The sequence below is a fragment of the Helianthus annuus genome, chromosome 2, assembly GCF_002127325.2.
Source record: "Helianthus annuus cultivar XRQ/B chromosome 2, HanXRQr2.0-SUNRISE, whole genome shotgun sequence".
NCBI classification, from domain to species: Eukaryota; Viridiplantae; Streptophyta; class Magnoliopsida; order Asterales; family Asteraceae; genus Helianthus; species Helianthus annuus.
The window spans coordinates 17505737-17577825 of NC_035434.2; the positions used below are offsets into that span (position 1 = coordinate 17505737).

General features: G+C 38.9%; 1 protein-coding gene across 1 annotated transcript; it reads left to right on the forward strand.

The window, feature by feature from the left end:
- The first annotated feature begins 11552 nt into the window (after window positions 1-11552).
- LOC118484321 (eukaryotic initiation factor 4A-6-like) lies at window positions 11553-15773 on the forward strand. The gene is made up of 5 exons (XM_035980363.1): window positions 11553-11606; window positions 14282-14359; window positions 14428-14612; window positions 15184-15250; window positions 15729-15773. The coding sequence occupies exons 1-5, from the start codon at window positions 11553-11555 to the stop codon at window positions 15771-15773; spliced, it is 429 nt and encodes a 142-aa protein (XP_035836256.1).
- Window positions 15774-72089: the final 56316 nt, after the last annotated feature.

The following is a 72089-nucleotide window of genomic DNA, read 5'->3' on the forward strand; positions in this document are numbered from 1 at the left end:
TACCCTGATTGCGGCAGCGATTCGTGAATTGTGTGTGTTGTGAACGATTTCTGCTATAACTCAGCGTATACTGTGAGATTTTTCGTCGTTCAAGTGCCCAATTTCAAGTCCCAGACTCCTCTATTTATACCCGAAATTTGACCCTGTCGCGTAGCGCGAGGGGTACCCCCATGGGCGTCGCGCTACGCGAGGGGTAACCTATGTTTATAGGGTAGCTACGTGTGTAACTAGGCTTGCTGTGTTGACAGTTTCTTAAATTTCGAATTTGACAGATAGTTATGAGGATAATCGTAACTAGGGTTTTGCCCCCCCCTGAGTTTTAGGGGCCCTGATCCTGATTCTGATGATTCTGAAAATTTTAGGGTTAGTGCAGAATTACTTGGGTGTCTTAATTAGGGTTTTCTTAGTGGTTAATGATTTTAAATTTAGGGGCATTACAGTTGTAGACTTTAAGAGCCACTGCATCTGAAACTTAAAAACATGAGAATTCTGTAAATTTATAGACCTTATGATTCTTTTAAGAATCCTTCTACGGATTCCTTGACTTTGTAAAGAAGAGATTACCTACAAAGTAACTGATACAAGTTTACAAGAACAAAAATATAAATAAGAGAATCCAATATATCAACCATATTGACTTTCTATTGGAATGAATCTAATAAGAGAGATCGGAATGTTTGATATCGTTCTTGATTGAATTGGTAAACGTAAATGATACATGCCCGGTTTCTTATATACATCAGAGGATGTTTAATAACTGCCCTAACTTAGGATATAATAATAATAATAATAATAATAATAATAATAATAATAACATAACCTATATTATATCGAATATGAACTTATAATACTAAGATCTAGCTTAATATGAATATCCGTCTAATACCCTCCCGTAAGCTAGATCAACGTTGTTGCTGAGGTGTGTTCGCCGCTGAATTGTAACAGATTCTTTAGACGTGAAAACACTTTGAACTGCAGCGCCTTAGTGAGTATATCTACAATTTGACTTCCTGTGGAACAGAAACACGAACCTCAATATTGTTATTCTTGATCAAGTCTCGAATGAAATGATACTTGATCCTTATATGTTTGCTTTTGCCATGAAACATAGGATCTTTGGCCAAGCATATTGTGGATTTGTTGTCACAATAAATAATCACAGGACCATTAACTCCTTCATGCAGCTCGTCTAAAATCCCTTTGAGCCAGAGTGCTTGACAACCAGCCAAGGAGAGAGCAATATACTTTGCTTCTGTTGATGACAACGCCACTACCTTTTGTTTCTTCGATTGCCATGCTATCGTTCCTGTTCCCAGTTGAAATACATACCCTGATGTGCTCTTGCTGTCATCAACATTCCCCGCATAATCACTGTCGCTGTAACCAATTAGCGTTCCTTTGCCTCCTTTCGAATATACTAATCCTTGATTTAGTGTTCCCTTTATATATCTAAGTATCCTTTTCCCAGCTTCCCAGTGACTCCGCTTGGGTTGTTCCATGAATTGACTTATTTTGTTTACTGCAAACATTATGTCTGGTCTGGTATTGGTTAAGTACATAAGACTCCCAACCAATCTCCTGTATAAATTAGGATCCACTACTTCATCATCTGGATCTTGTTTAGACAGACGTAAACCATATTCCATGGGAGTTGAAATCCCAGAGCAGTTTATCATATTGAACTTACTTAGTAAACCCTTTGCATATTGCTGCTGGGACAGAATGATATTCCCATTGTCGAATGAAACTTCCATGCCCAGAAAGTAGTGTAGAATTCCCATATCGGTCATTTCAAACTCGGTTTTCATTAATTCCTTGAAGGATTCAATACTAGATAACGAATGACTTGCAATAATAAGATCGTCTACATATAGGCAAATGATTATTTTCTCCCCTTTTGATATTTTGGTGAAAAGAGTATGTTCATAAGTACACCTTTTGAATCCATGAGTGGCAAAATATCCTTCTATCCTACTATACCATGCTCTCGGAGCTTGTTTTAAGCCATATAAAGCCTTTTTCAGCTTACACACCTTTCTTTCCTTTCCCTTTACAACATATCCTTCCGGCTGTTCGATAAAAACCTGTTCTTTTAAATATCCATTTAAAAAGGCTGTTTTTACGTCCATTTGATGCAAGTGCCAACCGTGATGTGCTGCTAATGCTAATACAAGTCGAACTGTGTCAAACCTGATGACTGGTGCAAAGACGTCTTGATAGTCTATTCCATACTTCTGATTGTAACCTTTCACGGCCAACCTTGCTTTGTGTTTACTGATCCGCCCATGTTCATCATACTTAGTCTTATATATCCATTTAACACCGATTGGTGTTTAGTTCGAAGGTGGATCTACTAATTCCCATGTATCATTCTTTATAATTGATTCCATTTCTTTATCCATGGCTTCTTGCCATATCGCTTCTTTGCTTGCTTCAACATAGGTTGTTGGATCAGCATCTGCATACAAAACAAAATTCACCACCCCGCTCGTGTTTCCTTGACTTTTCTTATAAAGTTCTTTTACTTGTGCTTCAGTTAATTCTGCTGCGTCTTGATATACTTGAGTTATCGACTTAGTTCTAATAACTTCATTCTCGGAGTCTGATGAAGAACCAGTGCCTTCATTGTTTCCTGCTTCTTCGCTATCTCAAGTACCTTCATTGTATGTTCCAGATATTTCGGCTTCTATGTTACTGTGCTGCACATTATCTTCATCATTCGTTGTTGGTAGATTGATCTGATCTTCCACTGCTACGTCTTTGTCATCTTCACTTGTATTACTTATTTCTATCCTAAGCCCACCATCATTTTCTTTATTGGTTGCCCAATGTTGATTTTCGCTGAAAATCACATCTCTACTTATAATCATCTTGTTTGTTATCGGGTTGAATAATTTGTATGCCTTGCTATTTTCACTATAGCCAACAAAGATAGCCCGCTCAGTCTTATCATCTAACTTGGAGCGATTTTGCTTAGGGACATGTACATATGCAATGCAGCCAAATACCCGGAGATGATCTACATTTGGCTTTCTTCCACTCCATGCTTCTTGAGGTGTTAACTTTGGCACACTCTTGGTAGTTGCACGGTTCAACAAGTAGGTGGCACAGGCCACTGTTTCGGCCCAATAAGCATTCGGTAGTTCTTTCATCTTCAACATACTCCTGCTTAATTCCATTAAAGTTCTATTTTTTCTTTCGGCCACTCCGTTTTGTTGAGACGTGTAACTTGCCGTAAGTTGATGACGTATTCCATTATTCTTAAGAAAGTTTTGAAATTCATGTCCACAGTATTCTCCTCCTCTATCTGTCCTTATGCCTTTTATCTTGCGTTCTATCTGGTTTTCTACCAGTCGTTTGAAATTCTTAAAATAACACAATGCTTCAGATTTGAGTTTCAGGAAGTATACCCAGGTCTTTCTTGAGAAGTCATCTATAAACGTAATAAAATACTTGCAGCCTCCAATCGATTGTGTTTTCATAGGTCCACATATATCGGAATGAACCAATTGTAGCGGTTCACTTGCTCGCCATTTAGCCTTCTTGGAGAATGGTTTTCTGGCATGTTTGCCAAAAATACATCCCTCACATATATGCTCCGATTTATTAATCTTTGGCAGCCCATTCACTATTCCATTTGTCCCCATATCATGTAAAGTTTCAAAATTTAAGTGGCCATATCTTCTATGCCATAAGATCGAATTGTCTTGTGTAGTCATATTGTATACTCTTGGAACTACATCATGATTTAGATTCAGCGGATACATTTTGTTTCCTGTCATCTTCACAACACCGATGCAACGTCCAGACGGGTCAATAATAATACATCCTTTGTCATTGAAACGTACATCATAGCCCTTTTGTACTAGTTGTCCAACACTTAAAAGGTTGTGTTTCAGCCCTGCTACATAAAATACATTTGGAATTCGCTTTTCATGACCTTTAATTTTAACATTGACATCGCCACATCCAAGGACTTCTAATCTTTTGTCATCACCCGTCCGAACCTCCCGTTTTTCTGAATCATTCAGATTTATAAATAAACTTTTGTTGCCCGTCATATGGTTGCTACATCCACTATCAAGATACCAACAGTCGTTCTTAACTACTTCTTCCGTATTAAAAATCATAAACATTGTGTCTTCGGTTTCATCTTCTGTGTCATCTTTGTGCAGCAGCACATTATTTGACCGTTCACTCTCTTCACGTTTATTGCAAAACCTTGTCGTGTGCCCTAACCTTTGGCAATTATAACATCGGATCATCCTATTGAATTTACCCTTACCTTTCCCTCGTCCCTTTTCGGAATTATCGAATCTAGATGATCTAGATTTATCATAACTATTTCCTTGGACTTGAAAAGCCAGTTCCACCGATGTATCATCATCATATTGCCTTAGCCTTAATTCATGCGATTGAAGGATGCCTAGCAATTCCTCGGTGGAAATTGCATTTAAATCCTTCGATTCTTCAATCGCCACTACAACCGATTCATATTTCCTAGTCAAGCTTCTGAGAATCTTTTCAACGACGCGTTGTTCTTCTAATCGTTCTTCGTTCATACGTAATTGGTTGACTATTATTGTAATTCGGTTAACATAATCTTCTATAGTTTCAGTTTCCTTCATTCTTAAACTGTCAAATTCACATCTTAGGGTTTGAAGCCTTACCGTTTTAACCCGATTTTCGCCCCTGTAGGCTTTATGTAAAACTTCCCACGCGTCTTTGGATGTTCTACACGTTGCAATGCGTTCAAACACCATCTCATTCACTGCCTGAAATATGATATGCAGTGCCTTCTTGTCCCTTTTTACTTTTTCCTTGTAAACATTCTGTTCATTCTCTGGCGCCCCTGTTGCAATTTCTGTATATCCTTCCTCCACAATCGTCCACAAGTCTTGCGATTCCAGTAATACTTTCATCTGTATATGCCGGTGATAGTAATTTTGTCCCAGTAATTTTGGAGTCTGGGTTTGAATTCCACCATTAGATGCCATGCTTGTCGACATTTGATGTGATTGTGTGGTTTACGAATCGTTGAAATTGGTATTTGATTTCGGATCGGTGGCTCTGATACCACTATATTGGAATGAATCTGATAAGAGAGATCGGAATGTTTGATATCGTTCTTGATTGAATTGGTAAACGTAAATGATACATGCCCGGTTTCTTATATACATCAGAGGATGTTTAATAACTGCCCTAACTTAGGATATAATAATAATAATAATAATAATAATAATAATAATAATAATAATAATAATAATAATAATAATAATAATAATAACATAACCTATATTATATCGAATATGAACTTATAATACTAAGATCTAGCTTATTATGAATATCCGTCTAATACTTTCTACATGTAAATGAATCACTAAGATACAAATTCGATTTAATTTAGTTTACCAAAGATGTAATAAACTATCAAGAACAATTTGAATCAAATTTATGCCAAAATCAATTGCACAGGGGATTAATTTGCTAGGAAAACGAGAAGATGAAATTAGGGTTTTTACCATGAAAGCAAAAAATTGAAGAGCAGTTAATGCACTATCAGACAAAGATCTACCAACCAAATCGGACTACTTATCCACTAATTAGCATCAACGGAATCATTCGCTTATACGAATCGCCACCAACACTCGATTCCGTTAGCTAGGTGACTAGTTTTGATCTGACAAAGGCAGAAACAGCGACTGGGAGGGAATTTGCCAGCAATCTGACCTTAGAAGATGAGGATGGAAGAATTTTAGAATTGAAGTTGCCCTAGTTTGTAGAGGGAAGTTGATTTTGGAATGGGAAATTGATTTTGGGGGGACATTTTAAAATTTTCTAATATATTTGGGAGGGAAGAGATTTAGGGAAAATTTTTATTAAACAGGTTTTAGTGAGGGAAAAGGAAAACTTTTTTAGAAAAGTGCTTCAATTTTATTTTATTTTTTTTAAAATGAAATATTTTATTCAAAAACACAGCCCCTACACGGGAATCACCACAAACAACCCAGAAGAGAACTTACATCACATCAAATGAGCTACGCCATTCGAGCTCGGCTTGAAATAAAACTGAAATGAGTCGAGCTTAAATGAGCTCAAGCTAAGTTCAAGCGTAAAAATATTTTTTTTTAGTAAACAAGCCCGAGCTTTATTTATCGTGCTCAAGCCAGCCCGCGAGCCTAAACGAGCCTATTATCTCTATAGTTTTAATAATTGCTATTTATGAAGTTATGAAAAAATAACTAGATTATAACCCTAATTTCGTAAAAACTACCTACGAGCTGGGTTCAAGCTCAAGCCCGGGCTCTGCTTAGCTCGATTGCACCCCTAATTTCAAAGCACATGTAAAATGTCATTAAAAGTTTATTAAATGTTTTTGTGGCATAGGCAAAGTGTCATTAAAAACCTAATTTAGGGGCATAAAAGCTAAATGCCACTAAAAGTGGGTGCTAAGGAACTATGGCACACGCAATGTGCCATTAAAAACCTAAATTAGTGGCACAAAACGTAAATGTCATTAAAAGTGTGTGCCACTAAATGGCATTTTTTTGTAGTGGACTGTCCTCACGGACACATATTATTTTTTTAAATGTGCACGTAAAGACCATATACAGTTTTGCATTAGAAAGCCTTCACAGTGCTATTTGTTATATATTGGTATGATTCACATTATGGACAAACAAGAAAGAACCTCTCTTAGTGCAGAACTTGATATATATAGTTGCAGATTAGGGCTTATAAACACTAGTTAAAGCTGCTTAATAAAATAATTATCCTTGATTATTTAATTAAATGTATACAAGTACCAGTTTAACTTCATCTCGTTCTTTGATGGTGAACTTGACCATCATAGGTCAAACAATTTATTCAATCAGATATGCATCTCGTTTTTTTATCGAGTGTTAACACTATGACAGACTAAAATAAACAAAAAAAAGTGAGTCGAATGAGATGCAGTGAGTGCTTTAGGCTTTTAATTTTAATTTTATAGATGGGGAAGGGATGATGGATGGGATGTGAATGCTTTAGGCTTTTACTTTTAATAGCCTGTTTATAACCAAGTGTGTGTGTTTTACTTTTAAGTTAGAGGGGTTAAAGAGAATGACTTACAAACCCGTAAGTGCTCTGATTTTGATGATCATTTACACAAAGATATTTGCTTTAGGGAACGATCAGCACACCAGAACTGCAAAAACATAGTGCTTTTACAAGGTCGCTATACTACCCGAAATGGAGATCAAGCACTTTATTTTCAGAACAAAAAATGTTGTAACTGTTCTAATGGTACTCACAGCCTCACCAGCAAGAATGTTAGCTTTAAGATAAGCTTTGCTCAAGTCACCACCATACCCCTTCATGAACATTTTATAATAAAAGAAAACATGGTCATAAAACAGAAAAAAGTTGTATGAGAATGTATAATAACTAAAAAAAAGTGATGAAACCTCGCTTGTGTGACCTCTGATGATTGAAGGGTACTTGGCCAGGACAATGAGTGTAAACCTCTAGTTCAATAGTCTAATATGAAGTCAATAATTCAAGGAAGTGCCACAAGGAAAACCACATAACAAATTAACAATAACTGAAAAAAAACTACAAAGAATACCAACCGGTTCTGATGTATATTTCCAACTAGTGGTCTATGCTTGATATATGAACAAAATTAAATTCTATACTCAATTCTATAGTAACCACAATATCACAAACCAAATTTATGATGTATGTAAGTGTGGACAATATACCTGACAACAAAGAAGATGACTCACCAAAGAGGAGTCAACCTACCAAGATCCTCTAAAACGACCTGCAAAAACCAAGAAGAGACAGAGGTTAGACCTGCAAGTTAGGGTTTCCATCAATTTGAATTCGCTAATGCCTAATAGGATTAATAATCGATTGATCAGTAAATAGAATTGAACCACTAATGAGATTACCTGGAAGCTAGGGTTCCGGAGAAAAAACGAGGAACAATGAAAGACGAGTTAATAGGAAAAGCAATGAAAGTTAATTAGACTTTTATGAGAAGAGGGAAAACGAGTCGGCTTGAAATTTAGGATAGGAGGGAAACCAAAAGTGGGAGGGAAATTAATGTTTTTCTTAAAAATTTTACTTTTATGAGAAGTTGAAAATTTTAAGTTATTAGATTCTAATTTAGTGGCATATAAGTTATATGTCATTAAAAGAGTGGGTCAAGCTAATATAGGGGTGCAAACAAGAGAAGCCGAGTCAGAGCTCGATTAGGTTTGAGCTCCACTCATTTAATTTATGAAAGCTATCGCTTAGCTCGTTTCGAGTTTTATTTTTAAAGCTCGAGCTCAACTATTAAGTAGTTTTCAAGCATGAGAACGGCTTGGGCTTATCTCGTTTATTATTTATTAATTAATTTATATTAATAATTATATATATAATATACAATATATTAATTAAAAAACATATATATAATAAGCTCGTTCAGGCTCGTGAGCCGGCTCGAGCTCGGGCTCATTTACAAACAAGCTTATTTTTAGGCCCGGGCTCATTACGAGTTTTTTTTAACCGGTCTCAAATAGTTTGCGAGTAGCTTGGCTCATTTACACCCTTAAGCTAATATGACACATGTAAAACGCCACTGAAAAACAAAATTGGTAGCATAAAAACTAAATGCCACTAAAAATGTGTGTTAAGCAACTATGGCATACACAAAGTGCCATTAAAAACCTAAATTAGTGGCACAAAAACTAAATGCCACTAAAATGTGTGCTAAGCAACTATGACATATTGCAAAGTGCCATTAAAAACCTAAATTAGTGGCACAAAAACTAAATGCCATTAAAAATGTGTGCCACTAAATGGCTTTTTTTTTTTTGTAGTGTTAGTTGGAGATGGGGACCCAAGCCATTGTGGTCTTGGGTCTTCCATTTTCATCAACAACAATAACTTCTATTCTTTGATGATTTGTAAATTGTGATGATCCCCTTGATTCAGTAACCGTTTTTGGTTTCCAGGTCTGTTTTGTTTTACCAGTGTCATTCTTTAAAATCTTAACTTCATGGTTGTCCGGTTTTACAGAAACAGATGTTTTGTTAACCACATCGGCTTTAATTGCCTTTTCAATTTTCTTGACCTGTTGGCGTTTCTGTTTCTTTTCCCTTTCTTTTACAAGACGGGGATCTTGTTTTACAGAAACAGATCGCTTGCGGTCAGTTTGGTCACGGGAATCATCAACTTTGCCTTTTTGTTTATGAAGATATGGACAATTTCGAATTATATGTCCAATTGTACCACATTCAAAACATGATCTTCGTTCAACAAACCCCGAAGTATCATGTGATCGTCTTGATGATGAACTTTGTGATCCCGAGGTACTAGGTTTCGAACTGTTTGGTTCATTTCTTTTCAAAACTGTTGCTTGTTTAACAAAATCTAAGTTAGATTTGTTTTCAAATGTTTCGATTTTATCCGTTCCCTTTGATTTCACAAAGTCCACCTGCTTGTTCTTCTTTTGGGTCTGTTTCTTCTGACCCTGAGTCGGTGATTTTCTTTTTGGTTTGGTATGATTTTGCTGCCTTTTCTCTGTTGGTAATTTCTTATTGCCATATTGTTTTCGAACTTCGGCCTTTGGAATAGGAGGACACTGTGTTACCGTAACACGTGATCCTGTCTTTCCCAAAAACTTACTTGTCGAGTTTTCAAAGACTTTACTGATTACAGATTGATTAACATTCTTAATAGGAAAATCTTTGTCTGAGTAAATTTTATCATCACCAACAAGAGTATATAGCAAATTCACACTCTCCGACTCGTTTGTAGACGAGGACTCGATTGCAACAGTCTTAGCGGGTTTTGCAGGAGGATCACATAGAATATGATTCTCAAGAGGTATGTCCTCTTCTTTGATTTCCGCATCGGACTTTGCTGGTATAGTATCATCAGATTCATCATCAGAAGAATCAGCATCCTCAATGATAACTGGAGGATCCTGATTCAGTTCAGCAGAAGACACACATGTATCTGCTGAAACATCTGCATCTGATGATACTTCTTTCTTGTATCCGAGTCCTGTTGCAAATTCCTTGACATCTAGAGGAACAGATGGTTCAAAGAAAGTTCTATCCTCCTCGTCAGGCATTGCATCATAATTGTGTCTCACAGGTGGTGGACATTTCTTGTAACCTATGCATGTGATATCCCGTTTCTCTTTCTGAACGTCAATGATGTGATCCAACACATAGCTAGAACTCAAATAACTGTCTAGCTTGAGCTGGATCGCCTCACTTTCCGTTTTCACACAAGCCATCTCTTTTTGCATTATCTCAAGGCGAGTGATATACAAATTAATGTCAGTTTGTTTTCTGGAAACCATTTTTGTTAATTCGGTTTTATCTTTCTTTAATTTCTCAATTACCGATTTAAACTCCTTTTCATGGTTTTCATAAAACATGTTGGCTTCAGTGCACTTTAAAAGATCCACGGTCAACTTCTGGTTGTGGATAAACGTCACATCATATTTCTCTTGCAAAGCCTCGTGTTTGCTTTGCAACTCACACCACTTATCATTGAATGTAACATGTTTGTCTTCCAAGTCAAACAAACTAGCTTGTAAAGCATCATGTTTGCCTCTAAATCAGCACATTTAACATCTAATCTAGCACAATTATCACAAATAACAGCAGTGGGTTCATCGACACATACCTGAATTGATAAACTGTCGACATTAGCCATAAAGGCTGAATGGAGAGAAGACGAAGAATAAGCAGCTTAATCCACCAAAATAGATCTTCTGTTAGTTCCTGCTGCAGCTTCTTCCAAAAGCTCATCAACATCTGCATCAACGGACGCACTTGATGCCTCACCCACATTATCATCACCTGAACTCGAGGATTCTTCATCTGAACTTCTGCTGTAACCAGAAGAGTCTTCATCCTCAGAAGATTCACCACCATTGGCGGAAGATTCTCCACCACTGGTGTGATTTAAAGCATTGACAACCTCAGCAAAACACGCTGTTCCATCCGGAGCATCACCACTCAACTGGATTGACCAATCACAACCTTCATCTACTTGAACCAGAAGTGCCTGGTTGGCATTTGATGGTCCTGCTTGACTTGAGTTGTTAACAGGTACCAATGTGCGCTCGTTGTTCCTTACTTGATTCTGATTTGCCCTGTTGCCTTGACCTCTGAAAGGATTCTGGTTCCCATGTTGAGATGGCCTCGTACATTCACGTTTGAAATGACCACGTTCACCACAATTAAAGCACTTAACAGCCTGCTTATCGAACCCATACTTGGTGTCTTTCTTGCTTTCCAAGCTGGTTCTGCCCGTTCTCTCCATGAAATCCTTTGCTCGCCTAACAGCACTGGCGAAGGCCCACTTGATGTTCATCATCTCCATCTCCTCCTTATCGATCTGCTGATAGTCTTCTTGTGTCAGATTAATGTTGCCAATCTGACCTTCCACTAACCCACAGTACGCACTCACTAAAGTGTTTAGCAGCTCCATGTGTTCCTTTGCTACTTCCACACTTACTTTTGAAAAGCTTGAAGTGTCAAGCTGTACTGTATTTGGCTTTGATGGCTGACCAGCAGATGATTTACTTCCATAACAAGCTTGTTGTTGAACATGAGGTGGGTGAAGTGGATTTCCATACAAGTCTGTGGTGGGAGCTGGCTTAGCAAGAACTTGTATTTGATTACCATATAAGTCTGTGCTTGTGACAAATGCCGTTTGAAGTGGAGCATGTGAACCGGGTCTTGCAGACGAAGTACTATAAGTTCCATAGTACATATCAGGATTGTGTGGCACAATAGGTCTTGCAAAAGAAGTACTGGAAGTTCCATAATACATTTCAGGATTTTGTTGCACTGGAACTCTTTTTGCCTTTAAGGTTTCCTCCTGATCTTTGTTTTCCAAGAGCTAAACAAAGTCATTGATGTGTGTCGTAGCCAAAACTCCATTATACTTAAGAATTTCCAAGAAACTATTCCACAGAGGTGGCAACGCATCTGCAAACTTTTTCACTACCTCTGCTGGAGTTGTTACTACCCCAAAATTACCCAACTCTGTAAGCAAGTGATAAAACCGGCTTGTCATATCTCCCAACGATTCCTTATCCATACATGTGAAGCCATCGAATTCTTTCTTGAGTAGATCGTGTCGCAATTGACGTGTAGCTTCATTACCTACCCCTCTGGTCTTCAACGCATCCCATAATTTCTTCGTTGTCTTGAAACTGACAAACTGATGGTAAATATCTTTGCTTAACGCCTGAGTAAGAATGGTATATGCCTTCTTTTCCAAATCGTACGTCTTTTTCTGATCTTCTGGAAGATCGGCAAATGTAGCAGCAGATGAAGCGGCAACCTCTATAGCTTGATCGAAATCTGTGGTGAAACGTATCCACAATTCTCTATTTTGACCAAGAACGTATGTATGAAATCTATTAACCCAACCCGGATATTCGTTCAAGTGCATCAACTTTGGAGGTCGATTCAAACTTCCGGTTTCGCTTTCGCTTAATAGAATACTTTGAATACTCGGAGTTTGATTTGATACGAATGCCCATTGACCGGTTGATATAGCATTTGCTTGCGAAGATGTCGATACGGGAGATTCGGCCCATGAGGGAGATAAACTTGTATTTCTATACTTTCCCTCATCCGGAGCCGGAGTACCCCACCAACTTGGATTCATCTTTTATGCGTGAGAATGAATTCCTGAAAAACACACTCAAATATAGACAAGTGTTTCGACGAAACAAGTTTCCACGAAACAGACTTGGTTATTTTTACGAAACAGATTTTAAACAGATTTTAAGTAGTGTTTTTGACGAAAGGCTTTTGGGCTTTCAATGATGAAACATATTTGTTTTTGGGCTTTGAAATTTTATGAAACTGGCCCAAAGCTTATCTTCGAGGAAACATATAAGGTCTTCTGGGCTTTCAAATCTTGACGAAATGGCCCAACAACAAGAGCCCTATATTGACGGATTAAATGCTTGACGAAATGGAAATGTTACGGTAGACAATAATGACGAAACTGATTTGGTTTTAATGGGCTTGACGAAACTGATTTAAGCCCAAATGACTTGACGAAACAGAATTTTATGTCTTTGGGCTTTGGGCTTGACGAAACAAAACAATATTTTGGCCCACTTAAAGTTGACGAAACAGGATTCAAATCCCACTTGTGTTTGGTCGATAGTGTTTGACGAAAGGGAAATCCTGTTTTGTTGAAAGTCTGTTTCGCCGAGAAAGTTGTCAGGGGTTGGTAAACTGTTTGAGCTTTATCCTTATCTGACACACAACAGACCTGCTTTCGGCTCACAACATGCTTGTTTCACCAAACAAGCATGGTTTGTATTATTTTAAGGATCAAAAAGTCAAGAACTTGAAGAACACTTTGAAGATTATATGAACACTATAAACTTTCCGGTAAAACTATGAGTTTTCCGGTGACCCGAAACTTTCCGAAACACGCGATTTTGCTAAGATGTTTAATAAAAACCAAAGACTAACATATAAGCATGAGAATAACACGATTTTTAACAAAACATAAAGCAAAATACAAGATTAAACCCGATTTAATATGTTTTTCAGAAAAATATAACTTTTCAAAACCCGAAAAACACCAAGAACACCTCGGTTTTAACAAGGAGAAGAGCCAAGGCTCTGATACCACTTGTAGGTCCGGCTAGGAGGATCTAGTCGCCTAATCCTTGTGTACAAACCAACCCGGTTGTGCAGAATCCAACCGGAAAGGCAAACCGAGATAGAACACGCAAATACACGACACACAATATTCACCGATTAACACCTCTGTATTAATACGTATGAAAGGTTCAGTTACAAGCTCAATGTTTACAGATGTATTCTATAAACTCTCACAGTGTGTGTGTGTGTGTTCTGTTCTCTCACTTCTTGTGTCTATCTTTTTCAGTCTAACTACAGACTATATATAGCAACAGACACTACGAAACGGAACTAACTTGGCGAATCTGAACCTTGCTCGACGAAACAGAGAAACATGCGACGAAACAGGGAACAGGTCGACGAAACACATGTGTTTCGTCGACATTCTATGTGTTTCGCCAATTATGGGCTTGGGCCCAATTGTGTTTCGTTGACTTTGAATTCAGCCCAAGTGTTTCTCCGGTTAGATTTCAGCCCAAGTAACAAGTCCAAACGCCTTTGATATCTTGGCCTGCTCTTGATCTTGATGCACACGACGGAGGAATGCCGTGTCTATAGTCGAGTCGAGTCGCGTCGAGTTGCGTCCACAAACCATGTATCAACATAGATAGTCCCTTCGTTCTGATTACATCAAGGCGTTTGCTCTTGATAAGGCTGATGAAATGCTTTCAATGGGATTCAAGGATCAGGTATATATGGTCAAATTACATTTTAATAGGAATAATCAGTGCCTAACAAGTGGTTTTTCTTGTTCCAGATCTATGATATCTTCCGGTTGTTGCCATCAAAGGTTCATGTTGATGTGTTCTCCGCAGCAAACCAAGTTAGGATTCTTGTGAAGCGTGATAAACTCACTTTGGAAGGTATTAAAAAGTTCTATTTGAATGTGGAGAAAGAAGACTGGAAGTATGAAACACTCTGTAGCCTTTTCGAGACGTTTATGTTTGTCTTTTTAGACATATACGCATGTTAGTTTGTGGTTTAAAAACACTAGAACTTGCGTTATGTATTAATTTTCGAAGTACGGTGAATTTAAGGCAGGTTTTTTACTCTTTTCTATATATTTTTTTGGTGATTTTTCATGCAATTTTCAGCAAAAAGAAGAAAAAAAAACAATTTTATACAGTAAATTAAATTTTCCAGTTTTTGGTTAATATTTTTATAAATATTTTGTTACAAATGCGTTGCAAATTCTTTAAGAAATGGCGTAGGAAATGTGTTACCAATAAATTTCCAACACATATTTTCGTTGCAAACACGTCACAAATCTTATGCAAAAGTAATTAAAGAATCGTAGGAAATGCGTTACAAATTTCCAACACAATATTTCCGTTGCAAATAAGTTAAAATTTGCGTAGTAAATGCGTTGCAAAAAGTTTTCAATGGGGCTTTTTCCAACATTAGGTTTTTGTTACAAATGCGTTGCAAATTCAGATCTGCGACGCATTTGTGACCGAAAAACATGTTGAAAAGTTCCATTTTCTAGTAGTGACTGTGTTCTGATTTGTGTTAGGATTTACAGAGGGAAAATGGTGAAAACGGAGGCTGGGTACAAAAGTGGTTTTGGGAAAAAGAGTCCGGTTTTTAGGATAAATATGTGTTTTTTGATGTCACTGTTAGAAAAATAACCACTGTTCTAAACCACTGATTAGAAAGCACTGATCAGTTTGATAAACTACTGATCAGTTTGTCTAACCACTGATGAACTTAACTACTGATCAGTTTAAGCACTGATCAGTCTATCCGCTGATCAACCACTGTCGGTTTAAAACAGTGGCAAGTTGAAAACAGAACCACTGATCAGAACAGCGGTTAGAAAAGGTTGCAAATAGAAGTATAAAAGAAACAGTAAACGATTTAACCGGGCTTGTGTTTGACACAATTCCCTTTAACAGATTCGCCGTCTGTTCCCAGGGTACGCCGGTTCGAAACAGCACCGAGCGCTGCCGGACTTGAACACTTGCCTGAAAAATAAACCGGAGAATGCTGCAGAGAGATCGAGAGAAGAGATTGTATTTCGGTGTGTAAAACTGTGTTGGTCTGCATTGGGTTTTATAGGCACAGATCATAACTGATTCTGGCCTCATCATTGCAGAGAATTAAAGCTAGTCGGTTTCAAAACTTATGCCTCATCATTGCAGAGAATTAACTCACATAATGGCTCAGCGGTTTCGAAACTGAATAGTATAATGGTTCTCATTAAAACTGAAAATCATTTCAGTTAAAGACCCATTAAGACCAACCGTTTTAAAGACTAAAAAATAATTAGTCAGTCTCGAGTGCAAAAACTGTCTCCCGCGAGCCCGGGTTTTCGGAGCTGCATTCGTGTCCGCAGGACGTGCGGGCGTACACGAGTTCAACTAAATCCGGTTCCATTTTTGCACCCCCCCCTGCGCGCGCGCGGGTAGGACTTGTGGTAAAACATGTCATAAGACTTCAAAGGCTTCATTAAGGTTTCTCCTTATATATAGCCTATCTTTTCACTCCCACACCGATGTGGGACAAAGTGAATTACCAACTTGAGACTTTCATTCACACTAAACTTCCAACAATCCCCCACATGAATGGAGGTCGATCTCAGAAACAACATAATTCCTTGTTACATTTCAGCAGTTGAGTTTTGCATACGATAGGTAGGTGTTACCCTTTGAACCTTCGCTCATGAAATGCACTTAGCCCACTAGCTCTGAGTAGAACTCGATGTCTTTAAACTCGTCTGCCGTTTGTGTAGACGACAATGCACTTCACACAAGACTCTCCCTGACAAAGTCAAGTCCTCATAGTTATGTTCGTTATGGTCATGAACATGATGCCTGGTTCTGCGAGAGCCATTAGGTATTGTGCCCCAACAATACCCTTCGAAGCGACCCCACTTCTCTCTCACATAGGTGATTCACTATGTATGTTTACTTTAGTCGAATCATTAAAAGCCATAGACTTAGCCTCACACTTGTCACTTTTAGGAATGGACTAGGAAGTTTATAAATCTTTATAATAAACTACCTTATTAAAACGTAGGGTTATCCCCCCACAGTGACCTTACTTATTCATACAATTAGGTTTTCCTATTGAACTCAATTCTTGGGATCTCCAGTCTATTGAGTTAGGTTTCCATCATATGAACTTCATTTTCCAAGGGCTTGAGTCCCATTCCCATGGACGACTTCTGTACTAACTCTCTACTTAGGCCTTTTGTCAGCGGATCCGCAATATTATCCTTTGACCTCACGTAGTCAACAGTGATAATTCCTGTAGAGATTAGTTGTCGTATCGTATTATGTCTACGTCTGATATGTCTGTTCCTACCATTATACATTGTGCTACGAGCTCTGCCAAGTGCCGATTGGCTGTCACAATGTATACAAATGGCCGTTGCCGGCTTAGGCCATCTTGGTATATCCTCAACAAATTGACGTAGCCATTCTGCCTCTTCACCTGCTTTATCTAAAGCGATGAACTCAGATTCCATCGTGGATCTAGCAATAACCGTTTGTTTTGATGATTTCCATGATATCGCTGCACCTCCAAGTGTGAATACATACCCACTTGTTGCTCTGGAATCATTCGTGTCAGATATCCAATTTGCATCACAGTGTCCTTCTATAACTGCTGGATATCTGTTATAATGCAACCCGTATTCTCGAGTGTATCTTAAGTAACGAAGCAACCGAGTGATACAGTTCCAATGCATTGAACTTGGGTTGCTTGTGTATCTACTTAGCTTGCTCACAGCAAATGCTATGTCTGGTCGAGTACAACTCATAAGATACATCAAGCTACCAATAATTCTTGAGTATTCCAACTGCTTTACGGGTTCACCTCTATTCTTGGCTAGATGTTGACTTGCGTCAAGTGGAGTTCTAGCTTCATTAGAGTCATTTGCATTGAACTTCTCAAGAATTTTGTCCACATAGTGGGATTGACTTAAAACAAGTCCATTTTGGGTTCGTGTGATTTTGACCCCCAAAATCACATCCGCCAAACCCATGTCTTTCATGTCAAATCTTGCTTTTAGCATGTTCTTTGTAGATTTTATGATTTTGTCATCGCTTCCAGCAATGAGCATATCATCTACATATAGACACAAAATGACATATCCATCAGATGTGTCCTTCACATACACACACTTGTCACATTCATTGATTTTGAACCCAGCATCAAGCATGACATGATCAAACTTTTGATGCCATTGTTTTGGAGCTTGTTTCAATCCATACAAGGATTTCACAAGTTTACACACTTTCTTTTCTTGCCCAATAGCTGTGAAGCCTTCGGGTTGCTCCATGTAGATTTCTTCCTCTAGAATTCCATTCAAGAAAGCTGTTTTCACATCCATTTGGTGAACTTCCAAATTTCTAATGGCGGCAATGGCAAGCACCAATCTGATGGATGTTATTCGTGTAACTGGCGAATATGTGTCAAAGTAATCTAAACCTTCTCGTTGTTTATATCCTTTGATCACCAACCTTGCTTTGTACTTATCGATGGTTCCATCTGGTTTCATCTTCTTCTTGAAGATCCATCGATATCCTAGTGGTTTACATCCTTGAGGAAGATCCACTAGTTCCCAGGTATGGTTCTGTAAGATAGAATCTATCTCACTTTTGATTGCCTCCCTCCACTGAGGTCCTTCTGAGGAATGTACCGCTTGTTGGTACGTTTGAGGTTCATCTTCTACCATATAGGTAAGAAACTCAGGTCCAAAGGATTTTTCAGTCCTTTGTCATTTACTTTTCCTGATTTCAACTTCCTCGGTCTTAGATTGTTCTCGAGGTTCATCGTTTTCAACTTCACCCTCGGGAACAATTTCCTCAACCGGTCTAGAAGAAATCGGTTCACTTTTATCTAAGCATGGGAACACATGTTCAAACCATGATGCATCCTTAGATTCAATTATGGTGCCTTTGCATATTCCAGGGTTCTTGGAATCATGCACAATAAAACGATAAGGACCATAAGGACGGGTGTATCCTATAAATACACAATCCACCGTTTTGGGACCTATTAGTAGCCGCTTAGGTGGTGTGACCACCACCTTAGCTAGACACCCCCACACTTTCAATGATTTATATGGTGCTTTCTTTCCCGTCCATAGTTCGTAAGGCGTTACATCCTTTTTCTTATTGGGTATCATGTTCAACACATAATTTGCCGATAAGATTGCTTCCCCCAACATGTTTTGGTTTACACCGGAGCTTATCATCATGGCATTCATCATTTCTTTCAAGGTACGATTTTTCCGTTCCGCTATGCCATTTGATTGAGGGGAGTAAGGAGCTGTGAGTTCGTGGATGATTCCACTTTTTGCACATACGTCAATAAAAGGTGAAACATATTCACCTCCTCGGTCGCTCCTTACAATTTTGATTTTCCGATTTAGTTGATTCTCAACTTCGGCTTTAAACAAGATAAACTTGTCAATAGCCTCGTCCTTACTCTTAAGTAAGTACACATAGCAATACCTTGTACTGTCATCAATGAACGTGAAGAAGTACTTGTTCCCACCACGAGTAGGAATTGCTTTTAGATCACACACATCAGTGTGAATCATCTCGAGGGGTTCGGTGAATCGTTCCACCTTTTTGAATGACGATTTCGTTTGTTTTGCTTCTACGCAAGTTTCACATTTATTAATTGAGTCGATATCGAATGTTGGTATGCAATCAAGTTTGATTAAACGACGAATGGAATTATAATTTACGTGACCTAGTCTACCATGCCACAAATTCGAAGACTCAATCAAATAAGTAGAACTAGTAGCGTTTTCTTTCATTGCATTCACGACAATTACATTCAGTTTAAACATTCCATTGAGGGCATAGCCCTTACCAACATAAACACCATTTTTGGTCAACACGACCTTATCCGACTCAATTACCATTTTGAACCCAAACTTGTTCAACTGCCATCCCGACACAAGGTTCTTACGAATTTCGGGAACATACAACACATTGGACAAAGTGAGTTCCTTTCCCGAAGTCATCTTCAAAACCACGTTACCCTCGCCTTTTATTTCTGCCGTGGCAGAATTTCCCATGAAAACCTTTTCTCCATTAGTCACCTCCTTGAAGGTGTTGAAAAGGCTTTTGTCAAAGCACACATGTCGAGTAGCCCCCGTATCGACCCACCAATCCTTGTTATTTTGCCCAACCATGTTCACTTCCGTGACCAAAATCGAGAGGTCCGTGACCATGGCAACAAGCTTATCGACTTCATCTACCATGTTCACTTGTTGAGCATTTTCCTTCTTCTTGGGAAGCTTGCATTCGCTAGCCTTGTGGCCTTGCTTTTGACAATTGTAACAAGTTCCAAGGAACTTCTTTTTCCCAACTCCCCCCTTAGGACCAAGGTTGGAGCGTTTCCCATGACTTTTCTTTCCGCCCTTTCCACTGTTTTTTCCCTTTGAAGATTGCCCATGTTCAACAAGATTGGCCTTCACAGTTTCAGGACCATCAACCTTTTTTAGGGCCACTTTGTTATCTTCTTCAATCCGAAGACGAACAACAAGATCTTCAATGGTCATCTCCTTTCGCTTATGCTTGAGATAGTTCTTGAAATCAACCCAACTTGGTGGCAGTTTTTCGATCATTGCAGCAACTTGGAATGTCTCGCTGAGCATCATTCCTTCCGCATGAATATCATGAAGGATAACCTGCAATTCTTGGACTTGGCTCATGACAGTTTTTGAGTCTATCATTTTAAAGTCCAAGAACTTTGACACCACGAATTTCTTAGTGCCCACATCTTCTGTTTTGTATTTGCGATCCAAAGACTCCCACAATTCTTTGGCAATCTTGGCTTTGCAATACACATTATACAATGTGTCCACCAAACCATTCAAGATAAAGTTGCGGCACAGGAAATCCGAATGATTCCAAGCATGCATCGCGCTCACAGTTTGAGCATCCATCTCCCCTTCCTCAACATGGGGTTTCGGTTCAGTCAAGAACCTTGCCAGATTCAGCGTGGTCAGATAAAAGAACATCTTTTGCTGCCACTGTTTGAAATTCACACCATTGAATTTCTCTGGTTTTTCAGCATGCGAAACTGCATTAGGCAGTGGTGCAACCAGACCGGTAGTGACAGAAACAGCGGAAGTCATGACCGCAGAAACAGCACTGGTCATGACAGCAGAAACAGCAGTAGTCATCGGCTGAGATTCCATTCTGAAAAATAAACTGGTAATCAGTAACTAAAATCTGTTTAAGTTTGTTAGAAAAATAACCACTGTTCTAAACCACTGATTAGAAAGCACTGATCAGTTTGATAAACTACTGATCAGTTTCTCTAACCACTGATGAACTTAACTACTGATCAGTTTAAGCACTGATCAGTCTATCCGCTGATCAACCACTGTCGGTTTGAAACAGTGGCAAGTTGAAAACAGAACCACTGATCAGAACAGCGGTTAGAAAAGGTTGCAAATAGAAGTATAAAAGAAACAGTAAACGATTTAACCGGGCTTGTGTTTGACACAATTCCCTTAAACAGATTCGCCGTCTGTTCCCAGGGTACGCCGGTTCGAAACAGCACCGAGCACTGCCGGACTTGAACACTTGCCTGAAAAATAAACCGGAGAATGCTGCAGAGAGATCGAGAGAAGAGATTGTATTTCGGTGTGTAAAACTGTGTTGGTCTGCATTGGGTTTTATAGGCACAGATCATAACTGATTCTGGCCTCATCATTGCAGAGAATTAAAGCTAGTCGGTTTCAAAACTTATGCCTCATCATTGCAGAGAATTAACTCACATAATGGCTCAGCGGTTTCGAAACTGAATAGTATAATGGTTCTCATTAAAACTGAAAATCATTTCAGTTAAAGACCCATTAAGACCAACCGTTTTAAAGACTAAAAAATAATTAGTCAGTCTCGAGTGCAAAAACTGTCTCCCGCGAGCCCGGGTTTTCGGAGCTGCATTCGTGTCCGCAGGACGTGCGGGCGTACACGAGTTCAACTAAATCCGGTTCCATTTTTGCACCCCCCCCTGCGCGCGCGCGGGTAGGACTTGTGGTAAAACATGTCATACGACTTCAAAGGCTTCATTATATATAGCCTATCTTTTCACTCCTTATATATAGCCTATCTTTTCACTCCTTATATATAGCCTATCTTTTCACTCCCACACCGATGTGGGACAAAGTGAATTACCAACTTGAGACTTTCATTCACACTAAACTTCCAACAGTCACCCCTTCAACACTAAACTTCCACTGATTAGAAAAATAACCACTTTTCTTGTCAAAGATGAATCCGAGTTGGTGGAATCCTGCCCCAGACAGTGGTAAATATACAAGTTCAGGAGTTACTCCTTCATGGTGGGGTACACCGGCTCCTGATAGTGGAAAGTACACGTGTACAAGTCTATCACCATCATGGGCCGAATCTCCAGTATCTACATCTTCACAAGTAAATGCTTTACCATCAAATCAATGGGCATTAGTAACGGGTCAAACTCCGAGTGTACAAAGTATCTTATTAAGCGAAAGCGAAACAGGAAGTTTGAATCGACCCCCAAAACTGATGAGTTTGAATGAATATCCAGGATGGGCTGAGAGGTTTAAAACATATGTTCTTGGTCAAAATACGGAACTGTGGATACGTTTCACCACAGATTTCGATCAAGCCATAGAGGTTGCTGCTTCAGAGACTGCGTCATTTGCTGATCTTCCCGAAGATAAAAAGAAAACGTATGATCTGGAAAAGAAAGCATATGCCATTCTCACCCAGGCTTTGAGCAAGGATATTTATCACCAGTTTGTCAGCTTCAAGACAACTAAGAAGTTGTGGGACGGGTTGAAAACAAGAGGAGTAGGAAATGAAGCAACACGTCAGCTGCGTCATGACTTACTCAAGAAAGAATTTGACAGCTTCGCTTGCATGGATAAGGAGTCTCTGGGAGACATGACAAGTCGTTTCTATCACCTGCTTACTGAGTTGAACAATTTTGGAGTTACAACAACTCAAGCAGAGGTGGTGAAGAAGTTTGCTGATGCCTTACCTCCTCAATGGAGTAGTTTCTTGGAAATCCTTAAGTATAACGGAGCGTTGAGAACTACAACTTTTAACGACTTCGTGCAGCTTTTGGAAAACAAGGATCAGGAGGAAACATTGAAGGCGAAGAGAGTTCCATTGCCACAGAATCCAGAAGTGTATTATGGAACTTCCAGCTCTTCGTCTGCAAGAACTGGTTCACATGCTCCAATTCAAACGGCGTTTGTCACAAGTACAGATTGTTTTGGCAATCCAATACAAGTTCCTGTTAAGCCACCTCCCACCACAGACATATTTGGAAATCCAATCCAACCACCTCCACCTCCTCCTGCTCAACAACAACGTGCATGTTATGGAGGAACATCATCTGCTGGTCAACAATCAAAGCCAAGTACAGTACAGCTCGACACTTCAAGCTTCTCCAAAGTCAGTGTAGAAGTAGCCAAGGAACACATGGAGCTACTTAACACTATAGTGAGCGCGTACTGTGGGTTGATAGAAGGTCAGATTGGTAACATTAATCTGACACAGGAAGACTATCGGCAGATAGATAAAGAAGAGATGGACTTGATGGATATCAAGTGGGCCTTTGCAAGTGCTGTAAGAAGAGCAAAGGATTGGATGGAAAGTACTGGAAGAACCAGCTTGGAAAGTAAGCGAGACACCAAGTATGGGTTCGATAAGCAAGCTGTAAAGTGCTTCAACTGTGGTGAACGGGGTCACTTTAAACGGGAATGTGCAAAGCCAGCACAGCATGGAAACCAGAACCCCTTCAGAAACCAGGGCAACCAGCAGAACCAGAACAGAAATAATGAACGTACATTAGTGCCTGTCAACAATCAAGCAAACCGGGCACTTGTAGTTCAGATGGATGAAGGTTGCGACTGGTCAATCCAGTTTGGTGGTGATGCTCCTAATGGTACAGCTTGCTTTGCTCAAGTTGTGAAGGATGTGGTTAGCACCAGTGGTGGAGAATCTTCCGCCAGTGGTGGTGAATCTTCTGAGGATGAAGACTCTTCTGGGTACAGCAGGAGTGTTGATGAAGATTCATCTAGGTCAGGCGATGAGAATATGGGCGAGACATCTGGTGTCTCAGTTGATGCTGATATTGATGAACTTTTGGAAGAAGCTGCAGCAGAAACTCAAAGAAGATCTGTTCTGATGGATCAAGCTGCTTGTACTTCGTCTTCTCTCCATTCAGCCTTTATGGCTAATGTCGACAGTTCTTCAAATCAGGTATGTGTCGATGAACCCATTGCTGTAAACTGTGATAACTGTGATAGCTTGCAGGCTAAATGTGCTGAGTTTGAGGCAAGCATGTCTGAGTTGCAAGCCAAACATGATGCTTTACAAGCTAGTTTGTTTGACTTGCAAGACAAACATGATTCCTTGAATGCTGAGTGGTGTGCATTGCAAAGCAAACACGACGCTTTGCAAGAAAAATATGATGTGACATTCATCCACAATCAGAAGTTGACTGTGGATCTTTCAAAATGCACAGAAGCCAATATGTTTTATGAAAACCATGAAAAGGAATTTAAGTCAATGATTGAGACATTAAAGAAAGACAAAACTGAATTGACTAAAATGGTTTCCAGAAAACAAACGGACATTAATTTGTACATCTCACGTCTTGAGGCAATGCAAAAAGAAATGGTCTGTGTAAAAACGGAAAGTGAGGCAATCCAACTCAAGCTAGACAGCTATTTGAGCTCTAGCTACGTGTTGGATCACATCATTGACGTTCAGAAAGAAAAACGGGATGTCACATGCATAGGATACAAAAAATGTCCACCACCAGTCAGACACAATTATGATGCCATGCCTGATGAGGAGGATAGAGTGTTCTTCGAACCATCTGTTCCTCTTGATGTGAAGGAGTTTGCAGCAGGACTCGGATACCAGAAAGAAGTATCCTCAGATTCGGATGTGTCAGCAGATACATCTGTAACTGCTGAACAGAAACAGGATCCTCCAGTTGAGGTTGAGGATGCTGATTCTTCAGATGATGAATCTGATGATGCTGCTCCAGCAAAGTCTGATGCGGTAGTCAAAAATGAGGACATACCTCTTGAGAATCACATTCTATGTGATCCCCCTGTCACACCCGCTAAGACTGTTGCAACTGAGTCCTCGTCTGAGAAGGAGTCGGAGAGTGTGACCTTGCTGTACACTTTGGTTGGTGATGATAAAATTTACTCAGACAAAGATTTTCCTATTAAGAACGTTAATCAATCCTTAATCGATAAAGTCTTTGAAAATTCGACAAGTAAGTTTTTGGGGAAGAAAGGACCACATGTTACAGTTACACAGTGTCCTCCAATCCCAAAGGCTGAAGTTCGAAAGCAATTTGGCAACAAGAAATTGCCAACAGTGCCAACACAGCAAAATCACACCAAACCCAAAGGTAAAGCACCGGCTCAAGTCCAGAAGAAGCCGAATCAAAAGAAGAAGAAAAATGTTAACTTTGTGAAATCGACGGGAACGGACAAAATTGAAACATTTGAAAATAAATCTAACTTAGATTTTGTCAAGAAAGCTACTGTTTTGAAAAGGAATGAACAAAACAGCTCAAAGCCTAGTACCTCGAGTTCACAAGGTTCAACATCATCGGCTAAGAGAACACATGATTCTTCGAGGTATGTTGAACGAAGATCATGTTTTGAATGTGGAACCATTGGACATATTATTCGTAATTGTCCATATCTTCATAAACTGAAAGAGAAAGTTGATGCTCCCCGTGACCACAATGACCGTAGGCGATCTGTTTCTGTAAAACAAGATCCCCGCCTTGAAAAAGAAAGGGAAAAGAAACAGAAACGCCAACAGGTCAAAAGAATTGAAAAAGCGATTAAAACCGATGTGGTTCAAAAACAACCTGTTTGTGTAAAACCAGATAATTCAAAAACTTCTAACAACAAAGAAGTTAAAGTTTTAAAGAAAAATACTGATGAAACAAAACAGAGCTGGAAACCAAAAACGGTTGTCATATCAGGGGGACCATCACAATTCACCAACCATCAAAGACAAGAAGTTATTGTCATTGATGAAAATGGAAGACCCAAGACCACAATGGCTTGGGTCCCCATCTCCAACTAATTCATTTGAGTTCATGTGCAGGGTGCTTCAGGAGGAACTATCAGTAGTCACTGGATTGTTGATAGTGGGGCATCCAGGCACATGACGGGCGACATGAAGCTTCTCTACGACGTTAAATCTATTAGAGGAGGTTATGTTGCTTTTGCTGGAGATAAAGGTGGATACATAACGGGAGAAGGAATGATATCTAACGGGTTTGTCAGCTTTGACAAGATCAATTTTGTGCAACAACTTGATCACAATCTTCTCAGTGTTTCTCAAATTTGTGACAAGAAATTTTCAGTACACTTTGATGCTAATGGATGTTATGTGCTGAAACCCGGCTTCAAAATTCCAAAAGAATGGATTCTCTTGTCGGCTCCAAGGATAAATGATCTGTACGTCCTTGACATGAGCCAGGCTATTACTACGTCTGCACAAGCAACTTGTTTCGTTTCCAAAGCCACAGAAAAAGACACTATCTCTTGGCACAGACGAATGGGTCACATTCACTTACGCAAAATGAATCATTTGGTTTCAAATGAATTGGTGAATGGTGTTCCCCTCAAAAATTTCCATCTTCAAGACATCTGTGTATCGTGCCAGAAAGGAAAGCAAACAAAGAAGAAGCACCCTACAAAGAAGATCAACACGGTGGCAGTTCCTCTTGAGCGGTTGCACATGGATTTGTTCGGTCCTGTCAAGCACAAGAGTATTCGGGGTGATCAATACTGCCTCGTGGTTACTGATGATTATTCAAGATTTTCTTGGGTTGCGTTCATGGCACACAAGAGTGAAACCTTTGGCATTATTAAAAACTTGATCATTCAGATTGAGAATTTGTATAAGTTGAAGGTTAGGCGGATACGTAGCGACAATGGTACTGAATTTAAAAATCATTCCATGACGGAGTTCTGCACTTCAAAAGGTATTCTTCATGAGTTTAGTGCAGCTTATACTCCTCAACAGAATGGTGTCGCTGAACGTAAGAACCGCACATTGATCGAGACTGCTAGGACAATGTTGGTAGAGTCACAGCTACCCATTCCATTCTGGACTGAAGCTGTGGCCTCTGCATGTTACACATTGAACAGAGTCCTTACAGTCAAAAGACACAACAAGACCTGCTTTGAGCTTCTTCAGAAACGGAAACCAGATTTGTCTTATCTAGAACCGTTTGGAGCTCCATGCACAATCATCGATCCTAATGGAAAGTTTGGGGCAAGAGCAATTGATGGATACTTTCTTGGGTATGCCACCCCTAACTTACGAGTCTGGAATCTAGAGACTAAAAGGGTCGAGGAATGGTCTGAGGTCAGAGTACAAAGGCACACCTTGCCAGTCAAAAATCCGGGTCAACCTTGGATGTTTGAGTACGATGACTTTTTCAATTCGATCAATGTTGAAGTCGTTGAAGAAAATGCTGCGACTAGGATGTTTTTCGAGAGTGACAATGCAACAGTTTCACCGGTGGTTCGTCCGATTCTTGTTAATCAAGAACCATCTTCTTCGGTGAACAATAATTCTCTCAACAATGAGGATTTTCATGATGCAAACGAATTGAACGAATCTTCAGAGGATGATGAATTTCTAGATGCAGATCAGGAAGCTCCTACAACAGCAGTTCATGGTACTTCAGAGGGTACTCCTCCAGTGGATGCCCACAGAACAGCTGAGGCTACTGCATCATCCTCTTCGTCAATTCCGGGTCTTGAATTGGTTGTTGATCTTAACCTCAACAATCTGGGTATAAATGTTCCAGTTCCAGATAATCCAGAAACAAGGATTCATAATACCCATCCTCAACAAAACATCATTGGAAATGTGCAAAGTGGCGTACAAACAAGAAACATGTTGCGAAACAACAACAATGCAGGCTTGTATGCAGCTATTCGAGAATCCGGGCAACAAAACGACTGGTCCTTCGCGTGTTATGTCTCACAAGAAGAACCAAGAACGTGGAAAGAAGCCTTGAAAGATAATGCTTGGGTTGAAGCAATGCAGGAAGAACTGCAACAATTCCAGAAGCTGGGTGTCTGGAAACTAGTAGAGAAACCTGCTGGATACAAGAAGATTGGTACCCGTTGGGTTTTCAAATGCAAAAAGGATGACCGCGGAGTTGTTATCCGAAACAAAGCTCGTTTAGTCGTTCAAGGTTTTCGTCAGATTGAAGGGATCGACTACAACGAAGTCTATGCACCAGTGGCACGTCTCGAAGCAATTCGAATCTTTCTAGCCTATGCGTCCTTCAAAGGATTCAAGGTTTATCAGATGGACGTGAAAAGTGCATTTTTACATGGTGTGGTTGAAGAAGAGGTGTACGTCGAACAGCCTCCAGGTTTTGAAGATCCTATCCATCCCGATCGGGTTTGGTTGCTCAACAAAGCTCTTTATGGTCTTCATCAAGCACCACGAGCTTGGTATGCAACCTTATCTCACTATCTGCTGGAGAACGGTTTTCGTAGAGGTCTTATCGACTGTACTCTTTTCATCAAGGAACAAGATGGAGATCTTCTTCTGGTACAGGTATACGTTGATGACATTATTTTTGGTTCTACTAATGATGTCTTGTGTAGGGAATTCGAGCGCATTATGCAGGATAAATTCGAGATGAGTGCTATGGGGGAAATGACCTTCTTCTTGGGCCTACAAGTACAACAAACGGAGTCTGGGATATTCATCCATCAGACTAAATATGTTGGTGACATCTTGAGCCGGTTCCAGATGTCTGATGCAACGCCCATTGGTACCCCATTGCCAACTAATCACGGAATTACTCCAGACTTGAAGGGAGAAGCTGTTAGCCCTTCTATCTATCGCGCCATGATCGGATCTCTCATGTACCTCACAGCATCAAGGCCAGACATAATGTACCCGACGTGCCTGCTTGCCAGATATCAAGTTAACCCGAAGGCCTCACATCTTGCTGCTGTTAAAAGGATTTTTCGTTATTTGAAGGCATACCCTGACACCGGTCTGTGGTACCCTAGGGATAATAACTTTGAATTGGTAGCTTTCAGTGATTCTGATTTTGGCGGATGCAAAATCGACGGCAAGTCGACAACGGCTGGATGTCAGTTCTTAGGAAATCGCCTAGTCACATGGCAGTGCAAGAAGCAGACGTGTGTAGCTACATCAACATGCGAAGCTGAATACATTGCTGCCTCAAGTTGTTGCTCCCAAGTTCTTTGGATCCAACAACAAATGCGGGACTACGGTTTTGAATTCCTAACTACTCCTATTTACGTTGATAATTCTGCTGCTTTAGATATCACTAGAAATCCTGTGCAGCATTCAAAGACCAAACACATCGAAATCAAATATCACTTCATACGTGATTGCTTTGAGAAAAGGCTAATCGATGTTGTTAAGGTCCACACCGATGACCAACGTGCCGACTTATTTACCAAAGCATTTGACAAATCAAGATTTGACTTTTTATTATTGGTAAACGGCATTAAGGTCAAGCAAGAGTAAAACCAGCATCGGAAAATCATTTTTGTAAATAACTTTGTGTTTTTAAATTTGTCTTAGTTTATTGATTTTAGGGGGAGTAAATCCAAAAATCTGAAAATCCAAAAACATCGAAAAATTTCAAAAACACAAAAACAATAGAAAAACAAAAATGAGTTTCCTGGCGAGCAAAAGAGAAAATGATAGTACATCAGTGGTCTATCCAAACCTCTTTAAACCTTAAATGAAAAACGATAAGCAGCTCTATATAAGATGTATCGGTAGGCTCACAATCATTTTAAAGTGTGCAGGGTGATATAAATCTTAACCGACTGAAGACCAGGTGGGAACCATTCATTGGCATATGGTCTTAGTACCGAAATTTCGTTTGATAGATTGCCGAGGTTCTGAGATATTCGGTCTTTATGCTGCTTATCATCTGGGTATCATGGTTGTATCTTTTACCGAAAAATAACGGGGACGCAAGTCTAGATCTTCCATGATACTATACATACGTGTACATATTGCATACTGCATTCGACCTCAATAAGTGATAAACAATCACATGTCCAAATCAAATAAGTGATAAAATATCACATTTATCCGGGTGTCAAGTTCGTCTCTCTGCTGTACGGAAGTACTGACCTGTTCACGGACTTGCACCTGTGCCCTCATGCATACGAAAATCAAGTTCCTCATCAATAAGTGATTATATCACAAAGGACTTGTTTTCAAATCAAAATAAGTGAGTATCTCACAATTTATACGGTCAAACAGATGATAATCGGTATACTCACTGGTAAGATGAACTCTCGTGCATACCTTGATACGGGAATGTGTCGTGATGTGGATGAACACCGGTCGGTAAGTATAAATCATACATTAACGTATCCTCTAAACATGATTACATCTGATAAGTTGAGCTTAAGTGGACAACAATACCGATAATTGTTATAGGATGCTTATCTTAATGTTAACTAACTGAACAACAAGAGTGTTTTGGCATGACCGTACACTGATATGATTCTCTTACCCTCGAAACTCACAAAAAGAATGTCTGTATATATTTATTTACTGCTTAACTGTTATTATTTCTTTTAAACAGTTTCATCGTTTGGTGCATATCAGCACGACATTAGCGGTGATGTCGTTTGATAACACTCAAAGGATTTTAAATTGTTGTCTTTTAATTTCAAAAATACCAAAAAGATTTTAGGCTTGTTTTAATATAAACTTTATAAAAGCCAAAAAGATTTTATTTCTGCTTTATTTTCGATCGTACGATGTTGGAGCTCAAGTCTTCGTTACCTGAAACCTGACTGAAAACCGAACTGACTAAATCTTCATAAACGGTCAAAATTTGCAGATTTTGAAAGTTAGAATTTAAAATTGATAAATTTATTAAACTTTCAAACTGTCGGACGGTGTTTGATTTTGACATGGTCACTCGTGTGTCATTTGTTTATACTATTCCAAGCAGTTGTTCTCATTACGCGTTTAGATTTCTTGCATGTGCAGATTCTAAAGGCTAGGAGAACATGGTCGATGACAAGCCTTGGAATGAAGACACGACGAGAAGGCGCTCAAAAGATGAAGATGATCGAGTTGCCGCTGGCCATCATCAACACCACAAGGATCTCACTTCATAAAGATAAAGTCTTTTCACGAGCATAACTCAAGGGGGAGCTTATGTTAAGGGGGAGTTTGCCAACACACTTCCTACATGATACGGGTAGTTTGTTGATACACTCTCTACTTTCAAGACGTGAAGACTTTGAAGATCCTCCGACATTGAAGACTTGAAAGGACATCAGAGTCTTGAAGACCTGAAGACCAAAGACCGTCGAAGTTCAAGACGAGTCTACACCTTTAGAAGAACAAGACAAAGCTTAAAGATCAAAGACAAAGCTACAGCCAAGGGGGAGTTTGTTGGTGCACTTGTGTCTGTACTTTGTCTGTATTGGGTCTGTATGTAAACGATGTCCTTAGTAGTCTGTAAGTTGACCAAGTCAACCATCCTCCGGTTTGACTTGGACAACAGTTGAAAGATGTTCTGATCGAAGGATAGCCTCGAAGGATACACCTGATCCTTCGAGGTGATCGAAAGATATGGTTCGACCATGGTTCGACCATTAGACCTCGAAGGATGATCCTTCGAGGTCCATGCTGATCTTTCGTGTAACATGTGGTCGACAGATGATCCTTCGGACCATCTGTCGAATCCTTCGACCAGACCTGCTGAGCTGGGTATATATACCCATGCATGTGTTGAGTGTGAGTTAGTTCTGAAGTTCTGCCATTTTCACACACCCGAGAGATAGAAGCTTAGAGAGCATTCTGCCCAGAACTCACTCACACACTTAGAGAGTTTATAGAACACTTCTGTAAACATTGAGCTTGTAACCGAAACCCTCATTGCATTAATACGACTAGTGTTAATCGGTGAATCTTTGTGTGTTTGTTTCTCTACTTGCTACTAACTCGGTTTGCTTGCTAGCTTGGATTCCGCACTCGCTAGTAGGTTTGTATAACAAGGTTTAGGTTCGTAATCCTCCGCGAAAAGGGACCTACAATTATAGATGAGGAATATCGTGTATATGAATTGGATTTGTGTAGATGGTTGATAGGATTAAAATCGAATTCTAATTATATGTATCAGATAATTGAGAAAACTAATGTTGTATTTAACTGTTTGATTTTGATTCCGATTTTCATGTTGATGTTGGTTTTGGTTTTGGTTTGATGTGGAAGGAATGGAAAGTTTTGATATTATGGAAGAATAGAGGAATATCTTCCAGATTTTTAGTATAAACAAAGTCACCGTAAATATTCAATAATTTACAATTGTTTATATAAACCCTATGAATGTTTGACGTTGTTGGATGACCAGAGTAACAATGAAATACGTTATGATTGAAATTAGTTATGGACGTTGAATGCTAGGATTTGTTAGAGTTGTGTAGTTTTGTTCTCATAGGAGTAGCTTTGATCTAGATTTTTAATTAAGAAATAATGGATTTTAATAATCCCAACTATTAGCTGTTGTTGGCCGGCAATGGTCCCAATTTTAAAAGTAACCAGTGGTGGTCCCACCTTTTCACATATTGTAAACCAATGGACCTTTGTTAATAGAAAAGGAAAATGGGACAAACAGAAATTAAGGTTCTGTTTGTAAAAGTCCACTGATTTACAATATGTGAAAAGGTGGGACCACCACTGGTTATTTTTTAAGTTGGGACCGTTTCCCGCCAAAGGCTAATAATTAGGATTATTAAAATCCAATATTCCTTTAATTAATACTTTCTTTAGAGAACTAAGAGTTGTATGTATTCTTGTGCTTTTCAATTTTTTTCTCCCAAGTGAAGACCCATTCGTTTTTCCATAAAAAAATGATAGAATTGAGATCAACCCTTTCCATTTTTTTGTTCCTTCTTTTATGCTGAATTATACACTTTACATGTAGTTTTAATGAGGCCCTGCTTGTTTTTATTTCTGTTGAATAATGTGTACGCTTGTTCTGGTTAAAGAGGTTAAAATATATACTTACTTTTTCCAGCTTAATAAATTTTTTTTCTATGTGATCTTAACACCTTGACTTGGGACAACGTAAGTCTAATGGGCTTTTATAAAGCCAACTTGAGTGACCATGCTGATGTATTTTGTTAGTATATCAGCTAGAGTATGTCAAACCATTCTATGGCAAATTCTTTCATGATACAAAGCTAGTGTTATTTTGACAGCTCCATTGAGTAAGTGGGAGGTATTCTCTAACAATTCGAGCAAGGATAAGAGTTCTAGAAAACCTAATAAGCTCAAATACCATGCTAAAAAAGATAAGTATCTTGTCAAACAGAGAGATGAATTCAGAAAGGCGAACTGAATCAAAAGGTGAAAAACAAAATTCTCCTGAGCTTGATCGATTGATTGACGATGATGTGGCAATTCTTGCTGGTGAGTATGTGATGTAAAAGAGAGAGCCAGCAACAACACATGCTGATTTAGTGTATGTTCATGAATCCGGACCGAAACCATGATTAGTGAGTGATTATGTTCAAGACATGAGAGATTAGAGACAAATAAACAACTTCTTTGCATTAATCCCGTTGTATAAAATTACAAAGCGGCCCGATTATAAGATAATCGAACAATACCAAAGGAGTATACATCCAGGGAGAGACCAAGTGGTGATCTCTCCCCCAAACACTAAGACTTTCCACTAAACTCTCTGCACTCTCACAAAGAGCTCTCTCTCTCTCTCTCTCTCTCTCTCTCATTTGCAAATGAACCAAAGGGTTGCTATTTATAGCCACACCCCTTTGTCTTGCAAACACACACGGTCAAACAAATAACCCTCTCGTTTGACCACTTCAAACGAGCGGGTGAATACACGTTCGTTTGACCGTTTCACTAACTATTACATAATCAGCATAAAATAAAACTAATTTATTCCAACAACATCGGACACGAAAACTGCACCAACAAATTCCCCCTTGTCCGTTGCTGCCGAATGCTGAAAATGCAAATGCAATCTATCTTCAGTCAAATATTTGTTGATGTCATCTTCTCTATGTTAACAAATTCCCCCTTGACCAATGATCCAGGTAAGTAGTATCTTCACTTGAATCTTCATACCAAACCCTTGAAGCTTTTCATATAGCATTTCCCCCTCAAAGTACGTGTATCCGGTTGGGTGTTGTGCAATTTCCTCGCAAGGCTAAATTGACCGATCTTCCGCTAATCTTCCAATACTCCAACTCCAACTGGCATTTGATAAGGGTTCCATTCTTTAAAACTGCATCAAGTCTTGATCTTGTCATAAGAGCTCCATTTCATTCAAGCATACTACATAGGTAGAGATTTCTGGTGAACTGTCTTCTGTAAACCATCTTTGTGGAATCGACCAAGTAATGCACTTTGATCTTCAGCATCAACACTCAGGAAGTCAGCTAGACCGAGTATATCACTTGCAAGCTCAACCAGCATGCTTAGTTGAACTACATCCAGATCTCATTGTCTCGCCTTTGTGAAGTTGACCAAGTAATGCACTACGGATTTTCAGCATGAGTACTCAGGATGTCAGCTTGACCAAGTACATTGTTTGTAAACTCAACGAATTGAATTACACCCAGATCCCTGTAAAATCTCATAAAGATTCCCCAGGTCTTCAGTGAACAGCGCTTTGAAACTACTGTAGACTTTAGAAACCTGTATGTTTCCATGCAAAACCCTTCACGCTGGCTGGAGAATTAATTAAAATCCTCAATTATGTGTTTGTGCAAAACATTCCTCGCAGAACCTTTGGTATCACCAGAAAAACACAAACTCCACCACCTGTGATTGCGTTTAGAAATTTACCGAAGAAATTCCAGAACATATGAAAATTTTTATCCCCCCACTACTTTGGTAAAATCTCCAAACCTTAACAAATTCCCTCCTCTGAGCGGAACTGTCGTCAACTTCACTAAACAAATTCTCTCTACTGAGCAGAATCTGCTAAACATTCACGGTTTTTCTAAAAATCATGAAAGAAACTTTCTTCTTTACATATTCTAGTTGATAATGAAAGTCCCCTAGCCCCGTAGGATCCGACTTGTATCCCCCCAAAGTTCTGCTAACACCTAATCTAAAAGCTTCCATCCTAGGCATAACTCTTCGACTTTGTGAACTCGTTATGACCGGTCTTGGCTCTCTAGGTTCCTCCAATCGTTACCAAATGCGAGAATATGACAATAAACAAAATTCTTTCGCGCATTTACGCACATCGATAACAAAAACAAATTTTCACATGCGGAAGAAAATATACCGTTTTTGGCCCATAATAGTCGCGTCACCAATTTTGACATTTGCATCGGTAACCGTGACTTCCCCATGTTTAACAAAAATCAAGTTTTCATCATGCCTTCATCATCCCGCGCGCTTCCGAACCCGTACGAATTTGACGTTGAAAATTAACTCAAATATCTTTCGTTAACACCCGACCCCACTTAGCAACTCACGAATAGAGACGGGTCTACGACTCCATGTCTCATCATTGTCAACACTCAAGAATAATAGGCCCAATAAACTATTTTATCGTTTCCTTAAACCTAAACTTCAAGTGACACTTCAGCAGCGACCTTACTCCTTTAACCCTACGAAAATATTCTCCATACAAATCGAAAACCCAGTTGTGAGCATGTCAGGGCAAGCCCATGAATAACATTCTCATCAATCATCTGAGACTTCCATGCGTGGCCCATTAAAATACTTTTAACACCAATCACTTATGGACCGACTAGGAAGTTTATGGGCCACATGGAGATCAAGGGCCACTAAATATGACAAGTAATTAAATAAACTGTTGTAACCCACGAAGACCTACTGGCCCAGGAACACTACAAGTCTAGGGCCACTAACTTGGGCCGACAAACACTAAAGTACGAAGACTTATTGATTCTTCGTTGTTTGAATAAATTAATCTTTTTACTGTTTGGTCCCACGAAAACCTGAAGTGTTGAAAGTCCACGAAGACCTGAAACTGCGTCAGTGGATTTGAATCTTCGTCCACAAGAAGGAGTCTTTGTCGCTTATGCATTCTTCGTCACAAGGATTCTTGGTCGACATCAATCCTTGACCAACAATGGAGTCTTTGACAAAGGAGACTCTTCGTCACAATGGAGTTGGACGAACAATGGAGGCTTCGTGACTAAGAGTGTTTGTCACCTGAGGAGTCTTCATGGATATCAGTGAGTCTTCGCCGGAATAGACATGGACGGACATTGAGGCAGTTTTCGTCGCATCAGGGATTCTTCGTCATCATTTTCGACGAACAGTGGAGTCTTCGGCAAAGAAGACTCTTCGTAATAAATGGGTCTTCATGGGGAGAGACTCTTCGTCCAATAAGGAGTCTTCGTTGGGGAGTCTTCGCCAAGGAAGGGTTCTTCGCTGGTCACTTTTGGGTCCAGATCTGAAGAAGCCCTATCATCTCTTAACAGCCGCCACCAGACATCAAGAACACAACAAATTATTTACATGCAAATCCGATGAAAAGGCTTCAAAACAAGATGAAAACTTGATTTTCTGGTGTGAAACAACAAACTCAACCTTCGGTAAGAACCGATTCACTTCAGATCTGTATATCTCGGTCCAAATCCGGGTTTTCTTCATGGTTCCACTGGTTCCACTATTTTACATCTTGAACAAAAATCACAAACATCACAAATCTAGAGCATATGTGACTTAGCAAACTGTTAGATTCACTAAAACGGACCTGGTTGATGATGTTGATGACAAGAGATGGTGGACAGAAGGGCAAGTTCTGGTTCTGATGTTTGATAAACTAACGGAAACGAGTACCACGTTTTAAATTGTCGTCTCGCAGCGTCGCGCGGGTTTTCGACTGGTATATATATATATATATGTATATGTAGAGGGAGAGAGAGAGAAAGTGTAAAATACAATAGCCCTTAACGTGCGACCAGTACGCGACAAAAAAATAACATGCGTAATTGTTGATACAACATGGTGATTAGTGTTCATTTCAATTAGCCTAGGATTAATCAATTTCATCCAATTCATCGAATTAGCCTAGGATTGATCAGTTTCAGTTCAAATTGGCCATTGTTCGGTCAATTTCATCGAATTGTGTTCAAATTCATCTTTGATTTTGAAAATTGTCATAAAAAATGACGACTCAAACAATGATCGTAGAACAGAGGATGCAAGTCCATGACAAAGCTTTGATTCGATTGGAGTCAGAGGGCGGTAACAAAGGCTTCAGATCGTAGAACAGGGGATGCGATTTTTGAACCGGGAGTTAGGGCATGCGTGATTATAGGTATATAACGTGCGTGATTTATGTTTCCAACATGCGTGATTAGGGTTTTTGAGTTTTATAACTTGCGTGATTTTCAAATGAACCTACGTAATTATAGGTCGTACAGGTCGTACGTTAAGAGCTATTGTACGTTAACCTTCCTCTATATATAAATACATATATATATATATATATATATATATATACATACATTTTATAGGTCGTACTGGTCGTGCGTTAAGAGCTCTGCCCCTTGCACTGTTGTCGCCATTGTTGTTGTTGTTTCAAGTGCCATGATTATTGTTGTTACAGTTTTGGTTCAACTGAGGGCAATTCTTCCTCATGTGCCCCATTGCTCTGTACTGATAGCATCCACGGTTGTTTCCCTATTGCTGCTACTGTGGTCGGTTTTGCCTTGCTGGGTACAGGCTTCTACAGTCCTTAGCCTCATGCCCCAGTTTGTCGCATCGTTGACAGCGATTGTTCTCACACGACCCATTGTGGTGCCGATTGCACTTGTTACATTTGGGTCGGTTTTCTTGGTAACCACCATGTGGTTGAGGACCTTTGTTGTTCTCGAACTTTCTTTGCTGAGCTGGTGTTTGTGTGGGATTTGCATCTTTGCCATGGTTGTCATCCCATTTGCGATTGTTACCTCCTGATGTATCGGCAGTAGCACTGATTTGTTTAGGCAGCTTGCCCTGTTCCACAGCTTGATCAGTGAGATAGTATGCCAGACGAATAACTTGTTGGATCGTGGGGAGATTAGCTGAAGTCACCAGACTTTGAATTTCGGGAACCAGACTCCTGAGATACAACTCGATTCTTCAATAAGCAGGTTGTGACATGTTGGGACATAGAGCAGCATAGTCATTGGATCGCTTAGTATACGTCTCGATTTCAGATCCAACCATTTTCATCTCGTAGTACTCATTCTCGAGCTTTTGAATGTCATCCCTATGACAGTACTCTTCTTTGATCAGATTCCTGAACTCGCTCCAAGGAGTAGCATTGGCATCCGCCAACCCGAGCATCTGAACTTGTGCTTTCCACAAAGCGCCTTTCCTTCAAGCGTACCAGTAGCAAACTTCACCCAATTAGCAGAAGGACATTCACACACAGCAAACACATATTCGACCTTCTCAATCCAGTGTAGAAGGCCTATGGCTCCTTCAGTGCCATTAAAGGTAAGGGGTTTAGAGTCCATAAAAGTTTTTAAAGTGCACACGCGGGGTTTAGTGGGTGCAGGTTGACCTGTCGCGTTAGACGAAGCAAACCAAGTTAAGAACGATAGGACAATTCGAGAGTAGGATCTAAATATCCTAGAATGAAAATTTTACCTCGAGGATGGGTTGCCAAACCCTCAGCCACAACGTCATCAGGTTTGTTAGCTGATCCTGGGTCATGTTAATGTTGCCTCTTCCGTGTCTGCTCATTGTCTTCATTTCCAGAAAACACAGTATGAGAATGACGCCGTAGTGTCATAAGAATAAGTAGAAGGAGGATTGACCATTGCACACAAGTACACACATATATATAGCTTAGCACACAAGTACATATACCATCACAATATGCACCAAATAAGTAACAAGGAAACACATGCCCGAGCTGTCACACCCCCAAATTTCCACCTAGGGCATGTCCCTAATGGAGATGCAACGATCCAACAAAGAGCCACCAATCATATCAAACACAAGTTATAATGTATTGAAATACCCAATTGAAAGAAATGTATCGTTTGAAAAGTTAAACCAAAACCAAAGTATTGAGCGGAAGCATAAATGTATAAGCGTATAAATGTATGAAAACCAAATCAATATAATTGTTTATTATGACCACAACCAATCCAGCAGCATCAGACGGCAAGCTCCCAAGTTCCTTCAATAATTACCTACAAGCATGTAAACAAGTGTGTCAGACTACGCTGGTGAGTTCAAGGTTTGTGTTTGTTTACCAAGTTGTGTTACCGATCATGTGAGTAAAACAGTTTACAAGACGATATGTTGTTTGTTGTTATGATGTTTGATGTTTCGATGTTGTTATTACTCGATTACCGAATGGCCATATGATATGTGATTGCCAACCCCAATGCCTCTATCAAAGCATTGGTCATGTTTTAAGGTAATTAGTTCATGCCCGTTCTCCTCGAACGTCGTGAGGGTGCCAAACCTAATAGCGCTATCAACTAATAACCCCCGTTGCCCTACAAGCAACGTGCCGGTAGATATTGTGGTCTTACAATGATAGAAAACTGAGTACGATAACCAACATCCCATTACACATGCATTCCCCCTCGGAACGTTACCCATTATCCTTCCCTGGGATCCATGCTTGAGAAAGAGCAATGAACTCACCTTTGGTTTGCTCGGTAAGACTTAGTTAATTGTTTGTCAAAGGATTACACACGTCCTACCACAGTTACCAACATAATCAGTTTCGGGTGCCCAAAATCCTCATGTTACACGTACAAATAGTTCATGCATTCCTTATTCACATAATGTACCATTATATTACATATAGCACGCACGTGTAACTCATGTCATACTAGTTAACCTATCTATCAACCCAGTGCCACCAACTATTTACTTAGTAGGAACTCAGTTCATAAGGGGATTCATCTCCTAGTTTTATATTTACAAAACATTTAGCACTTAACTCCACAACACAAGAACATGCCAATTAATAAGATTAATAACTTGCAGATTACTATGCCATTTAGGCTTGGTACGGCCCACTTAACAAATGAGACCCAATAACAAATGAGACCCAATGTCCATTTAATTAAAAGAAACAATGAAATCAAGTAATTCAAAATAAAAAAACGAAACAGTTTAGTTTTGTTCGTGTATTTGTGGCCCAAACGACCAGGCCTGCTATAGCATCTAGTAACCTGTTCGTCCCATTCCTAAATCAGTTAGACTCCTTTTGCTTATTAGACACAAAGTTCAAATAGAAGTCTAAAGGAGTATAGCTATAAAGCCTTATGGTAGTTCAAAACTGGAAGCATGATAGTGTTCTATACCGACTTGTTAATGTATCAAAATAATGAAATTCGATACATTACTGATATTCGATCCCGGGCACCCCAATACCCGGCCCACCTGCTGTACAGCCCAACAAAACAGAGAAAAAATAAAGTGCACTAAATCATTTGTTCTAATTGGACCCCTTAAATGGCAGATTATCCTTATGTTATTGGACCTTTGTTTTAATTGGACCACTCAACTAATTTATTCATTAAATTATCATCTATCGATGCAGCATGATAATATTACTAGATTGTAGGAAGTCAATTAATATTCTACCTATTTGTGTTTAACTAGAACTAGTTATCAAGTTCAACAAGTAATCGCCAATCAATCATTCGTACAATCATATACCCACAATACTCATCGCATCTATGGTTATATCAACAACAATACATCATCATTTAATGCCTTTTCTATTAATATCTTGGACTACTTCTGACACACACATGGCGGTCACGTTCAATGCCAAACATATCCATCCTAACCAAACCATTATTCTACAAATCCAATGAACCGACACAATCTGACAACATGCAATATTAACAAGAAGAATATTCAACCATCATATTCAACAACAAGAATATTAACACTAACTGATATATTGACGAATCAAGGTGCTATCTCGATCGGGGGGGGGGGGTCTTCTACCAAGATCGTGCGATCAGGTAAGCAACAGGGTTTGTTCGTTGGTTATAAGTTAATCCAATTATAAGGGAGTAGGTTACGTATACTTGTTAGTCAAGGAAGTCTAATAGCCAAAGTTTTGGGGCGGTTTAGGTTGCTAGCCGAAGGGATGAGCAAGTAATGGGCTCAAGCCCAATCCATTTAATCCATCGAGGAATCAGGGAGGGAAGTTGTGTGATGCTTGGGAATTATGAAGTTATAAATAAAATGCACATGCTATCAAGTTGCAATTCAAGGCACATGGTTGTTCGATTCTAAAATACAATCCGAAGCTCAGGTTGTCTAGTGATCGACTACAGGTGCGGCCCTAGATTAGTGGCCCAATACTAACAACGTTATTATGTGTTACCTAGCCAAGTCATTCTATAATTAGCTTAACGAAGCTATCATAAATTAGAATATTAACGCGAAGATGAGAGATAATAAAGAGTTAAGATCACAGTATTCAACGTTGCTAACCTCAAGGGTTCGAGTTGTCACATCATCCCCAACTTGAAAGAAATTTCATCCCGAAATTTGGCAAGTAAGCACAGAGAAATGAGGTGAGAAATCAGGATTGTTGCGGGTTCTGCTCGGTTGTGACATCATCCCCAACTTGAAGAGGAATCTCGCCCCGAGATTCACCAGTTTTGCTTGACTCGGCTTTGTCTTTTGGAAAAAGGTGGGGATACTTGAGCTTCATCTGATCCTCGCGCTCCCACGTGAACTCCGGTCCACGTCTTGAGTTCCAACGAACTCTAACGATGGGAATACGACTGTGTTTACGCACTTTGACCTCACGGTCCATGATCTCGATGGGTTCTTCAACAAACTGTAACTTGTCGTCGATTTTTAACTCTTGAAAAGGTACCGCTAATGGGTCGTCAGCATAACACTTCTTTAACTGTGATACATGAAATACGTCGTGAACATTACCCAGCTCAGTAGGTAACTCCAACCTATAAGCCACCTTACCGATACGCTCAAGAACTTTAAACGGCCCAACATAACGTGGGTTCAGCTTGCCACGCTTCCCAAAGCGTACAACCCCTTTCCACGGTGAGACTTTCAGCATGACGCGGTCATTTACTTCGAACACTACCTCTTTGGCACGCTTGTCCGCATAGGCCTTCTGGCGGTCACGAGCAACTGCCATACGTTCTCCGATTTTCACAATCATAACTGAAGTTTCGAGTACAATCTCAGGACCTGTGATCTGACTATCACCCACCTCAGCCCAGCAGAGGGGTGAACGACACTTCCTCCCATACAGTGCCTCAAATGGTGCCGCTTTGATACTGGTGTGGTAGCTGTTATTGTAGGAAAACTCTACCAACGGCAAGTGCTTCTCCCATCCTTTCCCAAAATCAATAACGCATGCCCGCAGCATATCCTCTAGTGTCTGAATAGTGCGCTCACTTTGACCATCCGTTTGTGGATGATAAGCCGTGCTCATATCGAGACGTGAGCCGAATGACTTATGCATGGCCTGCCATAACTCTGAAGTAAAACGAGGATCTCGATCAGAAATAATAGAAGTCGGCACCCCGTGCCTAGAAACCACCTCTTTAAGGTACACTGCTGCGAGCTGCGAATACTTATCTGTCTCCTTGATTGCTAGGAAATGTGCTGACTTTGTGAGACAGTCGACAATCACCCATATAGTATCGTTCCCTGCCTGTGTTCTAGGTAACCCCGTAACAAAATCCATAGCGATCTGTTCCCTTTTCCACATAGGTATCTCCGGCTGCTGAAGTGGTCCCGAAGGCTTCTGGTACTCTGCCTTGACCCTAGCACAGGTCAAACACTTACTCACGTAGGTGGCAATAATAGCTTTCATGTTCGGCCACCAATACAAAACCTTGAGGTCCTGGTACATCTTATCAGACCCTGGATGGATAGAATATTGTGACTTGTCTGCTTCGTCCATCACAAGTTCCCGAAGATCACCAAATGAAGGAACCCATATCCGTTCCATGAAGTAGTAGATATTGTCAGACCGTTGCTCGAACTTCTTCTTGTGTAGCCCTCGTAATCCTTCGGCTTCGATATTTTCTTCCTTTAACGCTTCAATCTGAGCTGAACGAATCCGGGCAGGTAAATCAGAGTGAATAGTAAGCTGTAGGGCACGAACACGCTTCTGTTTCGGTTCCTTGCGACTAAGGGCATCAGCTACAACATTAGCTTTACCCGGATGATACTTGATAGCACACTCATAATCATTAAAAAGCTCGACCCAACGACGTTGCCGCATATTCAATTCCTTCTGGTCGAAGATATGTTGAAGACTCCTGTGATCGGTATAGATGGTACACTTGGTACCGTACAGGTAATGCCTCCAAATCTTCAACGCAAAGACTACGGCTCCTAACTCCAGGTCGTGTGTCGTATAGTTCTTCTCGTGTACCTTCAACTGTCGAGAAGCATAAGCTATCACCTTGTCTCGCTGCATCAACACGCAGCCGAGACCCTGAATAGACGCATCGCAATAAACCACAAAATCTTCAGTACCTACCCTCTGGTAGAGATAAAATCGGCGCGCTGCACAACTTCTGCTTTAAGAGCTGAAAAGCTTCTTCCTGGTTCGATCCCCAAGAATAAACAACTTTCTTTTGAGTCAGGGCGGTGAGGGGTTGAGCAATCTTAGAAAAATCCCGAATAAACCGACGATAATATCCCGCAAGACCAAGAAATTGACGCACCTCCGAAGGATTCTTTGGTGCCGCCCAATTTCGAATAGCATCGATCTTGGCAGGATCCACATGAATACCCATTTCGTTAACGATGTGCCCGAGAAAGTGTACTTCCCGAATCCAGAAGTCACACTTAGAAAACATTGCATACAACTGCTCCTTCCTCAGGAGCTCCAAAATAAGACGAAGATGGCGCTCGTGGTCTTCCTTGTTCTTGGAGTAGATCAATATGTCGTCAATGAAAACGATAACGAAGTCGTCAAGGTAAGGTTTGCACACGCGGTTCATGAGATCAATGAAGACCGCTGGTGCGTTGGTCATCCCAAATGGCATAACCAGAAATTCATAGTGGCCATACCGCGTTCGAAAAGCTGTTCGAGGCACATCCTCCTCTCTAACCCGTACCTGATGATATCCTGACCTCAAGTCATTCTTGGAATAGAAACTTGACCCTTGCAGCTGGTCAAACAAGTCGTCAATGCGTGGTAAAGGATAACGATTCTTGATCGTCACCTTGTTGAGCTCGCGATAGTCGATGCACATACGAAAAGACCCGTCCTTCTTCTTCACAAATAATACAGGGGCTCCCCAAGAAGAAGAGCTAGGACGAATGAAACCCCTGTCTAGTAACTCTTGAAGTTGATTCGATAATTCTTGCAACTCTCCTGGTGCAAGACGGTATGGAGCACGAGCAATCGGTGCTGCTCCTAGCTGGAGTTCAATCTGAAATTCTACCTGACGATGTGGAGGTAAACCAGGGAGCTCTTCAGGAAAAACATCAGGAAACTCTCGAACAACCGGAAGGTCTTCGAGTTTCCTCTCGTCAGTCTGGGAGTCAGTAATAAGGGCCAAGAGGGAAGGATAGCCCTTACGTAGACAACTTAGAGCCTTCATGGCTGAGATAATACCTACTGTAGCACCGCTACGATGACCCTGAACCGATAAAGATTCACCACTAGCAAGGGGAATACGAACGACTTTCTCCTTGCAGAGAATTTCCGCCTGATATTTGGATAACCAATCCATTCCAACAACTACATCGAAGCTTCCGAGAGTGACAGGAAGTAGGTCAATGTCAAATACTTGACCTAAGAGATCTAATTTGCAACCCATGAGGACATGAGACGCTTCAATAGTTTTACCATTTACTATTTCCACTACATGCTTAACAACAAGAGGTGTAGGACTCAATCCTAGACGACTACTGAACCCCGTAGACACATAACTCCAATCGGCACCCGAATCAAATAAAATAGAAGCAAAAACACCATTCACAGAGAACGTACCAGTAACTACATTGCCGTCGTTCCGAGCTTCGCCAGCTCCAATAGTAAATCCACGCCCACGCGCCACGTTGCCCCCATTGTTCCCATCATTGTTCCCCGCGTTGTTACCACCTATATTCTGTTTCAATTGTGGGCAATCCCGCTTCATATGTCCCTCAGCCCCACACTGATAACATCCTTTTCTAAACCCCTGACCCTGCTGAGATTGCTGCCCTTGCTGTCTCTGGTTCGGCTGAGTCCGTTGCTGCTGCTGTTTTGGCTGAGGAGCCCTACAATCCTTGGCCTCATGGCCTACCTTGTCGCACCTACGACAAACTCGAGCACACTGCCCATAATGATGAAACCCACATTTGCTACACTGAGGCTTCTTTCCCACATAAGAACTCTGATTTTGATTCACTGAGGATGTTTGGCTAAAGCTGCGAGTACTGCCAGTGTCTGTCTTCTTTTGGGGCTGAATCGAGTGGGACGCCTTGTCCATGTCACCCCACTTGCGTTTACTATCAGTGACAAGAGTAGTGGCTGTGGTGGTGGCAGCAGTAGCTTTAGAAACACGCGGTGGTAGCGAGTTGCTTTCCACCTCCTGATCAATAATCTTGTGAGTCAACCGGACAATCTGGGTTAAGTTATTGAGGTTTGCAGCAGTAACCAAACCCTTCACTCGTGGAGGCAACCCCTTGATGAATAATTCAATTCTTCGAGACATAGGTCGAGACAAATTCGGACACAAGTCAGCCAACTCATACGACCGCTTCACATGTGCTTCAACCTCAGATCCCACCAGTTTCAGATCGTAATACTCGTTTTCTAACTTCTGTATCTCATCACGAGGACAGTACTCCTCCCTCATCAATTCTTTAAAGTCGTCCCAAGTAGTAGCGTTTGCCGCCTCGATACCCAACAGCTGAACCTGGGCATTCCACCAGGTCAGGGCACCATCCTCGAGAGTGCCTGTAGCATATTTCACGCGGTCTCCCACGGGACAGTTGCACATAGCGAACACTGACTCAGCTTTCTCGAACCACCTCAATAGTCCCACAGCCCCTTCAGTCCCACTGAAGGTCTGTGGCTTACAATCCATGAATGTCTTGAACGTGCAGGCAGGCTGGTTGTTCGGGCGCGCTGGGTGAAAGAAGATACAATACAGGAGTAAGAGTTGTGTACACGATACAGGATTAAAAGTGTTTGGTACAGTTCATACCAGCTTGGTAGGCTGCCAGAGCCTCAGCCACACGTGTGTTTATCAGATTTGTTAACTCAGCCTGAGTCATGTTGATGCTACCACGTCCGTGTCCTCGTCCACTCATGTTTCTATATATGGAAATGAACTAATTTAGGAGTCGAAAACGAGGAAAGTGTTCAGGTTTATCACGTTAGGAACGATTAACTACCATGTTCATACACAAGCAGGGAAGAAACCCTCTTACACTCGTTAAGCCTCATTGGGATTTGCATGCACCACGCGTTATTATTATGTGTGCACCCATGATAATAAGGCGGTTTGCATGCTCCTCTCGATGCTTCTTAACTTATGTTTGAAGTTTCTCCCACCCCAATCAACACAAAATATGCACTACCAACAAGATTAGGATTTACTAGATGCAAGTGTTATGTTACACTATCAATGTGTCATGATGCCTACCATGCCGTATCGTGTATGCTATAAATATAGTTACGTTTACTAGGCATATAATGCGTAAACTAATGAGGAACGAACCTTGCAATCTGAAGCTGAGTGTCATGGTCATCGTTTGGATCAATTAGGTTATAGTCTGGTTTTATGAAAACATTTTAAAACCGAGTTCTCTATAACCAGTGGCTCTGATACCAAACTGTTACACCCCCAAATTTCCACCTAGGGCATGTCCCTAATGGAGATGCAACGATCCAACAAAGAGCCACCAATCATATCAAACACAAGTTATAATGTATTGAAATACCCAATTGAAAGAAATGTATCGTTTGAAAAGTTAAACCAAAACCAAAGTATTGAGCGGAAGCATAAATGTATAAGCGTATAAATGTATGAAAACCAAATCAATATAATTGTTTATTATGACCACAACCACTCCAGCAGCATCAGACGGCAAGCTCCCAAGTTCCTTCAATAATTACCTACAAGCATGTAAACAAGTGTGTCAGACTACACTGGTGAGTTCAAGGTTTGTGTTTGTTTACCAAGTTGTGTTACCGATCATGTGAGTAAAACAGTTTACAAGACGATATGTTGTTTGTTGTTATGATGTTTGATGTTTCGATGTTGTTATTACTTGATTACCAAATGGCCATATGATATGTGATTGCCAACCCCAATGCCTCTATCAAAGCATTGGTCATGTTTTAAGGTAATTAGTTCACGCCCGTTCTCCTCGAACGTCGTGAGGGTGCCAAACCTAATAGCGCTATCAACTAATAACCCCCGTTGCCCTACAAGCAACGTGCCGGTAGATATTGTGGTCTTACAATGATAGAAAACTGAGTACGATAACCAACATCCCATTACACATGCATTCCCCCTCGGAACGTTACCCATTATCCCTTCCCTGGGATCCATGCTTGAGAAAGAGCAATGAACTCACCTTTGGTTTGCTCGGTAAGACTTAGTTAATTGTTTGTCAAAGGATTACACACGTCCTACCACAGTTACCAACATAATCAGTTTCGGGTGCCCAAAATCCTCATGTTACACGTACAAATAGTTCATGCATTCCTTATTCACATAATGTACCATTATATTACATATAGCACGCACGTGTAACTCATGTCATACTAGTTAACCTATCAACCCAGTGTCACCAACTATTTACTTAGTAGGAACTCAGTTCATAAGGGGATTCATCTCCTAGTTTTATATTTACAAAACATTTAGCACTTAACTCCACAACACAAGAACATGCCAATTAATAAGATTAATAACTTGCAGATTACTATGCCATTTAGGCTTGGTACGGCCCACTTAACAAATGAGACCCAATAACAAATGAGACCCAATGTCCATTTAATTAAAAGAAACAATGAAATCAAGTAATTCAAAATAAAAAAAACGAAACAGTTTAGTTTTGTTCGTGTATTTGTGGCCCAAACGACCAGGCCTGCTATAGCATCTAGTAACCTGTTCGTCCCATTCCTAAATCAGTTAGACTCCTTTTGCTTATTAGACACAAAGTTCAAATAGAAGTCTAAAGGAGTATAGCTATAAAGCCTTATGGTAGTTCAAAACTGGAAGCATCTAGTAATGTATTTAACCAGATAGTGTTCTATACTGACTTGTTAATGTATCAAAATAATGAAATTCGATACATTACTGATATTCGATCCCGGGCACCCCAATACCCGGCCCACCTGCTGTACAGCCCAACAAAACAGAGAAAAAATAAAGTGCACTAAATCATTTGTTCTAAATGGACCCCTTAAATGGCAGATTATCCTTATGTTATTGGACCTTTGTTTTAATTGGACCACTCAACTAATTTATTCATTAAATTATCATCTATCGATGCAGCATGATAATATTACTAGATTGTAGGAAGTCAATTAATATTCTACCTATTTGTGTTTAACCAGAACTAGTTATCAAGTTCAACAAGTAATCGCCAATCAATCATTCGTACAATCATATACCCACAATACTCATCGCATCTATGGTTATATCAACAACAATACATCATCATTTAATGCCTTTTCTATTAATATCTTGGACTACTTCTGACACACACATGGCCGTCACGTTCAATGCCAAACATATCCATCCTAACCAAACCATTATTCTACAAATCCAATGAACCGACATAATCTGACAACATGCAATATTAACAAGAAGAATATTCAACCATCATATTCAACAACAAGAATATTAACACTAACCGATATATTGACGAATCAAGGTGCTATCTCGATCGGGGGGGGGGGGTCTTCTACCAAGATCGTGCGATCAGGTAAGAAACAGGGTTTGTTCGTTGCTTATAAGTTAATCCAATTATAAGGGAGTAGTTTACGTATACTTGTTAGTCAAGGAAGTCTAATAGCCAAAGTTTTGGGGCGGTTTAGGTTGCTAGCCGAAGGGATGAGCAAGTAATGGGCTCAAGCCCAATCCATTTAATCCATCGAGGAATCAGGGAGGGAAGTTGTGTGATGCTTGGGAATTATGAAGTTATAAATAAAATGCACATGCTATCAAGTTGCAATTCAAGGCACATGGTTGTTCGATTCTAAAATACAATCCGAAGCTCAGGTTGTCTAGTGATCGACTACAGGTGCGGCCCTAGATTAGTGGCCCAATACTAACGTTATTATGTGTTACCTAGCCAAGTCATTCTATAATTAGCTTAACGAAGTTATCATAAATTAGAATATTAACGCGAAGAAGAGAGATAATAAAGAGTTAAGATCACAGTATTCAACGTTGCTAACCTCAAGGGTTCGAGTTGTCACACGAGCTACGAAGTCTAAAGTGTTGAGCCTTGAACCTTGCACTTGGAGTGTAGTGTTGTTGCGAGTTGCTTGGTACAAAACGGGTTATAGTTTGGTTTTTTCTCAAAAAGAATGTTCTGTTTAAAATCGAGTTCATTATAACTAATGGCTCTAATACCAATCTATCACAACCTCAATTTCCACATGCGGAGTACCACCGCGAGGCATGTGACTGACTAGGATCAAGCCACCAATCATATTGAACAATATCATAATAAAACAGTTTTACTCACTACCAATACAATTAGTGACTATTAATGTCCATGTCCAAAGTTTAAGTTTAACATATAGGTTTAAAGATAACAGCGGAAGCATAAGTTAAACAGTTCAAACAAAAGTTTAAAGTTCATGATTATTATAGAAAGAACCAACACAGTTAACGCGACCACTACACTCCCAAGCTGCAAGCTCTTGCTATCACTGAGTACCTACAAAGCATGCAGTAGGGTATCAACATAAAGTTGGCGAGTTCACGAGTTGTCCAGTTTTAATTCCCTAAAACTTGTGTTTGTGTTAAGTTACTCATTTATATCATGCCATGGGGAGCTACCCCATATGTAAGTTACTAAACTTCATAATACCGAATACTTTGTGCCCTCTTGTTTTGTCGTTGCCCCGTTTATCAATGTCTATCATCATTGACGGTTTACCAATGTCTATCATCATGATCGATCCTCTCCAGGCATGGTGTGAGGTTGGTGAAACCTAAATAGCGCTATCAACTAATATCCCGTTCGCCAGGCCCCGACTACTAATCGGTATAGAAAGTAGGGACTTCGTGATAGAATTTCGTTTAGTACACTTGTTGCATCTAATATAAATAGTAATTAACCGTATTCCAAACCAGGAATAGTAAGCAATCCCAAACCTAGGAAAGTGTCGTTTGTTCCGTTTCCCAACCACCGGGAACGCATGATTTTAGTAAAGTGTGTGAACTCACCTTGGTTTGTTCGGTAGGTTATTTACTTGTTCAAAACAACTTTGTTCAATCACATCCTATTATAGTTACCATGTCCAATTAGATTCGTATACAAGAATTCATGTATTCATGCATGTAATTACACAAGAATCATATAAAACATGCGGATCTCATACAGTTTCATATAATCAGCCCAACATTTAAACAGTAACTCAACGGCCCAAGGTATAACTTGGATTGTGCGGGCCAAACAGTTTAAAGCCTATTATAAGAGTGTGTGATTGGTATATAAGTGTACGGCCTGATGATTATTTAGTCAAGCAATCCAGTGTGCGGCCCAAGAGTGTGTGTGGCCCACCAGCAAGTATGCAGCCTGCTTGCTGGTGCGCGGTCATGCAATCCCTGGCTGCACTAGGTGTCTTACGTGTTGTACAATACTGTTTGGTTCTCATTGTTTGCGACCCCGCATGAGTCAGTGATACATTATGCATCAGGGTTTGTACAAGAGGGGTGTGCGGTTTCTGGTGTGCGACTTTGCACCACCTCCTTGTACGTTATGCAGCAGCATTTGCACCATGTATGACCACTGTTGATTGTGCGGTGTCTTATGAATGAGTTGTTCCTTATGCAACGTGTGTTGTACCCCTTTATGGGTGTGCGGTATCACTCATTCCAAATAGCAATGTGTTCCAGACTTTTGGATTAAAACAAATAAGACAAATTAACATTCCATGTTCTTAGGTGATGCGGGTCCAAGTGTAGAGGAGCCGGCCATCTTGTATTTGGAGGCCCAAGATCATGTGACAAAAGGGGCTTCACTAAAATGGTTCTAACTTGGGCTATGGGGTCCCTTTTAGGTGTGCGACCAGGCGAAACGATCGTGAGAGCGAGCTCCATCTTGCTGCAAATGGCCTATGGCGGCTTGGGTCATCGTCCGGGCTAAAAAACGCTTATTTCTATTAGTTATTTACCTTTTTATGTTTTTTGAAGTGTTTTGGGCTTGTGTTTGGCCCATGGCCTTTTTGTGGCCCATTTCGAATTTCTGTCATTATTTATATGTTTCTCTTGTAAGTTGAAAGATCAGACCTCAATTTTGAATTTACTCAATTTTCACTTCAAATTTTGTGCCCTCTGGGTTGAATTTTGGGGGTTTGGGGAAGATCAACACGGGTATTCGCAGAATCAACGTGTTTGGCTCTTCATTACAGTAACACACGATACATCACTAGGGTTTAAGCCTCAATCAATCAAAACACATACTTTCAGGAATTTCTGAATTCAAGTTTTGTCAATCATTCTATCCGGTAATCAGATTAATCCTATTAATTCATGAAGGACATATTTAATCATTTTTCATTCCACAAGATCATCCACACAAAAATCCCCTAAGCAATTATCAGTACAACTGTCTTAGCCACACTAAAACATCTTTCATCATTCTATCAAGAACAAGTCATGGTTTCGTGAATCAAAACGCCTTCTTGCATCTAACATCTTTTCATATCATAAATTCACCAAGGACATGATTATAAGCCCCAATGATTTAACAGTTCATCACAAATCTCCTTTATGTCCATTTCAAAACCCGTTTATGAAGTGTTGCACCTTTGTCTAAAACATCAAGCATAAAATTAGAAATTATGCAATTAGATCTATGAATTTCTTAACATTTCTAGTTGAGTTTATCATGCTCCTAATCCACATTTGATCATTGTGACAAATCATATCATTCATGAATCATCAAACAATCACACAAAACATTCACCATGTATAGTTACTCAAATAAGATTAGTACACTAACCAAAGGACGTAAGGCACGAGAGTGTGAAAAAATAATGAAGATAAAGCTTCCAAGCAACAGTCCCTAGTTGTCTTGAAGGTTGATGATGTTGCCGTCGGAACAAAAGAGAAGGAAGGGTTTTGGTTTGTTTTTAAGGTTTTTCTTGAGAGAGAAAGTAGGAGAGAGAGAGAATGTTCTGGATTCAGCCGCCAATGATTAGGAGAACAATCCTTCTAGGGTTTGCTACCCTCACATATTTATATTCATGGGAATGTGCCGCACGCCCCACAAGACTGTGCGGTCCATTCATTAGGGTTAGAGTGGTGTGTGGCCATGGGAGTGTACGAGTGTATTGTACGGATCATTATACATATAAGATAATACTATTAATCACACATAATTCATATAATCCACACAACAGTTATCAAATAAGTTTCATTCATTAATTTCACATAATTATAGCAAACAAGAAACGTGTAGGAAAACCAGAAGTGTCATATTATCCCCATGTTCTGAGATACTAGGTCTTTATATCTGATTATTATTTGAGGTATTATACTTGGTCTTCTGATTTTACATCGGCAATGGCCTAGACCTCGTGTAATACTTTGCTAAGCGCTTTGTTTGTGTGCAAACCCTCCAGGTGGATTTCTTTTCTGCCTAACAGCCAACACTGAATGATCTGTTCAAAGCTTGTCACCACCGGGTGAACAACTGAAAAATATGTGTTACCATTGGGTACATAAAACTGAAAAAGAAAATGCCAAAGTGCGGCAAAAGATACCAAACTGTAGGTACACCACCTAATTTCGAACCTTCGTCTCTCTGTCGGTGCGGTGGCACTAACCTGAGCTCTCAAGGTTTCGCAATTTTAGCCGGATATAGATAATATATAGTTGGATATACTCACCTGTAAGATGTAATTTTTGGTAGTCTTGATACGGGAGTATATTCTGAGGTGGGTAACACAGTTACATCAGTTAATAAGACACTTAAATGCATATATCGAAAATAGTGTTCGAACACATGCTAAAGGTTAATTGGACAAGTATATCGTTAAACATCCTGAACTATTATTATCATTCTTTGTGCTTAAACTCATTAAATGGATACTGACTGTGATAGATTTTGACAGATAAGCCGATATGATCTTGTTGTCTGTGTTTTCACAAAAATATAATGCTTGTAAATATCTTCGTTTTCATTTCCGTTTCGAATATTGAAAAATTACAAAAAGTTTGGTGTGTTTTGATATAAAATTTGAAAAATACAAAAAAAAAAAATTATTTCTCATTTCAATGAGTGGGCTTTATATTTTTAACCATACTCAAAAAAAGGTTTTACAATTTTTAGAACGGGCAAAAAACCATCCGGTGAGGTAATTTAAAAAAAGTATTTTAATAAAAACATTTGGTCTTGCTAAGTTGTTCTAAGTGTATGGTGTCCGTGTGGGAAATGTTTGTTCCAAGTGGTTTGATATCTTTCTATGTATGAATTACTTAGAAAGTTTCTAAACATTTATGGTTTAGGTCTGAACGTTCTAATATGTTTAAACGAAGTTTTGAGTTTGACAAGCTATTTTAGATTATCTGAAAGAAGACAAGAAGCTCTCTTTTCGGTGTACTCGAGTTGTTCGATGCTGTGTGAAGAACAAGGCCGGAGCGGGAAACGGCTTCTTGAAGATGTGTTGATGATAAATGCTAGATGCTGCTACTCGGAGATCCCACATGTATAAGGGGGAGACTGTAAATGTGACAACCCGAACTTTCAAGGTTAGAATCGCCTAATCCCGTAACACTTGACTCGTATCGATACACTTCATGTTCCGTTCTACGCTGTAATTAGGTGTGTGTTATGTGAGATGGACAAACGTGATTTGATTGTGTATGGTTGTTATTTTGTTAAAGTGATAGATGTTAGGTGGTTGTATTTTATAAATTCCGACCACAAGCTAATCTGGGTCACACACCTCCACTTCATTCACACACACCTGCACCCTTGTGTCTCTTTAGGTTCTCGGCTCGGTAGTTCTCAGCCCAAACCAAGCCCAACCCATCTCCTCCTTTTCCCTGTATGCGTGAATGCATGTAGAGGATCACACAACCTCCTTCAAAACAATTGCAAACCCTAAAGACCCCCTCCCACTTCGACGACAGCTCTCCTCACTGAAACTCTTTGATTGGGAGCATCATCTACCTTAGTCGCTTGGAAGCATCATCTACCATGGTCGCTATTATTCTACCGCTATCGATCGGTATGTTTGTCATTTTTGTGATTCACATACTTGGTTAGCTTTGATTGTGTACTATGAACTATCTTAATTGTGATGGTGTGGAGGTTCTGTGATTTTGTGGAATGTTACCATGAAATCGGAAGTCACATTAATATCTAATTGATGGGTTAGGGTTCATGTTAAAATTGGTGAATACAATTAAATGATGAATCTGACTCTATAACTTGATCTTAATGTTGGTACCCTAGAGTTGTTCATGCACAAATTATTGGTGATTATCTTGAATAAACCAAGACCAAAACTACTAAATGTTATGCATAAGTTAGATTGGAATGATGATTGAATGTTCATTGTTCATTGTAATTGTGGTAATAATGGATATGAGTTGATTTGGAATGTTGATAACGAAACTGTTAAGGAAGAATTAAAGTTTGTAGATCTAATGTTTATAACTGATTAGCTCGGGTTAGTGCGGTGTTTTACGGGAAAGACAGAAGTGTTTGACTGGGGTCAATCGCACACAAGTGAGCCCCGCACACTGCATCCCACATGCACGTCCGATTGCACATTAACGTGGGATGTGGAGTGATGTGGTCCGGGCCATACATGGATCGCACAAATAAAACACGTTGCACACTCATGTCCTGATCGCACACTTGGATAAGGTCGCACATTTCTAGTTGGGCCGGTGGTATTGGGCCGTACACAACACCAATGGGCTGCATGCCTTTTCACACATACAATCTGAACTGTACGATTATAATCGGGTCGCACACTTATCTGAGCTTTATGTTTCTTGAATCGCACACAGTGAATAAACTGCCATGCTATGTGCTTAAATGTTTGTAGAAGGTATGTGGTGGAAATTACCAGTTAAGATGTGTTAGAAAGTTGATATGTATTGTTTGTATGATACTTTCTTAATGTGTGCAAAAATAATGTCATTTAAGTTAATGCGAAACTGACTGTCATTGGTAACCACGTTAGGGTTTGGTTGACCAACTTGGAACAAGTAACATAACATACCGAGCAATCTAAGGTGAGTTCACTACACTCTTTACAAGCATGCATCCAATGGGGACAAACGAACAAACGAACAAACATTTCATCCCTGTAGGCGATACTTTACAAACCCATATCCTTGTAGGAGATATGAGGCAGATTTCTGTTATTGTTGATGTTGGATAATACACTCACTTCTATCACTCAAGTCCCAACTTACTACCAAACTAGTTGCTTGTAGGGCAACGAGGTTATTAGTTGATAGCACTATTAGTTTTGGCACACTTACGACGTACCTGGATAGGACGAGCATGAACTAATGACCTTAACCACATGACCTATGTTTGATAGAGCATTGGGGAAGGGCAAACAACAGCCGTCTTGCGCTATCAAGTTATTATCAACATGTCTTAAAACTAAACACTTTTATGTCTCAAATCTAAAGAAGTGTCTCAAATCTAAAGAAGTGTTTGTCCGATGAAACACTTTTAGTACCGTTCAAAAGCCGAAGATCTATGAAAATTTACAATTTGTCGAGGGACCTATCGAAATCATGCACCAAGAAGTTAGGATCCGTGAGCATAGCCGAATTACGATCATGAGAGTTCGTTCGAACTCAAGATGTGGACATGAATTCACGTGGGAACGCGAGGACCTTATGAAGCTCAAGTATCTCCACTTGTTCAAAAATGCAGACTCAAATCCTGATGCAACTGGTGAATTTCGGGACGAAATTCCCTTTCAAGTTGGGGTGATGTGGCACTCGAGGAAAATCCACAGTCATCCTGATTCATCACTTCACTTTTATTAGACTGCTTATCAAATTTCGTGATGAAATTTCTTTCAAGTTGGGGATGATGTGACAACCCGAACTTTCAAGGTCAGAATCGCCTAATCTCGTAACACTTAACTCGTATCGTTACTCTTCATGTTCCATTCTACGCTTAATTGGGTGTGTGTTATGTGAGATGGACAAACGTGATTTGATTGTGTATGATTGTTATTTTGTTAAAGTGCTAGATGTTAGGTGGTTGTATTTTATAAATTCCGTCCATACACTAATCCGGGTCGCACACCTCCACTTCAGTCGCACGCGCCCGTACCCTTGTGTGTCTTTGGGCTCTCGGCTCGATAGTTCTCAGCCCAAACCAAGCCCACCCCATCTCCTCCTTTTCCTTGTATGCGTGAATGCATGTAGAGGGTCACACAACCTCTTTCAAAACAATTGCAAACCCTAAAGATCCCCTCCCACTTCGACGACAGCTCTCCTCACAACTCTTCGATTGGGAGCATCATCTACCTTAGTCGCTTGGAAGCATCATCTACCTTGGTCGCTATTATTCTACCTCTATCGATCGGTATGTTTGTAATTTTTGTAATTCACATACTTTGTTAGCTTTGATTGTGTACTATGAACTATCTTGATTGTGATGGTGTGGAATGTTATTGGCCTGTACGAATAGCATACAATTTAGGGTTTAGTCTATAGTTTGAGTGATGTTAAATAGAATGAAGGAATGTGGTAATTAACTAGCATGGTATGATGTTAGGAGGACTGATATGAATCGGTTTGGATGCTAATGATTACCACGAAATCGGAAGTCACTTATAATGTCTAATTGATGGGTTAGGGTTGGTGTTAAAATTGGTGAATATAATTAAATGATGAATACAATTAAATGATGAATCTGGCTCTATAACTTGATCTTAATGTTGGTACCCTAGAGTTGTTCATGCGCAAATTATTGGTGATTATCTTGAATAAACCATGACCTTAGCTACTAAATGTTATGCATAAGTTAGATTGGAATGATGATTGAATGTTCATGTAATTGTGGTAATAATGGATATGAGTTGATTTCGAATGTTGATAATGCAACTGTTAAGGAAGAATTAAAGTTTGTGGATTTAATGTTTATAACTAATTGGCTCGGGTTAGTGGGGTGTTTTATGGGAAAGACGGAAGTGTTTGACTGGGGTCAATCGCACACTGGTGAGCCTCGCACACTCAGTCCCACGTGCACGTCCCAAACCGCACATCCTTGCACTGTGCGTAAACTAGGCATGTTGCACGCCAGAGTTGGGGTCGCACACTTCTGTCCGATCGCACATTAACGTAGGCTATGGAGTGATGTGGGCCGGGCCATACATGGATCGCACAAATAAAACACGTCGCACACTCATGTCCTGATCGCACACTTGCTTAAGGTCGCACACTTCAAGTTGAGCTGGTGGTATTGGGCCGTACACAACACCAATGGGCTGCAGGCCTTTTCACACATACAATCTGAACTGTACGAATATAATCAGGCCACACACTTATCTGAGCTTTATGTTTCTTGAATCGCACACTATGAATACACTGCCATGCTATGTGCTTAAATGTTAGTAGAAGGTATGTGGTGGAAATTACTAGTTAAGATGTGTTAGAAAGTTGATATGTGTTGTTTGTATGATACTTGCTTAATGTGTGCAAAAATAATGTAATTTAAGTGAATGCGAAACTGACTATCATTGGTAACCACGTTAGGGTTCGGTTGACCAACTTAGAACAAGTAACATAACATACCGAGCAATCTAAGGTGAGTTCACTACACTCTTTACAAGCACGCGTCCAGTGGGGACAAATGAACAAACAAACAAACATTTCAACCCTCTAGGGGATACTTTACAAACCCATATCCTTGTAGGGGATATGAGGCAGATTTCAGTTAATGTTGATGTTGGATAATACACTCATTTCTATCACTCTAGTCCCATCTTACTACCGAACTAGTTGCTTGTAGGGCAACAGTGGTTATTACTTGATAGCGCTATTAGGCTTGGCACCCTCACGACGTACCTGGATAGGACGAGCGTGAACTAATGACCTTACCCACATGACCAATGTTTGACATAGAATTGGGGAAGGGCAAACAAGAGCCGTCTTGTGGTATGGAGTTATTATCAACATGTCATAAAACTAAACACTTGGTTACCAAACGTTTTGCAAAACTGTGAACTCGCAAGGGTTATGCTGACACACTTTTTCTGCATGCTTGCAGGTTGATAGGTACATCTATGTGGAACTTGCTGTCTGGGATGCTGGAGAGGTCATGGGTCGAGATACATGGAAACACGAAACGAGACTAAATGGGTACATACATTTGGGCTTGGAATTGATGAAACATTGAATATTGTTTCCGTTGAACACATTGAGTTATAATTAATGTTTTGTAATACTTTATTCTAATGAATGAAAACTTTTATTTGAAATCTTGTTATGAGTTCGATGTGATTGGTGGTTAGATCCTGGTACGTCACACGCCTCACCGGGGTTTCTGTGACACCCGACATTTCAGGCCGTACCGTACAACTGTAACACGTGTTGGGAATAGATAAAAGGCTGTATTTGACTGATTATGTTGTTTACATATGATATTTAATGAGTTTGTAAATTTAAACCTTGGTAAGAATTATGTTGGCAATTTTAAGATAACGCTTATCGTGTAATAGTTAAAATGCGAAACGAACGTAGGTGACCACCCGATCGGTGTTAAAATCCTAAAAATAGTCTGTTATGATTAGAATAATAATTTTAATCATATTCTTGAGGAAAAATAAAGTAAAATACTTAGAAACTCTATTTTTCGAGTTTGAGCGGGTACCGCGCGATACTGCGCGTATTAGACAAAATACTGTCAACGCAGCCAGTCAAGGCAACTGTAATCATTTCAGTAATAATTTTGTGTGACAAAATACTGTCATAAAACGCACTAAAACTAGATTAAAACGCTAAATAAAATACCCGGTATCCAGTAAAACCCTATTTTTAACACCAATTGACATATATATATATATATATATATATATATATATATATATATATATATATATAGGGGAAGTTTCAAATGAAAACCACTAGTTATTGTGAAAACTCGAAAACTAATTAAAAAAAGCCAAAAAATCATACAAAAATTTTTTTTTTTATTTTTTTTTTGCAAACCAAATTTCGCAGGTTTTTTTATATAAAAGAAATTAAAAAAAAATGTGTAGTGCACATGTGTATGTGTACTACACATGTGTATTATTACACATGTGCACTACACAAATTTTTTTTTTTTTGAAAAAAGTTTTTTTTATATATAAAAACAGCGATTTTTGTAAAAAAAATTGAAAAAAAAAATTTTTGTGTGTTTTTTAGGCTTTTTTTAGTTAGTTTTCGAGTTTTCACAATAAAAGTGGTTTTCATTTGAACCATCCCCTATATATATATACATATATGTATATGATATTGTGTGTGTATATAGGAGAGAGATGGTAAAGGTGGCGGCTAAGGGGGGTGCCACCCACCTTGAATATGCAAGAGTTTGCCAAGTGGATCCTTGTGTCTTGAACCTAATCATTTAAACTTTCTAAACACTCCATTTTAACAAATCAATATCTAAAATTCACTCTCTCTCCCTCCCATTACAAAGATCAGCCGAACACCCCCATAACACACACACATTCAAAATTTCAAACCATTTCTTGAAGAATCAAAGGCATTCCAAGGTGATTCCAAGCTAAAGCTAATATGGAGGTTTAGAAGTGATTCCAAGAAAGTTCAAGCAAGTACAAGGCCTCATATCATCATCTTTTTCAAAAACCCACTAAGAAATCTTGAAGGTATAAACTTATTTTCAAAATCACATTCTTGATTTTTAGTGATGATAGAGATGTTGGAAGGTTTCCCTTGAACTTGGAATTAATCACAAACTTGAAACTAATAATGAATGAGATTTTAAACAAAGTAAAAATGAGTGTGTATATGTACGTATGTATGGCTAAAAGTTGTATGAGTATGTGTAGTTAGTTATGTTTTGATTTTGATTTTGTTGAATGATTCTTGTTTGACTTGATTCTTGAAAGATGGCTACATGCATGGGTCAAAAAGGTATCATAAAAGAATGTTCTAAAAAGGGTTTTGTGATTTGAGATGAATATGTTAAAAATGAACTTTTGGAAGTTCATATATGTATGTATATATGTCGTGTATATATATATAGGATATATAGGATTAGGTTCAAACGTGAACAAAATCCCAATAGTGAACTGCGTGAACTGATCTGGGCCCTTGATTTTTATGATCTTGAGATTAAAGTGAGTGGCATGATGGTAATTATTTGGTTATTTTTTTTCATTTAATTAAATACAAAAAGGGTATATGTGTAATTTCAATCTTAAATTGATTGCATAAATCTCTCATAAATCAAATCAAGGATTAGGAAAGATATTACTTAATTCAATTATTAAAATAATTATTTGTTTAAATGCGATGTACACATGTGTATTCTGATTTTGTCCTCTTTTTAATGCGATGTACACATGTGTATATCATCTGTTTTTGTGATAACTCAGAATTTTTTTTGTATTGATTGTTGATGTACACCTGTGAATTACTGTACAAATATGTACGATGCTGAGTACACATGTGTATTGTTCTATTTATATCCAAGTACACATGTGTATACCGTTGAAATATGAAGGTTACGTGGATCTTAAAAATCAAAATTTGAATTCTGGTGATGAAATCTGAAATAAAAATTAAAATTGAAATCTGGTGATTTGTTGTTTGTTTTGATAATTATCTTATTAATAAATAAACATAATGTTGATAATGAATTCAAATTAGGAAGATGTAACTTAATTCAATTATTAAAATAATGATTTAAATATAATTTTTTATATAATTATAATCCTACCCTTAACAACTAAAAAGGAAATCAATGATCCATATCTGTTCACGCAGTTCACTCTTGGGAGGTTGTTCACGCTGGAACCCTACCCTCTATATATATATATATATATATATATATATAAAGCTTTTGTCACATGTCCATAAATGTAAGAATGTTTGCATTTATGTAAAAATGATTACATGATAATGGAATGGACATGTTTTTTATTTATATGAACATGAAATAAATATGTTCTTTGATGCATTTAAGATCATGTGGGATGATGGTCTTATGATATGGGTGCATTAGATGCACATACTTGGACATGCATGTTGATATGTGATCGTAAAAGGATGAATTTGAGTATGATTTGATAAAAATAAATTTTAATGAGATTCTAAACACTTAAAATAGGAATATTTGAAGTGTTAAAATGGTATAAAACTTTCTCATAAAGTTTACTAGCTTTGCATGTTGTACTTGGTGCGTTAAGTGTTGTAAAATACGTGAAATCGCATGATTTATGTGACTTACACAAAAACTGCACTAATCTGATTATAACCACTATTTTAATTAGTAAATAATATGTATTGTGTTAAAATATCAATTCATTCCGAGTTTGGATGATTATAGTAACGTTTAACGCAAAACTATGTGTTAAAACCGTCAAAAATCGGCTTTTCGAATGATTTTTATAAAACTGATTTAGATCAGTAAGTAGTAAACTAATATTTATAGTTTAAAAATAAGTATTTTAACAAATTTTAAGTGTACTTGGTGTTTGGTTAGTCATACCTGACTTCCGGCGCCCTAAAACGTTACCGAATCACTAAAATACACACTTTTCAATGAACACTAGTATGGGTAAATTTTGAGTGAACCTTATGTGTTAAAATGTGTTATGTGATTTAAAAATGTGAATATGAAAATATGTTAAGTTTTAACATGATATTGGAAATTTAGACTATTCATGTATACTTGTGCGTTTTATGCGATAGGAACCGTAAAAATCGCGTTAAATGTGTAACTTGTTTGTCGAGCATTTGATACATATAAGATATTTTATGTATATTTGCCTTAAAAAGGACAAAATAGATAAGTTAACAAGATTACGCGTGTTTCAATAATAATTTATGTGAACGTTTATGTGTATATATTACGACGCGCAAATCGTAGATATATTGCGTATAGACGGGAGTGTTAATGGATTTACATGATAACGGTCACCAATAAAATCGTTCAAGTAGCAAAAATATTAAAAAATATATATATATGGACTCTTATATATATATATATACATATATATATATACATATACATATATATATATATACATATATATATATATACATATATATATATACGTGCCAACATAATCAAAAACGATGATTTTTCGAGAAAATCTCAAAGTTTTGTGAAAATTCTAAGAAGTAGAGAAACTTAGAATTTTTGTGATATATTTATTTATAAATCGTATATGATAGGACGTGTACAAATCAAACTGTGGGATTACCATATTTAAAAATACGCACCCTAAGTTGAGTGTCACTAAACACCTCTCTTTACTGCTTTGTATATGTTTTGGGGGTAGAACACGCCAAAAAGGGTTTAATAATGTTTTTCGATTAAAACATACTTTTTAATATAAAATATAAATATATGGAGTTTGATAAATTATACGTTTCGCGATAAACGTTTTTGATGAATATATGTTTGGGGGAAACAATTGTATGGTTAGAACGAATTTGTTTGATCTCAAGAGAATAAGTAACAACATAGGCTTACATTTCGGTGGGTATTTCAGGGGGATTCGTACAACATCGTATATTAAATTTGTCATATTAGTAGGATATATATATATATATATATATATATATATATATATATATATATATATATATATATATATATATATATATATATATATATATATATATATTGCACGTGACACAGAGATCATATATGGTCTCAATATGGACCCTGCGCCAATGATGTCGTTTAATCGATTAAGTATTGCACACGATGAGTTGTTGGTAGATATGTTAGGTTGACAACCCCATCATGACCGGTCGCCCCATGTCAAGTCAAACGACGAATTTAAATTCTGGTTATTGTCTAGCATTGATTATCCCTGCATGGTAAATATATAGTTGGTATTGTCTAGCTAACACACAAGTCTGAACATTGACGCTATGAATTTAATATATAAAACTAGGGAAGATAATGTCGAGTTTTCAAAATTTCGACGGATGACCCATGGATTTTATTAAGGAAGTAAATGGACTTTCTAAAAAAATTATATGGATGTTTTACAAAAAAAACACATAATTAGAAAGTTTTCCCTTAGGATCAAATTATTTAAATTTGAATATGTGAACTCACATTCCTTTGTGTTGACACTTGATTTTAAACGTGTTCTACAGGTACTTGAGTTCGGTTTCGAGAATCATGACGTATCTTGTGTTTGTTGATGCATGTTTTGTCACTTATAAATGTTGGACTAACTTTTAAACTTTCTCGGACAAATGTAATAAGATCCGTGCGGATCAAAGACAACTTTATCATGTCATGGTTATGTCGTGTTTTGAGACGCTAAGTTTAAAATCTATGTTTTAAATAAGTAATATTGTCCAACAAAATAATGCATCAAACATCAAGATAGAAATGGGCACCAACATCGGTCACCACTACGTTTTAAATTCCGCTGCGATGTTTTTGGGGTGTGACAGTTTCCGCTTGTGATATTTTTGGGGGTGTAACAGTAAATGCACCTAAGGTTGATAAATGTTGGATGCTGTCAAAGAATAAATCTTGATGGACTTGTTCTCCAATTGTTGAAAGTCTATGTGATTAAAAAGCACAAATGCAGACTAGTTTGTCTATAAGGGTGTCCGCATTTGTATTTTAAAGTTGTCAGAACTTATGTTTCTTAGATAGCTTGTCGGGATTTGTTATTTTGGTTTTGTAAGAACTTATAAGTTCTTTGTTTTTGTCCGAATTTGTGGTTTTTGTAAAGTGAATTTGTGTTGTATTGTCCGTATTTAGGTTATAGACAGACTAAGGTTTGTCTTGTAAGGACTTAAGTGTCCGAACTTGTATGTGTATATACTCTTAGTGAATAGAAATGAATGAAAAAATGCTTTTTCGAGAAAACTTCCTGTGCAAGAAGAGAGAGAAACAAATCCTCACTTTTTGTGTTCTTCACTGTGTGTGATTTTGATATGTGAATAATCAGTGTATTCACAGATTGTTTGCTTCCCTCATCTTTTACACCTTCTGTACGAGCTCTACAGTGCGGTACGAGACACGCGGTGGTTTCCGCACATCGCGTGTTTGTCGATCGATCTATGTTTGGTGTGTTCGAGGTGCTTCTGGTTGTAGGAAGACGACCTTACATGCTGAACATGGGAAATTTTAGATAATGATGGTAAATGTAAACAAATAAAACGTTATACATTGTATACAAGGAAATTCTTAGAGATTTGTGAATTATTTTTAGGTTTTTTTTTTTGTAAATTGTGTTTATAATTTAGTTTTTCGTTATTTAATGTAAAATGTAGCATCTAAGTAAGAATTTTCTACACAATTATGAATTACATATTTTTACATTGTTCAATCCGTGTATCACAATTATTTGTGTCTCTCTCCCTCTCTCTCTCTCTCTCATATATATATATATATATATATATATATATATATATATATATATATATATATATATGAGAGTTATATTCTACAAAAAAACAAAACTTAACCATGCGTAATGGATTCACACCCACCGCCACTGCCCCATAGGCATTAATGAGAAAATTTTTGTTTGTATTGTGATTTAAATCACATGTGAAATATTTTGAATGCCAAGGATATGACCGTCATCTAAACCCATTATTTAACCATTTGATTTAAATTACTGGTGAAGAATTTTGAATGCCAAGGATATGACCGTTGGCAACGTTCATTTAAACCCATTATTTAACCATTTATAATTTAAATCACATGTGAAGTATTTTGAATGCCAAGGATATGACCGTTGGCAACGTTCATTTAAACCCATTATTTAACCATTCCTAATTTAAATCACTGGTGAAGAATTTTGAATGCCAAGGATATGACCGTTGGCAACGGTCATTTCATTAAAAAAATTCCTTTTCTTACCTATTTAATCATTCTACACACAACTTTTATACACATTCTATACTCTTATACAATTCTATATACACTTTCTCCACAAAAAAAAATGCAGGAAGATGTATCCCTATCGAAATCCATACAATCCCGTCCGATCACTCCGACAAGGCCCAACCCGTCAAAAGGCCACCACCTCACAAAACACCCAAAGGCCTCGCTAATTATCCAATTTGTTCGGATTTTTCGAAAATGAAAATATTGACATTTCGAATCAAAATCTTTTTAGCATGATACAAAACATGCCGATGTATGTTTTCGGTTTTCAACAAAAGGTCAATGGTTTTCAACCACAGGCTCACACGCAACAACCCACAAGTGTTCCCGGTTCGTGACTGGAGGTGGTGCTTGAGACCCCACCAGACAAGGCAGGAGCGTCCCAAACTCGGAAAAGGTCATAAAAGAAAAAAAATCCCAATGACCCAAAGGTTAAGAAAACACATATGGCGTGGTCAACAAATGAAGAATATGCCTTGGCTCGTGCTTGGCTCCACGTATCCAAGAATCCTTTAGTTGGTAAATAATTTTTTATTATTTTTTTTTGTTTCCCATCATTAAAATTATTTCTTAATACTTATATTTTTTTATTGTTTAAAAACAGATGCACATTATCTTATGTTGAATGAGGATTTAAATGTGTTAGATCCCGGACATTCTTCAGGTATGCCTTTACAAATGGAAAACAAACTTAGAAAAATATTTTTTAGTGGAGGCCCGTTTTGTATACTTGAGATTGCTTTGTATCGCGCGTTTCTTGATAAGGTTTTTGTTTATGTAAAAGGGAAATTATTGAGGAGCAGTTCAAGTACTCGAAGATCCCGCATGTATCAAGGGCTTTGGATGATGAAGAAACTGCAACTGGTAACCAAGATTGGGCGGTTAAAATGAGGATTGATATTTTCTACTGTGCTAAACTTTCTTGCCTTTCTTTGCTTGATTCTGATTCATTTTTCTCTTTGATTCAATCTTGACTTCAAGTTTTCTAGCAGGCTTGCTCCTTATCCTTCTTTCTGAGGATTCAGAGGGATGGTTATTACTGTCATCTTCAGAATCTGCAGGCGACCATGGTGGTGGTGACACCTCTACTTCCATGAACATAGCCTTGAAGGTCCTCTTTCTCTTCCTTGTGCTTGTTCTAACCACCAAATGTTTTTCTTGATTCACATTCATCTTATGAAAGACATGAACTGTTTGGTGATCTTCTTGTTGGTTGTCATTATTATCATCATCATAATCATGGTCAACAGCATCATCATGATCTTCAGCATCATCAGTTGCTACTACTACCAAAGGATGAACTCAGCTAGACATCCATACTTTCCCACACCATCTACCTGCCACATTAATCTTGTTCTGTCTAAATGCATTATAAATAACTGCATTATAAGGCCTTTGTTTTTTATAGGATGAAGAGCAACCAAGTTTAGCATTGTAGAAAGTATCAATCCTCCATTTAACCGCCCAATCTTGGTTACCGTTTGTAGTTTCTTCATCATCCAAAGCCCATTGTATCATGGTCTTATCTTTGTTCTGTAATACCTTTATATGCAACATCAATCCATTTAACATCCGAACTTCCCAATTCTTTTCCCATAACTCTTGCTACATCATTTATCTCTGGATAATCTGCAAATAGTATACATTTATTTCACAATTTAGATTTTAGACACGTATGTTCTGACTAGAGGTTGTGGTTTTGATCCGTTTACATGTGAATCAGTTGATTCTTGATTCTGGTTATGTTTGAACTCTAACATATGGCTAATAATAAAACAAATCAAAAAGGTTCAAAGTAACCCGAAATGTAATTTGAATGCATAGATCCTCCCATACCATAATTGTCACGTTAATTACATGTATAAAAGTAAAACATTTCGGTTGCTCACGTAGAGACTGTCACACCCTGGCTTTGCGGAAGCGTGGTTAATTTGGTGTGACTTCTTAATACCTTAGCTTAATCATAACAAAGCTATATGAATTAAAAACATGCAAGATCATCCATTAAGTTTTGAAAACCAAATACAATACCATTGTTTTAACGGGAATACACCCTAACAACCATAAACTTGTTCAACAAACAAACAAAACATCAACACAGTTTAAGGACTGTGACTTGTCCAGGAAAGAGTCACATTCCCTAAACCCCGGATGACCTCGGAAACTAGTGCAGCGGGAAAACGTGCCATACCGTGCCAGATCCTTTAATTCCCTGAAATACATGTAAGTTAAAAAAATCAACAATAATGTTGAGCGAGTTCATGCGTTTAGTATGTGCGCGCGAATAACCCTTTATAATCATTGTAAGTGTGAATATTTTGTAAACTCTGGTATGAAAGCAAATAAGGAAACATATCAGTTAATGTGTAACCACATGGTCAAACCTGCGGGCGCATGGGAGGGGATAGGACAAGGTCACGACATGGTCCAACCTGCGGGCGCATCGGTGGTGTTACGACAAGGTCACCACATGGTCCAACCTGCGGGCGCATGGGTGGTGTTAAAACAAGGTCACCACATGGTCCAACCCGCGGGCGCATGGGTGGGGTTTGTTATGCTCAAATAGGCCTATCACTTGTATCCCTCGATCGTACTACGAGGACTAATGTTCTTAAGGTTTCACCTACCTAAATCACATAACCTAACAGTCCCTTCCTTAGCTGACCATACCATGTAAGAAATATTCGTAATCATAGTAACATGTATTTCACCCCCGCAGTTTAGAAAACTGAAAACAGTTAGGAGAAAAGGGGGAACATGAACTCACAGTCAGTGCGTCGCTATACCAAGTACTCCAAATATCCGATAGCTGTGCAACGACCTACATGTGCTAATTCTATTAGACGGATGGCCGTACCTTAGCTTTATAGTTTACATTTTTGGGGAAACAGTTAGACAACCGTTCCTTGTATGTACTTGGTAATTTAATTTCCTTCCCAAGGATGGGGGATTTAATACATGTGTGTTTGTATCATCTCATTAAGTCCCACTTAACATATTTTTACTTCTCATTCCAAAATATAAATACTTTTCCCAAAAATATTATATTTTCTCTTCACATAATACTTTCCAAAATAATATGTTGACAAAATACGCGTTTATGAATATTTCCGTATAAAGCGTAAGTTACGTTTTAACGATTAAGTGGTAATAAAAATTATCGGTGTAACTTATACGTTCGTCGTGTAAGCGTTCGTATTATTTTGGGTTCGTCAACGTTTGTAAATATTATTTTTACTCTAAAAATAATATTTATGTATTTTCACAAAATAATCATAAACAGTGTGGTGAAAAATATATTTACCGAATATATATTTATCACGTTTAGTTTTTGTGAAAATCCCACCTCCGATTATTTAATAAATAAAGTCATGGCGAAATATATTTGAAAATAGATTAAAAATAGTTTAACACTTGTAAATAATTCTAAGTGTTAGATTTTAGAAAAATTTCGCCAGAGTTTCCCCTGTCTGGAGGTGGCCACGCTTTCAGCGTATCATTTTCTTTTACAAAATCACTTCAACAATTTCTTTAAATCAATCAATCAATTTCTAACACATCAACTAGTTTTCAACACATCAAACTAATTTCAACACATGAAACTTGCCGACTAGTATGTAAATCGCATTATTACATGAACTTGTAGTTTTTTCTGATAACTATTGTGTAGATCTCGTTATATTTAGTGGATCTATGTATAAAATAGTTTAGTCTTGTAAAAACCCCGTTTTTAGAACAAATCATCCTTTACAACTTCCCGACAACTTTTATAAAAATTGTTACTTTGTCGGATCTTCTTATTTCACAAGTGTTTATACACTTGTGGTTTGTAAAATCACATTTGTTAGTTTGTCATCCAACTTATATAAAACATGATTTTCTCGACACTTGGTTCTACGAATATACCACTTGCAGATACGTAGATCTGCTAGTTTTAAACACCATTTTACTAGTAATAATGCTTTTACACAAGTTCATGTTTCTCGTGTGGTGGAGTTTCACCTTTTAACCCTCGTACCGACAGAAACAAGCTTATGTCAAGATCCATGATCTTAACAAAGTCGGGTTAAACGATGGTAAGAGCCACCACAACGTAGATCGGGCCTCAATAATCAACATATTCAAATACTACAACTTTTACACATGTTATGAGCTTTTAACCAACAAAAATCAAGTTTTAGTAGACTTTAAAGATTCAAAACGCATGATTCCGACTTTTAACCGTTAAAAATCATATTAACCACTTCAAATACGTTCGAGAGTGAGTTTTAAACATTATACCTCTAGCTCGGGGCTAGGGAAGATTCTTGGCGAAATGACGTGGATAAAAGCAAAGAAACGAGGTCCTTCCACTTCCGCTTGTTCCAAAGCTCATAATACGTGATCCCCGACACTTGTATATACTTGGAATGGATTGATCGAAGCTTGAAAGTGGGTGTGTGACCCTAGGGGGGGTTCGGCCGAGATGTAGGGAGAGAGCAAGAGAAAGAGTGTGTTGGTGAAATGGATGGTTATAATCTCATGTGTGTTATGGATGTATTTATAGGCAAAGTCATGGTCTTGATCCAATGGTTTACATGTCTACTAGATATTAGACATAAATAATATAAAAAAAATCAAAAGTGTACTCCTTGTCCCCTCTAGTTGGCCGATATCTTTAGGGGGGGGGGTATCCGGTTCGTTTCCAATCGTTCAGTTATTGTTTAGTTATGTTAAATAGGTTAACTTTAGAGTCTAACTCCGTTAGTTAGTTAAGTGATGCTTTATAAAGCGGGTGTTAGGGTAATCAGGGACCCTAACTGGCTCAGAAAAAGGCTAACAATATTTCTGACAATATTTTTATGTTCCGGGTATAGTCCGGTTGTTCGGTTGGATAGCAATCCGTTAAAGTGCTTAAGTAATCTCTTAAGCGTCGTAAATAATATTTTTAGCGACACAATTTATTCTGCAAGGTGTCAGGAATATTTCCTCATGTTTTGGCACTTTATTAATTAGCTAGAAGCTAGTATGTTGATAAAAGTGCTGTGTTTCGTGCTTAGAGTACGTTTTAGGCACATCCGATCATTATATCTTATTCCTAAAGACGCAGTTCTACAACCCTTGTATCCCTACACACACTATGGGTGTAGTAGAATATTTCTGGCTCTTACAGGCCCTTAGAGGCAGTGTTTGCCTAATGCTGGCTCTATCAGCATGTTCAATAGATTATCCGTTCAAATGCTACTGTGCTTTTGTGCATCATGTTTGTCACTAGAGTTCAGTAAGTAAATAATGTAGTGACGGAAATCAAAGTATGATACAGATATGTACAAGTATCAACAGTCAAGTAGCAGTTCATTAGTAATCTCAGTCAAGCACAGTAATTAAGCAACAATTAATAGTTAATTAAGTCGTACGGATACCTGGTTTAGTGAGGGTTGTCACATTCTCCCCCCGTTAAAGAAATTTCGTCCCGAAATTTAAGTTTTGCTTGTAGAAGCAGGGTTCTTAGGAAATAAGTGGGGGTATCTCTCTTTCATTCGGTCTTCACGCTCCCAGGTGAATTCAGGACCATGCCTAGCATTCCAACGAACTTTGGCGAGCTTGACACTGCTCCGGCGGGTCTTGTTCACTTTCCAATCCGTGACCTCAACAGGTTCTTCAACGAAATGGAGCGTGTCGTCAACATGAATCTCGTCGGTATGAATGGCAACGGTAACTTGAGTTGGACTCCTCTTTAGATTGGATACATTGAATGTATCGTGAACATTATTCAGTTCAGCAGGTAGATCCAACTTGTATGCTACAGTCCCAATTCTTTCCAAGATCTTGAACGGTCCAATATACCTCGGGTTCAACTTTCCACGTTTCCCAAATCGTGCCACACCCTTCCAGGGTGATACCTTCAACAAAACCATCTCACCAACCTCAAACTCTAGAGGTTTCCTGCTTCGATCCGCGTAGGCTTTCTGCCTGTCACGAGCTGCGCTGATACGGTCTTGGATTTGCGCGATCTTATCTTTGGTTTCCTGTACCATTTCAGGACCAACCAATTGTCTATCACCTGTGTCAGCCCAACAAAGCGGCGATCTGCACTTGTGCCCATATAAAGCCTCGAATGGCGCGGCACCAATACTGGTGTGGTAGCTGTTGTTGCATGAAAATTTAACCAGGGGTAAATGCTTATCCCAGCTACCGCCTAAATCCATAACACATGCTCCCAGCATGTCCTCCAACGTCTGAATCATCCGCTCACTTTGTCCGTCGGTCTGCGGGTGAAACGCAGTGCTCATATTCAGCTTTGAGCCAAAAGCTTCCTGGAAGGATTACCATATCCTCGATACGAACCTTCCGTCTCTATCAGAAATGATCGAGAGAAGTACTCCATGGCGTGTAACAATCTCTCTCATGTAAATTTCAGCCAGTTTGCTTGTATTATCCTTCTTGCGGATAGGTAAGAAGTGTGCTGACTTCGTTAAGCGATCCACTATCACCCAGATAGTGTCATGGCCTTTTGGCGTTCTTGGCAACTTCGTAATAAAATCCATGGAGATTTGTTCCTACTTCCACTGGGGAATTTTTGGTTGCTGCAGAAGTCCCGAAGGCTTCTGGTATTCTGCCTTAACTTTGGCGCAAGTTAAACATTGGCTCACGTAAATAACAACATCGCCTTTCATCCTAGGCCACCAGTAATAATCTTTAAGATCCTGGTACATCTTATCCGCTCCAGGGTGGATAGAGTATCGCGACTTGTGAGCTTTATCAAAAATAACTTCTCTTAACCCACCAAACAGAGGAACCCAAATCCTTTTCTCAAAACACAACGTTCCTTCCCTGTTTGGCACCAATATCTTCTCCATCCTACGGAGATATTCTTCCTCAAGGTTTCCCTCCTTGAGAGCTTCCTTCTGTGCTGCACGAATGCGCGAGGAAAGGTCGATTTGAATTATCATTTCCATAGCCCTAACCCTTATGGGCTTGATTCTCTCTTTACGACTTAGGGCATCAGCGACCACATTCGCCTTCCCTGGATGATACTTGATCTCGCAGTCGTAATCGTTCAACAACTCGACCCATCGCCTTTGCCTCATATTCAACTCCTTCTGGTTGAATATATGCTGGAGGCTCTTGTGATCTGTGAAGATCGTATACTTTGTACCGTAAA

Bases quoted from the DNA above. Each gene is read 5' to 3' on its own strand.
- LOC118484321 (XM_035980363.1), top strand. From the start codon at position 11,553: ATGGCTGACCAGCAGATGATTTACTTCCATAACAAGCTTGTTGTTGAA. The intron at 14,613-15,183 runs GTTTGTCTTTTT...GATTTGTGTTAG, and splicing joins AGCCTTTTCGAGACGTTTAT to GATTTACAGAGGGAAAATGG. The intron at 15,251-15,728 runs GTTTTTAGGATA...TGGGTTTTATAG, and splicing joins GTTTTGGGAAAAAGAGTCCG to GCACAGATCATAACTGATTC.